Source organism: Gymnodraco acuticeps, unplaced genomic scaffold (genome assembly GCF_902827175.1).
Source record: "Gymnodraco acuticeps unplaced genomic scaffold, fGymAcu1.1, whole genome shotgun sequence".
Taxonomy (NCBI): Eukaryota; Metazoa; Chordata; class Actinopteri; order Perciformes; family Bathydraconidae; genus Gymnodraco; species Gymnodraco acuticeps.
In genome coordinates, this window is record NW_022992092.1 from 51,733 (window position 1) to 123,821 (window position 72,089).

A 72,089-nucleotide genomic window follows, 5' to 3' on the forward strand; every position below is an offset into this window, starting at 1 on the left:
CTGGTACTTCTACTTTTACTCAAGTACCAGATCTGAGTACTTCTACTTTTACTCAAGTACAAGATCTGAGTACTTCTACTTTTACTCAAGTACAAGATCTGAGTACTTCTACTTTTACTCAAGCACAAGATCTGAGTACTTCTACTTTTACTCAAGGACATGATCTGAGTACTTCTACTTTTACTCAAGTACAAGATCTGAGTACTTCTACTTTTACTCAAGGACTGAGTACTTCTACTTGTACTCAAGTACAATACCTGAGTACTTCTACTTTTACTCAAGTACAAGATCTGAGTACTTCTACTTTTACTCAAGTATAAGACCTGAGTACTTCTACTTGTACTCAAGTACAACATCTGAGTACTTCTACTTTTACTCAAGGACAAGATCTGAGTACTTCTACTTTTACTCAAGTACAAGACCTGAGTACTTCTACTTGTACTCAAGTACAACATCTGAGTACTTCTACTTTTACTCAAGTACAAGACCTGAGTACTTCTACTTTTACTCAAGTACAAGACCTGAGTACTTCTACTTGTACTCAAGTACAGGATCTGAGTACTTCTCCCCCCTCTGGAGTCGATACCTGTTGGATGCAGTCAGTCTCCGGGTCAGTGGACAGAACATGTAGTTCAGCATTGCTCTCGACTTCATGACTGACAGACTGCAACAATATTTACAAACCCTGCAACAGATCCCTTCCTGCCCTGTATGAGCTGTAAGTGAGCGTGAGTGGAATAACTGAATTATTTCCGCCCCGTCAAGCTGCTGGGTGAAAGACAAACAGCCGCCTCTTTGCCAAACAATTGATCATAAAAAAGTGATGCGTATTCACGGCAGCACACAAAGACTGCTCATGGTTTGAGTTCAGTCAGGTGGAAGATACAGTGTGAGACAGATGTCATGAAACCTGCCGCCCAACAACGTTTGTGCTGCGCGTTACCGAGAAAAACATTTCAGATTCAGGTGATTCAGAGGCCAAGGTGAAGAAATACGCTCACAGCAGCAAGCCGTCAAGTTAAAGTCAACTTTATTGTCAATCTTTCAGTTTGTGTGTACAGACAGAGAGATCGAAATAACGCTTCCCACAATACAAAAACAAACATATATAAAAATATGTATCTAGCTATATACACAATCAACAGACACAATTATACATATGCACACATTAAGACATACATAAAAGCACAACAATCAATATATACAAAATAACGGTCACTTCAATATCTTTGAGAAATGTACATACTGTAACATCATAAACATACAGATGAACCTGAAGCCTGAGTGCTAAAGTGGTGCATGACTTCAATCCTATCATCATCATTCAAATTGTCTCGTGAATACAGAGTTTTTAAAGGAACACCTTGCTGTGTGTTGCAGTGGAGAACAGGTGAGATGTGATTGTTAAACCTGGTTCTCACTTACAGGAATGCTAATCCTCAAACATGCCACATTCTCGGCTCTTTCATGTAAACAGCAGATAAATAGTGAGCGTCTGTCAGTGGCCGCCGGCTGCTCTGAGCTGCGTGTCTTATCGTCGTATTGATCTGACATCCCAGGTGTGAGAGAAGAGCCGCCACTCAGGTAGGATTCAGCTCTGCACCCTGAGGACGGGCTGACACCTCGGTCTCCTCTAACTCACTTTCTGCTCCACCTGTAACCTGTTGCCCTCACTCACATTACTACATACTTCTGCTCACATGGAGAAAAACACCGGCTTAGTCTTCGTTTGACACGGGTGAATGGATGCAGTACAAAAACTCGTAATCCTATGAAGTGTATTTATAGTCAGAATATGTCTTTACACTTGATATAAGACATTTGAAGTGACTTTTATGTTGTATATATTGATTGTTGTGCTTTTATTTATGTCTTTAATGTGTGCATATGTACAGATGTGTCTGTTGATTGTGTATATATATGTATAATATACATATTTTTATATATTTGTATTCCTCGGGATTGCAGGAAACGTTAATTCGATCTCTGTCTGTACACACAAACTGAAAGATTGACAATAAAGTTGACTTTGACTAATAAAATAAGTAACAATGCAGTGAGATATCGGGTCTTGTTTTTAGACGATACATCTTAAGTATCTCATTAAGACTCTTGGAAACATCATATTTTCATTCAGATTAAATCTTTTTTTTACATTTTTATTTGAAAATCACCAACTGACATCAGAAAACAGAACACTTTTGAGCTTTTCTGGCTTATTTTGTTACCACATTTGCTGATTCTGGTAAAAAATATAGATCCAAATACATTTTCCCAGCTAATTGGAGGTTCTGAATTATCTAAATATCCCATCTTAGTTCAATAAATCTTACCAAGTGTCACGGCTGGAGAGCAGAGTACGTAGGACCCAAATGCAGAAGACAGTTGGGCCGTTTCTCAATCTCGAGGATACTGGCTTCCAAGCCAATATTTCAAAGATGCTACGTCATCAAGTGGTCCGTTCCAATGTCCAGCATACTTGGAATTCCACCGAGGCCGCGTCCTTGGTTTGGGGGAAATTTCGAGGCTGCACATGGGTAGACTTTGCGTCCTTAAAATCCCCACAATGCTTTGCGCACGGACCAATTTCAAAAACCCCTGCGGAGAATGGCTAAACCGACGCAGCACACATTTAAATGTAAGTATGTCGTGGCGTAGAACATGTGTTGGTAAATATGTTAATTTGTTACATTTGTTATCACCAAAAATGTGTTCCGTGAAAGTAAAGCAAGTTCATAATTAGATAGACATTGTGAGGTATTTATTTTCGGTACAGTTTATGTTGAAACCGTTAGAGAGAGTGGCACACTTGTTAGCCTGTTCCATTCTTCTTCGTTTTCCGAAGCCGTGGCTTGGAAGTATACTAGCTTCGTTTCTGAAGGAAGTGACTTGGAAGTACGCGACTACCAAGCCAGCATCCTCGAGATTGAGAAACGGCCTCAATGTCGAGGAAGGATGCTCCAGAGCCACTATTTCAAGCATACTACGTCATCGAGTCCCGCCGAAGGACTGTTCCAATGTTCAGCATACTTGGAATTCTACCGAGCCCGGCGTACTTCGTAGCGGGAAATTTCGAGGCTGCCCATGTGTATCCTCCGCAGTCTTAAAATCCCCACAATGCTTTGCGCACGGACCAATTTCCAAATCTTTGGCGGAAATCGCGCTCCATTTAAGGCGGGGCCTCGCATATGACGCACACCTGCACACCTGTTAGCCTGTTCCACAATTCTTCGTGTTCCGAGGCTAGGAAGGATTCTTACCTCGCTTCTGAAGCAAGTGACTTGGAAGACATGTCCTACCAAGGAAGCGTCCTCGACATTGAGAAACACCCAGTTTCTTTGAATCAAAGTCCGAGCACCAGGTGAATACAATCAGGTAATCAAGCAGGAGGGAAACAGAGACAGGAAGCAACAACAGACAGAGGTTGAACACTTTTCAAAATAAAACAGGAACACAAACAGATCGTGACACCAAGCTACACGTAATTTTCCTTTGTTCTATTGGCAGATTTTTGTACTTATCACAATCGAAAACAACTTGTTTTTATTACATATTAACTTGTTGTTGGAGCAGCATGTTGTCCTGGAAGCCAGAGGGTTCTATGTCTCACCTTTCTTTGAGACTCCTTCAGGCCCGGACTGGCCATCGGGAGGACCGGGAGGTTTCCCGATTTTTTTATGTATGTCGTGAACGCAACGCTGCGCAAATGTGGGTCTGACTCTGCCTCACAGAGGGTGACTGGCTGTCTACATGATGTGGCCTGCCGGCATGGCCACTTTCATACAGATCATACTAATGCCCGTCTCTGTGTGTCATTCAAGCTCGGGAGGGTGTGTGTTATGTGTGGCGCGAGCAGTGAGATAAAGCGCGCACACCGGTTACGTGTATTGTTGTTGTTGTTGTTAGCATCTGGTGCTAGCTAGCTGCGCTAACGGATATAAGGAGCTTTTTAAACAACAGGGTGGAGGAGAGTCCTCTGCTGTCAGACTGAGAGGCTGATAACCTCAGACCCCCCTATAGGATTTGAGGTCCACCACCACTTAAAATATGTTCACATAGGTTCCTAAATAGATTTGCAAATTGTTTTAAATAGTAACTCATGTCCATAGCCTATGTTTATTTTTGGGTAGTAGATTTAGAGGGCTATCACTATGGGCAGCAATGCTGTAAATATTGACAAATAAATCCAGCAAAATGGCACAAAAAACTGGTAGTGGCCTGGCTGGGTGTGTAATTCCCGGCCTGACGTATTGTCCCAGTCCGGCCCTGGGCTCCTTTAACATCTTCATCCAAAAATGGTAAATAAAAACAACCCTGACTGCATTCTGTAAAAAGATCTGCTACAGGAATGTAAAAAACGTGTGTATTGTATTTTTTCTGCACATGTGACTTGGCACAAAAGTAGAGGAGGATTTTACATTATCACAACTCTATATAAACATTCAGGGGAAAAGTGGTAAGACTAATTCTGTCTTATTGTCTTTGTTTCACATTGACAGTATGATTTTACATTTAGATTGTTTTTACAGGATCCGTTCCCAAAACCAAAAGCTAGACGTCTTTGGTCAAACTAAATGTACTACCTATAGCTATATATCTTTCAACTACACCCCCGCATAACTATGGGTGCTCTTATATTTCAGCATTAGGTGTTGTTACCTGAATGCTAAACACATTTTCTGCCCCCCTGGTGTAAAGCAGCCGTCTGCATGTCTGTGCCAGCTGGTGACAAATGTGTTTCAGACTCACCTGAGCAGCAGGTCACAGAAGGACAAGCGTCTCACACACACACACACACACACACACACACACACACACACATTAATGTAGCTGCAGACAGGTGTCAGCCATCTTTAGTGTTTATGACAGAGCTCTTTCCCTGTGCTGCTGATGTCGTCAGGACCCCGCTGTTATTAATGAATAATGTCTGGCAGCAGGAGCTTAGGTTTCGGTGCCAGCTCAGAATCTTTATAAAACAATAAACAAATCAGCGTTATAAGTCGGGGGAAAAACTCATATTACAGGCCACAACAGGGCCACAGGGCCTCCTGCAATGACAGACTGTAGACGAAGGCTGGCCACAAGCTTTATTCTCAAATATCAGGTTCATATAGTACAGCAGTGTTTGCTTCAGAAGGGGTTTCTTTATGAAAAAACCGCAATGTAAGTCTTTTGAATAAAAAAAGAGCTTTTCCTCCTGATGTCTGTTGAAGAGAAAATACATTTCAAGAAGAATCACAGCATCAGTTTTTTCAGCAAATGCATCTAGGGTTAGGGTTAGGGTTAGAATCTGTTTAGGTTAGAGAAGTTATAGTAATCAGGAAGGGTTTCAAATCACCCATGTCCAATATTATCAGCCTATTACATGGCATTCATTAGTTCATTTGTGGCGGAGAGGTCAAAATGCGCCCACCCACACGTTGCAAACGTTAAAGTAAGGCTTAACAAAAACCCAAAATGTGTTGTCCTCCATATCCCCTAAAATGTCTGAGCTTGTCTGTGTAAAGTTTGTCATTAGAGTGGTGTTATCACAGGGTCAGGGGCACCTTAAAACCAGTGATTTAAACATGACAACAATGTCATCAATTCTAAATCACCAATATCTGTTTAATATACAAATATCAATAATAATAATAGAGACACAAACATCAACATGGGTACTGGGTCAAATATAACAAAGTAAGAACAGATGGATGTGCAAACCAGATAGCTCACGTTAGAAAGATTTTGAATGCTAATGTAAAACGTTTGAAGCGCCATGAAGCCCCGGAGCCTGATTCTGCTCAGCCAGCAGCTGTGAGCCGGACCAGGCCAAATCCAACATCTCTCAATGAGGGAGGAACAGGAGAAGTACTGCCAGCAACTTTTCAGAGTGTTAAAGTTATTTTTTACAAGGGAACCCCAAGTTAAACAAAACATTAATCATAGCAGGATACTTGGATGCTGTTGAAAGCACGTACAGTGTATGGCTTAATCCATAAAAAGATATCTATCTGTACAAAGCATGGCACATTTGTATGTTTTTGCATCGAAAAAGAGATTAGAAAATGTAGAAAATGCGTAGATCTTGTTATGTGCATTTACATATCAAAATGTTACTCTCCATACAAATAATTTAGGCATTCTCCAGAAGAAAAACAGGACCCAGAGGCTACACAAACAGAGGAAGAAATGGTGAAAGTTGGATTACACTGAGCTCTCCCATCTAAATACACATGGTTCATATCTTCTCCTCTAAATCCCACTTAGGTGCTTCTCAAACAGTGCTTCAGTGCGGAAATCCCAAGTTTGATACAAAATGGACCTTGTCCTCCAGACAAACTCAGCTTCTTAGGGACATGTTGCAGTGGAAGCATGCGCATGCTGTTCCAGGCAAAGATATGAAATGAAATTTTACAGAAGCGAAGAAAGGGAGCATGCCACCCATCTGTCTAAGTGTTGGGGAAAATGGGGTTTAATGTGTGCTAAAATACATTAATACACAGTTATATTCATGTTTGTGTCACATACTGTCTTAACCAACCAGTACAGTTTGCTAATACGAACCAGTTAGAATGTTTTTCTTAGACGGTGACGGTGTGGCCCAGTCCAACATATCTTTAACACTAGATTGCTGTTAAATTTGGTATAACTGTTCAGAGGAAAATTCACAATACGTTTCAGCTCTTTGTCACTGTCTAGCAGGACGCCAACAATGTAGTATATGTAGCCATCTGCTATCCACCTGGTGAAGAAGGAACTGAAGGCACGTAAAACCATTAAATGCCAATCTACCATGTGTATAATTCGCTTATTTATTATTTATCTTGAATGCTGAAATCTAGGCTCTGATGTGAGTATTTTGTAATTAAGTCTTGTTTATTCTGTGTTATTTCCTCACCTGATCCAGCCCTTTTACTTTTACCTTTCACCCTACAGGGTAACTTGGAGAGGGTCAGGGTGTCAAACCATTGAAAACTCATCACTGGGGTCCCTCAGGGCTCCGTCCTGGGTCCCCTTCTTTTTACTCTATACAACGATTTACTTGGTCATTCCCTCTCACGGCTTCACAGCTATGCAGATGATGAAAGGACTCTTCCATCCATGACCTTTCTATCAACATCTGACCCCTTTGTAGACTGCAAGGAATCTGGGTGTGACCCTTGACAACCAACTCCAACAACCTGCGGATATACTCTTTATAGCATTAGTGAGATATGTTTCCTACTAAGCCAGAGGGCGACACAGGTTCTGGTCAAAGCTCTTGTCGTCTCACTTCTTGACGGCTGCACCTCCCTCCTGACTGATCTACCTTCAAATGTCATCTGACCACATGGCACTGATATTGGCGTACAGTGCTTTTAATAGATAAGATGCTTCCGACATCCAGGACAAGCTTGAACCAAACACTCCAGCATGTTCACTTTGTTTTGCTAATCTGCTTGCTACTCCCTATTTCACATCTTCTGAAACAGACTCAAAACACACCACTGCACCTTTTCTTTTATTGCATTTATTGTAGGTTAGTTTGGAATAAAGTTTCCCCAAAATAAAATAAAATGAAATGTAAAAGGTGCTATTTCCCTGCTAGCTTTGAGCTGGATTTTTTATGAAGAGTGACTGCTGCTTTTGCTTAGACACATAACAAATCCCCTAATTCTGTAAAAACATGTTTTTTCATTTGCTAATTAAAAGTTATGTGTGTGTGTGTGTGTGTGTGTGTGTGTGTGTGTGTGTGTGTGTGTGTGTGCGTGTGTGTGCGTGTGTGTGTGTGTGTGTGTGTGTGGGTGTGTTTGTGTGTATGTGGGTGTATGTGTGTGTTTGTTTGTTTGTGTGTGTGTGTGTGGCTGTGGGTGTGCGTGCGTGTGTATATATGTGTGTGTGTGTGTATGTGTGTGTGCGTGCGTGTGTGTATATATGTGTGTGTGTGTAAAAACTTTTTTTTTCATTGGCATGCCACACTATACATGTCCTTTAAAAGTGTATATAAAATGTGGGACTCAACTGTTTCCTCAGAAAACAAAAGAGGCCCTTTACACAGTACATTGTTTTCAGTGACTGTGCATGGGCTGAAGCAACACGCTGAGGTTCCTGCTGCCTTTGCTCATGGATTACAGAAACAAACCAAGGGATCTGGAGAGTAACCCAGGCATGCAGATGAAAAGATGTGCTCGCTCTAAACAGGTGGGACTATTTATTGTTTAATGAAAAGATGATTGCTTTGGGTTCTTTATTTCTGCTACCTCAAGTCATATGTGACAGAATCCTCAAGTCAAATCAAAAGTTTCTACTTGGAGTCACATTTAGTGGCAATAACTGCAGCTATAGGGAACTGATAGATATTAAAAAGCCATGATTAAATATCAGAATACTACCATGTTTGTTGCCATGGCATATTTTCTGCTGGTCAACCAGATGGAGGGGAGTCTTCACCTTTGTCTAAAGCCACTGCCAGTGAAAAAAAGAAGCTTGGATAAACTTTGCGCAGGAACCCTGAGCAGCCTGGCTACCTCAGATCCTGCCAGAATGCCTGCAGTCACCCTGAGCTTCTGGATCAAGCAAAGCTGCCCCAGATCCCTGCAGATGCTCTGACCGCCTGTGAACCGCATCCAGATGCTCAAGATCTCGCTTTCCTGTCAGGATCCACACTGGAAGGACCAACAGTTCAAACATCTACTGCTGCTCGTCACTATTCCCAGCGCTGGAAAGTAATTAAGTACATTTACTCAAGTACTGTACTTAAAGGTCCCCTATCACAGTAGTTCTCAAATGGGGGTACGCGGACCCCTAGGGGTATGTTGGAGTACTGCAAGGGGTACGTGAGATTTATTTTATGTTAATGAAAAACATAATTAATGCATTTAAACAAACTACTAATAGTAGATTAACTACTTTATTCTAAAGTTTACAGTAATTCTGGATAATAAAATGGGAAAAATAAACGGGGTGCTCTCTTTTCCTCTCCCTCTCCTGACAGCCCGTCAGTCTCGTGCAGCTCGCTGAACCTGTAATGAGTCACCCGACAGTAAAGAATAAATATATTTATAACTAGTTTAGCTAGTTCCAGAGTAGATAAACTAGCTAAGTGTGTTAGGTCTAACTCTTAGTGTATTTTGCTCCACTCAACGGTCCGTCACAGCGGGGGAGCTGTGATCATGCAGAGCTGGGTGTTGTCCGTCAGCAGCAGCTGATCTGCTCTCTGATCTCTCTCGCGTCCGGTTATACTTCACTCGCGTCTATGTCCAAATCTATCAAATCTAGATAGTTCTAGTTAATTATATGACTGCCTGCTTTTCAAAAGGACCTAAACAATAAGCAAAGTATAGCCTAGCATTATGCATATGTTTATATGAGGGATCAAAATCCCATGCTCATAAAATGCTCATATATTTGTTTCTCTTCATTCCCCACGCCCCAAAATAAATGAATATACAAATATACCAATTTTAGGAAAAGTAACGAAGTTTGAGCAGTGTGGGTTTTATATAAACAGAGTTACACATATTTCAAAACGCGAAGTGTAGTAACTGCAGTTTGCCTCCCTGTCAGAATGACAAAGATCCTCAGTGAAGCTCAAGCCATGTTTCACTACATTGTTAGTACAACTTATTAAAAAGATCAGTTCAATGCAACTAATGTCGTCTTAGTGTTATTGCATGATGTTAAAATTGGTTTGCCATGCATTTAGTGATGGATTGTAAACATTTGAAATGTAGCATTTAAGTTTTTCTCAGTTACAATGTTGTTGTTTTAATGAATCTGATGGTGCAGCGCTGTACTGTACCTCTTTATATAGGCATCTTTTCCTTAACAAATTGTTTTTGCGCTGATCAGGGGGTACATGGCTGAATGAGTTTGAGAACCACTGTTCTATCATACTGTTTTTCATCAATATATCACAGGTCTCAGATATATACAGAGCCTGTCTCTGATTGGCTGAAACACCAATCAGATCATTGCAGCATTACCCATAATCCCCTCTGTTTCAGCCCTGTTTCCAAAGTGCTGATTCTCTGTCTGTTACTTTAGATGAAGATAAGGAGCCCCTCCCCACGCCCCTCTGAGAGACATTTGGTTACAAAGAACTCAATGGTGCTCTAGGAGGAGAGTCAGGTGATAAGGTGGAGGGGGGGTACCTTGGTTGCTGATTGGCTAATGGTTACACAAGACAAAACATCGTTATGACATCATCAAGTGGCCAAAATCTGATCAGCTCATTTTCAGACAGGTTTTTATAAAAATGGATCAAAAAGAGAGAGAATCTTTGTTCCTGAAACTTTCAGAGTCTCTTTCCACAGAGTGGACACATGTTGATGAAGAAGAGACATGAAGAAGAGGGGACACATGTTGATGTAGAAGAGACATGAAGAAGAGGGGACACATATTGATGTAGAAGAGACATGAAGAAGAGGGGACACATGTTGATGTAGAAGAGACATGAAGAAGAGGGGACACATGTTGATGTAGAAGAGACATGGAGAATAGGGGACACATGTTGATGTAGAAGAAACATGAAGAAGAGGGGACACATGTTGATGTAGAAGAGACATGAAGAAGAGGGGACACATGTTGATGTAGAAGAGACATGAAGAAGAGGGGACACATGTTGATGTATAAGAGACATGAAGAAGAGGGGACACATGTTGATGTAGAAGAGACATGAAGAAGAGGGGACACATGTTGATGTAGAAGAGACATGAAGAAGAGGGGACACATGTTGATGTAGAAGAGACATGAAGAAGAGGGGATTGATGTAAAGCGTCTTTGAGCATTAGGAAAAGCGCTATAAAAATCCCATGTATTATTATTGTTATTATTAAGTATAAAATGTATGTATTTGCACTTACATATTTTCACATTAAGGTACTTTATCCTTTTACTCTACTATATTGTGTGAGCAAATATGGGCATGCTAGCTCCACATGGGGGTCACATCCCAACCTCTAACTGTGGCGCGACATATGTTTGTGTTTGGTATTGTTGTCTGTAGCCTAAAGGCAAAGTAAACACCTCTTAAAGTGGTTCAGGTGTTCAGTGAAGCTGTTGGGACAAATTTGAGTTGCAGCACCGCTAAGCACCGCCTCTTGTCTGTCAATCAAATCAGTGTGCTTTGCTCAACATCTCATTGGTGTTCATTTGGTCTAGAGAGCTACTTCCATTTATCACGTGATCATTGCAGAACGTACAATAAAGGAAGATCAAGAAAAGCTCCGTTTTTATTGAATTCATGTCGCAGTTATTTTGACAAATGATTACAGAAAAATAGCAGTAATACATTTCTTTACTGTTTCATAATCAGTGAATATATTGAACTCCTGAGGTTATCTATTTATGGATGGAGTCCATCCATAAATTCTTATGTCAACAATGGTGTATTCTATATTGTGTATTCAAGAAAAGATCACATTCAGTAAAAATATGCAATCACCTCTAACATACTGAGAAGGATCACATCGTTCTGTGGCTATAGTTTCACTTTGAACAGCTGCTTGGTTAGCAGGAGTAGACAGGAAAACCTGATGTCGCTGCAGGAAGTGAGAGCATTGCAATGTTTAGAATAATTGGGACAGAAAGGTATAAGTATTCAATAAGTCAGAATATAGATCATATTCTAATTAGGAAAGTGATGAATGTAATTAAACGTCCTTAAAGCTGCTAAAGTAAAGCGTATGTCTCAGATGTGAGGGGACTAACATACTTTCATAATTTCTCTATGTGCCACAAAAATCCAAATTATGTTAAAGTTCAAATGTGTGTGTGTGTGTGTGTGTGTGTGTGTGTGTGTGTGTGTGTGTGTGTGTGTGTGTGTGTGTGTGTGTGTGTGTGTGTGTGTGTGTGTGTGTGTGTGTGTGTGTGTGTGTGTGTGTGTGTGTGTGAGGACAACATACAGCAAGAGCAAATATGAAAATAGGACAAAAATGGTCTCGAGTGAACTTTAAATTACTATGTCATCTATCAAATAAAGATCTTAAAATGTTTAAAACTACAACACATACAATGACAGCTTTACTCGCATTTATATATAATATATCAGTGTCTCCAAATAAAATTCCAACTGTTGAGTTGTTTAATACAACAGCTCCCTCTTCTGGTGTCATAAAAATACTGCACTAAAACGTCCTGGTTTCTATTCCTCAGTCAGCGACATGACCCCCTGTTGCCATGACATTACATTCATATATCCCAGAGGATGCTGCGTCTGTTTCTGCTGCAGCTGTTGTTCTCCAGGGTCCTTCCTGTGATGCACACTCTCCAATAAACTACAGCTCAACACCAGAGATCATGAAGGTTGGTTAGAAGTGGTGGTGGCAGGAATGCAAACATGAATACAAAATAGTGAAAACAAATACGAACACATAATTGATATCGTATGTGAGTAGTTTGGAGAGATGCCAATTGGCCGTGGCAAGTTGCCTTTGAGCAAGGACCCCAAAACAGGGGGGGGGGGAAGGAGATCTATAAACCAAGAATAGGTAAGGTGAGCTCTCTTTCAGTCCCTGTACCCCCTTTATCAGCAAGATGACCACCACCATGTATTTACCTTTCTTATGGATCTAGGTGTTGCTGGTGTCACTTGCAGTGTTCACTTCAGACACTAAGCCTATTTCAAACGGTTATTTCTGAGTAACCGAATATTTATTAACACATGCACAAGAACATAATACAAATAGGAATAGTCAACAAGTAGACCACATCGTGACATAACATAGTGTGGTATGTCGTAAGAGGAAACAATCAGTGCTTGAATTGGAATGAAAAAGGTGCCAGTACTCTAAAATCAGCAACTTTTTCAAGTCAATTTTATATATACAGCCCACAAACAAGAATTTGGCTACTATAATGCTGGTGGGTTTGTCTCTTTACTACTGTATATTTTAGAAAGGTTCACTGTACTTAACATTTTTTATGATAGGCAGCGGATATGGCTAAAGCTCAGTAAGGTCAATATTAACTGAAAATATAGCAATCAAAGTCTAGATCTTCTGCTGAAGACACATGAAGCAGAGACCTTTCAGGTGAGAGCCCCTCTGGTGGTGTTCAACATTAATGACAAGGAAACAAAGCTCTGGTCAGAAGCATTTTTTATAAAAAGCTTTAACAAAATTAAGTATTTCTGTACATTTTGAATGCAATCTAACTTTCCAACTCAGAAAACGAAAAACGAAAAAGTGCCAAAAGTCTTCTCACATGGCTGAGCTGCTTTGCAATATACTTCACCACTGAAGAATACAAATATGTATAAAGTAAACTATGATGCAATCTAACTTTCCAACTCAGAAAAATGATAAAGAGCATGAACAAAGAACATGTAAAAACAAATGCAAAATTTGCACAATCTAAAATGAGAAACTGTAACTGCAAGTAACAAAGTCTGAGCCATGGTAAAGAGTTACATTGAACACCAAGCTGATCAGATAACTCCCTGGTTGGTCTGAAGTCCTTCTATCTCCAGGATCTGTACAAATCGGCACATTATGCCAAAAGTCTTCTCACTGGGTGAGCTGCTTTGCAATATACTTCACATTGTTAGAAAAGGCTCCAGAAGGCCTTGGGGACATCAGTATCAGGGGCTGGAGCTGGACAGGCTCTTTCATCAGCACTTCTCCTTCCCTTTGCCAGCCAGGACCTCACATACTGTTCCGGATTGAACTGTCCTAGTGATGGTCCATTACATTTAATGAAAACCAGGCTGGACAGTCGGCTGACAGAGAGAGCATTCCTCTTTGCAGTAAGGATATCGTTCATGCAGCTGAATGCCCGCTCACACTCACTAGTGGAGACAGCGATGGTTCGGACTGCTTTCAGTAGAGGCTCCATGGCAGCAGGTGTACGGGATGCCCTGGTTTCCTTGTATTCGTGAAAGCCCTGAACAGTCTCTCTTCTGTCCACTTTCAGCACTTCGCACAAACGTAGCACCTCTATGTCCCCATACTGTACGTCTAACTCCTCTTCAGGCCAACTTCCAGGATGGATAACTTTCATGTCCTGGATTAGCTGATTGTCCCGGGCCTCCCGGCCATGTAATGGGATTTCTCTTGTGCTGACATGAGAGAAGGTTGTGGAAGTCATTCTGTGTCTCAGATTCTCTACCATACTGCGGAAAAACTGACCTGCATGAATCTGTACAAGCCTGCCATTCTCACGCAGGGCAACACCCTTGAAGGACTTCTCAGCTAGAGCTGTATGAACTGTAGTCATGTGTGGGCCAGGCATGGTGACCATGGATTCAAAAACTCGTATTTCTCGAGTTAAGAGCCTATCTGCTGTAGGCAGTGTCATCTCTCTTTTTTGGAGTTGCCGAGAGAGGTCACTGAGCTCTGTGAGCGCATCGTACATCAGTCCCAGATTGCTGACAAACGTTGCAGATGTGAGCACATCATCCAGGCCCTTGTACTTTGCTCTGTCTCTGGAATCCCTGCTCGTGTCGTTTGCAGCATTTGTGAAGTGATCATGAAGCACTCGGTAGTTTTCCCAGACTGCTCTGACGCTCCTTTCACTTGAAGCCACCCAGCGGATGGACAAAACACGCCCTATCACCAGGAGACGCTGTCTGACTGCTTGCGCACACTGCGCTAACTGCCTCTGATTTTTGGGGGAGGCATGGAACAAGGAATAGAGTTTGTCAAAAAAGATCTGGAAATGATTGAGCCCTGAGACCTCCTTGACCACATCCCCAACTGCCAGCTCTAGACGATGATTGGAGCAGTGCCACACAAACAGGCTTGGGAATTTACTACACAACTGGGTAGCAACGCCTGTTCTCTTCCCTAGCATGACTGAAGCCCCATCACATGCAAAAGAAACGAAACACTGACCTAAAAAGTCCTCGTTAAAATCTCTTCCAAGACACTCCATTAACGCCTTTGTGATGTCATCAGCCGTTGTTCCATCCAACTCGATCAGCTCCCAAAAAAACGTTTCGGGCTCAGCATCAGCTAATGCTGAGCGTAGACACACAACAAGCACCGTTTTACCACTAATAGTGGTAGATTCATCGACCAAAACACCGAGTTTTCTTTGGTTTTCTGTAATGTCTTTTGCCAGTTTTTTCTTCAGCTCATGAGCTATGTGGTCGATGATTTCGCCACAGGTTTTATTGGAGTGCAAAACCCTGCCCACGTTCAGCCCATTCAGTTTCTGTACATTCAAATCAATTGGCATGTCTGTGAATGGCCGGCTATGTTTGCCAATTGTATATGCCGTTCGAAAAACTCTGATAGTGGTGTCTAATTCAGATTTATGCATAGACTGCACTTGATGTTGAATAGTTTCACGTGAAGCAGATGTAAGGATGTCAGCAGCTTTTACATGGGCTTGTGATTCTTTATGTTCTTTGATTTTTTTTCTCAGGCTAGCTTGTTGTTTGCCCTTGTCAACACCGAAATGAGACACTGCACACTCACCCCATTCAGTTGACAGTTTCAGTCCTTGTCCAGTGTGTATTCCCAAAGATTTGACATCTCTGCATATCCGACATCCTAGCTTCTTATCTTTAAAAAGGAGCCATGCATTGGTCTTGCAAAAATATTGCACGTGGTCCGTTGTCCAGCAGTCAGGTGCATCGCTTTGCCCGGTGTTGGTGGTGGCAGTTGCGCCAGCAGCAGCTAACTTTAGAGGCTCTGGAGGAGGCGGCGGAGCTAGTGCTAATGCTAATGCACTAGAACTTGGAGCAGGAGGATCAACCAAAGAAAGCTCCCCATCAGACACAATTTCCAACACAGGCACAGCATTCTCTGTATTTGAAGTTTCTTCCGGCGACAACCGCTGTCTTTTTGCACTTTTATTAATCCACGCTAACATTTTAGAAATGCTAATTTGTGACGTGACTTGCTTTCCTTCTCTCGGGGGCGTGCCTGCTCTGTTCTATCACTCTACATAGCCACCCACTGGGTGGGAGTTGCACTGCATAAACACAACACACGTGCATCTAGGTATGTAAATTGTAAAGCATTAAAACATGGTTTTACTAACAGTTTTCAGTATGTTGTTACTTCGGCATTATTATTATTATTATTATTTTGAAACGTGTATTACTATTAAATCACGGTCAAATAGGTTAATTTTGACATAGTCGTTTCCACCACAGTATTTACATGGAGAAGATAAGCCCCGCCCCCTCTCCAGCACGTTCTGTTTGAATGACAGGAGTAAACAGCTGACAGCCGCTGTGAAACTCCAGCGGTTAGAGCGATGAGAATGTCCGTTCGGCACCTCATGACGCATCTACTGAGTACCGGGCGGCTGTATATATATATATGGATGTATAATAAGAACGGCGGGAGAGTGTTGAGTACTGGCACGGTGCATGAGTACCGGAGTACCGCCAGCATGCCGGTACTGAGCAAGAAGTGCCGGTACTCCATGGGTCAGAACCAGAAGTGCCGGTACTGCGTACCGGTGAGTACCGGCCCAATTCCAGCACTGGTATTATGTCAACAGATTTCACATAACTGTATTAGGTTAGTTGAAAGCAATAATATTAACTTTAAATACAAAATATTAGGTTCAACTTAAAGGTGGGGTAGGTAATTTTGGAGAAACCAGCTGGAGTGCGCTAGAATTTGAAAATACACAGCAGGAAAAAATCTGCCACTTCCTCACAGAGCCCCTCCTCCAACACACAGGAACGCGCACATGACCAATGAGGGCACGAGATCAGTTTGTGCCCAGATGGAAGGCTGACAGGCAGGTAGGCCGTCCAGTTACTTTAGCCGGGCCGGCTCAGATGATTGGTCGTGCTTTTCACAGTAGCCTACTACGGCTTCCACAGATGACATTTCTTTATGGATTTTTTGTCAAAGCACTTAAGATATTCATTGCTATCGGGATGTTATTATTATTCAAATATTTGTATTTATTTTCCACATAGCCTATAACAAACAGCAGCACTCAGCATTCAAAAATACAGCACACACAGAAAGTATACAAAATATCAATTGACATCTAGAGGAGATACAAAATATGTATATAGAAAGTAAACGTACACATAAATTATGAAATGAAAAACTACATGGTTAAATAACCAAAAGTAAAAATGAAAATACAAATGAATAAAAAACAATGTGGGGGGGGGGGCTACGTTGGCTACGTTATTTCAATGTTAGAGAATTCGTTCTCAAAGTAGGACAGAAATGGTTGCCAGACCTTATAGTACTTTGCGATAGAGCCCCGGGTAGTGTGCTTTAGCTGCTCAGGTTTCAGATGGGACATTACTTCCTCTACCCAACGCTTGTGAGACGGCGGTGGGTAGAGGATGCCTGCTATCGGGATGTTAAGAGCATTCCATGGAATATAACAACAAGTGTATCTCAGCCGGTTTCTCAAACTTACCTACCCCACCTTTAATATCATTGTTTTCAAGTAACCTAATGTGTAATCTGTTGAAATAATACATTTAATTAAAGTCAACGCTTCAGTGTAGGAACCTGGGAAACATGTGGTTTTGACACTGGTGGTTTTGGTGATGGATGGAGACTGAAGATCTGGAGGTGAAACAGGATGAGAGTTGCTACAACAATATCGCCTAAAACGACAGCTAACAGCAGCAGAGAGGAGATTACGTTTGGCAGCAAACACATGATTGGCTCAGAGATTGTGGCCAAATCTAGTAAACAATAGAGAATAAATGAAGCATAAAGATGGTCCCTCTGATTGAACTTCATCCTGTCCCTCCTCTCAAAGGAGGAGGCTGATCACCGCTCTAACAGCATTATGTCTTTACTAAACTCTGACTGAGAGTCACAGCAGGTGACTTAACGAGCACAAAGAAGACGTTCAAATATATTTTTATATGCAACAATTCGATTTCCATCCAGCTTGTTTTTTTATCGTAACGGAAGACAAGTCCATTTAATTTCCTGGATTATTAGGACATGATTTAAAATGTATTTGTGATGTATTGATTTCAGAACTAACCTTCTTGTATTCTAGCCTGTTCATGTTGTTATGATGTTGTTGTTGATGATGTTGTTGTGTTGTTTTCAGGATGGAGAGCAGGCAGGCGCTGTGTTTGATTGAGCTGTGTCCGGTGTGTGGAGATCAAGTCTCGGGTTACCACTACGGGCTGCTCACCTGTGAGAGCTGCAAGGTACTTTTATCATTTCATTTCAAAACTGCTTGTATAATCTGTATATCTGTTTTTGATGTCCTCTTTTAAAGTTTAGTCTAACTTATGCTGTATATTTTGTATCGAGTACTCTTTAGGTATTGTTATATCTTTCTATTGTTTAGTTGTTTATGTTTATTTCATTTGATTGTATGTGCAATGCCTTGTTTAAATGCTTCTGTAACAAAACAACAAATTAGGGATAAATTAAATCAATATAAACTAATACTTTTAAAATGTATAATTTGTTTTTAGGATGACTTTACAACATCCGTCCATGAACAGCCTCTTTCAAAGAATTTGGCATTTTAAAAGATGTCCACATTTGGGTTGAATAAAGTTTATATCTGTTTATCTATCTTGGCTAACTCTGACTCATGTGCGCTGTCCCTGCTAAATAAACTCATACTCAGAAGTACTCAGATCTTGTACTTCAGTAAAAGTAGAAGTACTCAGATCTTGTACTTGAGTAAAAGTAGAAGTACTCAGATCTTGTACTTCAGTAAAAGTAGAAGTACTCAGATCTTGTACTTCAGTAGAAGTACTCAGAACTTGTAATTGAGTAAAAGTAGAAGTACTCAGATATTGTACTTGAGTAAAAGTAGAAGTACTCAGAACGTGTACTTGAGTAAAAGTAGAAGTACTCAGATCTTGTACTTGAGTGAAAGTAGAAGTACTCAGATCTTGTGCTTCAGTAAAAGTAGAAGTACTCAGATATTGTACTTCAGTAGAAGTACTCAGATCTTGTACTTGAGTAAAAGTAGAAGTACTCAGATCTTGTACTTGAGTAAAAGTAGAAGTACTCAGATCTTGTACTTGAGTTAAAGAAGAAATACTCAGATCTTGTACTTTAGTCAAAGTAGAAGTACTCAGATCTTGTACTTGAGTAAAAGTAGAAGTACTCAGGTCTTGTACTTGAGTAAAAGTAGAAGTACTCAGATCTTGTACTTGAGTAAAAGTAGAAGTACTCAGATCTTGTACTTGAGTAAAAGTAGAAATACCAGAGTGTAGGAATACTCTGTTACAGTAAAAATCCTGCATTCAAAATGTTCCTCAAGTGAAAGTAGAAAAGTATTCTCATCAAAATATAGTGAGAGTAGCGACAGTAAAAGTAGTCGTTGTGCAGATTGGTCCATTTCAGAATAATATATATGATATGTTTTATAATGATTGATCATGAAAGTGTTCTCAAAGCTGGTGAAGGTGCAGCTAGTTTGAATGACTTTGTATACTGCAGGGTAGCTTGTGGATTTACTCCAGGTGGAACTAAAGTCTGATTTAACACTTGATTCTACTTAGAATATATGGAACATGCTTTCTTCAGTGGACCTCTCCTCCTCCTCTTCCTCTTCCTCTTCCTCACTCTCAGGGCTTTTTCAAACGGACGGTTCAGAACAACAAGCAGTACGTGTGTGCGGAGCAGCAGGAGTGCACCATCGACCGCGGTCAGAGGAAACGCTGTCCGTCCTGCAGGTTCCTCAAGTGTCTCCATGTGGGCATGAGACTGGAAGGTGAGGAGCGGCTATGGAGACACAGTGATATAAAGAAAGACATAATCATTACTGTGTGTATTAAACAAAAATGGAGAATTTTCTTTTGGCTCAGATTTGATTTCTGCTTTTTTAAATTGTAGTATGTGCTCATGTGTTTCACTGTTGGTGTATACAGTAGGCTACTGCCTGACTTAATGAAAGGCAGGTTTTCCTATGAATACAATCAAAATATCTTGGTTTCTTCTTTTGTAAGGTCACGTTGTTCTGTTGTCTTACATAATACACTCTTGAATGTATTTGCATTGCATTTGATATCCAAAAGTAACGGAGAGTAATCAGATTGCTTTAATTTTTTGATACTCAGATTAGGTTACAGATACAAAATCTTCCCTGGTAACTGAATGCATCTTAAAGTAACCCTCCCAATCTTATATAAAGTATTAATATGGAAGAGGATTAGGGCCACACGAGTTGGGATCATGTGACCAAAAGTTTCAAATAAATGTAGAGTTAATTCAATAAAACATTCTGAAAATAAAGAAAAACCATCTGAAAGGAAATACTTTATTTTTATTGAATTCTGCAATTCAGAACTCAATGTCTGTTTTCACTTATGACCAAAAGTAAAACAAGCTAAATTCAGATTTTCAGAATTAAAAACAACACAGATTTTTTTTTATGACAATTTTTTAAGTGATAAATTAGCACTGTGTGTTCTCAATAAATCCACTGTTCTCCGCAGCTGTTCGAGCCGACAGGAAGCGAGGAGGCAGAAACAAGTTCGGCCCGATGTACAAACGAGATCGGGCCCTAAAGCAGCAGAGAGATGCTCTGATTCAAGATGGAGGATTCAGACTGGACAGCGGCTCCTCCACCCACCACAGGAACTTGACCTTTACCACTGGCTTCCACCCTCTTCCCATGATTCCCAACACCTCGCTCCCCACAGCACAGCCTCCACACCTGTGTTCACTCCTGCCATCCACCCAGTACCAGAGCACCTCCTTCTCAAACTGGAAATCCCAGCACTCCAACAACGGCTCACCAGGACCCAGAGATGGCAAAAGTACACACATCCTTTACTCAAGTAGAAGTACAGATACTCGTGTTTAAAAATATTCTGGTGAAAGTAGAAGTACTGACTAAACTTCTTTACTCAAGTCAAAGTAAAGAGGCTTTGAAATGTACTTCAGTAAAAAGTACCCATAGCTAGCAGCTGCTTTAAAGAGTACCTGACCTCCCTTTATATTAATAGAACAATAATGTCATTGTTAGCTAATGAATGTTTCCATGCTGAACAACGGCAACATGACAACGTTTCCATTGGTCCCTCTTCTTTAGAGAAGACCAGGAAATGATGGATACACGGATCGTGTTCAAATCAATAGGCACGCAATGACTCTAAATAATAATGATCACGCATCAAACACACATTCAGACTAAAGGAACCAGCTGTTTGGGAAATGAGAGAAGTAGAAAGTACAGGTATTTGAGTTCAACATGTAAGAAGTAGAAAGTACAGGTATTTGAGTTCAACATGTGAGAAGTAGATAGTACAGGTATTTGAGTTCAACATGTAAGAAGTAGAAAGTACAGGTATTTGAGTTCAACATGTAAGAAGTAGAAAGTAAAGGTATTTGTGTTCAACATGTAGGAAGTAGAAAGTACAGGTATTTGAGTTCAACATGTAAGAAGTAGAAAGTAAAGGTATTTGTGTTCAACATGTAGGAAGTAGAAAGTACAGGTATTTGTGTTCAACATGTATGAAGTAGAAAGTAAAGGTATTTGTGTTCAACATGTAGGAAGTAGAAAGTACAGGTATTTGTGTTCAACATGTATGAAGTAGAAAGTTCAGGTATTTGTGTTCAACATGTAAGAAGTAGAAAGTACAGGTATTTGGGTTCAACATGTATGAAGTAGAAAGTACAGGTATTTGGGTTCAACATGTAAGAAGTAGAAAGTACAGGTATTTGGGTTCAACATGTACGAAGTAGAAAGTTCAGGTATTTGAGTTCAACATGTAAGAAGTAGAAAGTACAGGTATTTGAGTTCAACATGTAAGAAGTAGAAAGTACAGGTATTTGGGTTCAACATGTAAGAAGTAGAAAGTACAGGTATTTGGGTTCAACATGTAAGAAGTAGAAAGTACAGGTATTTGTGTTCAACATGTAAGAAGTAGAAAGTACAGGTATTTGGGTTCAACATGTAAGAAGTAGAAAGTACAGGTATTTGGGTTCAACATGTAAGAAGTAGAAAGTACAGGTATTTGTGTTCAACATGTAAGAAGTAGAAAGTACAGGTATTTGTGTTCAACATGTGAGAAGTAGAAAGTACAGGTATTTGGGTTCAACATGTAAGAAGTAGAAAGTACAGGTATTTGTGTTCAACATGTGAGAAGTAGAAAGTACAGGTATTTGAGTTCAACATGTAAGAAGTAGAAAGTACAGGTATTTGGGTTCAACATGTAAGAAGTAGAAAGTACAGGTATTTGTGTTCAAAATGTAAGAAGTCAAAGTAAAAAGTGGTCAGAAAAATAAGTAGTGGAGTAAAGTACTGATACCAGAAGAATGTACTTAAGTACAGTAACGAAGTATTTGTACTCCACTACTTCCCACCAGGCCCTTCTTCTAGGATCCACTCCTTCTCTCCACCAGCTCCCAGCATGCCTCAGCTGGTGATGGAGTTCCTGCGCTGTGATCCAGATGAGCTCCAGCTGCAGAGTAAGATCTCTGCTCGGATCCTGCAGGAGGAGGAGAACGGGACCCCAAACACCTTCAGCCTGATGTGTGTCATGGCCGACCAGACGCTGTTCTCCATCGTGGAGTGGGCTCGCACGTCCATCTTCTTCAAACAGCTGAAGGTAAGACATATATCAAAGTCAAAGTCAACTTTATTGTCAATCTTTCAGTCTATGGTACAGCCAGACAGATCGAAATACTGTTTCCGAACACAAAAACTAAAATATATAAAAATATGTATGCAAATATGTACAGTACAGTCAAAAGTTTGGACCACCTTCTCATTCAATGGATTTTGTTTATTTTTTATTTAGTTTTACTTTGTAGATTAATACTGAAGACATCAAAACTATGAAAGAACCAACACATTCTCACTCCCAACTCGTCACATATTGACGATCGGTCAGGGCCCCTTCACGTCACCCTATTACGCACTGGGTACCCCTCGAGCGTCAGTTGTCAACGGGCAGGGCGTCCCATAGCAACGTGGTCTCACCAAAATACGTGAAATGAACACGACTCCTTAACACAGCATTACGTGGTGGGGACATTTCTGCAACGTCCCGCAGTGAGCTTAATGTTGTTTTCTACTCTATAAAACGTTTTTAAAATCTACTTTATTATGGAGGTTATTCCCTATCTTTATTCAAGTGCGTGTTCTTTCAATTTGAGAGCATAATTTTTTTTTAAAGAATATTTTTATTGCAGAAATGTATTGTACCAACCGCATTGGTATAACAAAGCAATCATATTTTCCATTTTCAGTAACAACAAAGCAGCGGATTCAGAACATACTAGTACAATTAGGCAGTTGGCGGTTTTAAAACACATCCATGGGCGAGATAACAAGAAATGCAATATTTTGAGCATAATTGATTGATTTCACGTTCATATTTTGTATTTCTTAACCTTGTCCTTGCGCTTAGATTTGCTCTGCTTCTGCTCAAACTGTACGCTTGCACTCAGATATATTGCTGCTTACAGATTTCCTGTTTTCCAGTTTAAAACCTTCTCCTCGCACTCAGGCTGCTTCTGTGCGCTGTACTTGTCAAATGTCCGCTCTCAGATTTCAGTGCGTAATAGGGTGACGTGAAGGGGCCCTGACCGATCGCCAATATGTGACGAGTTGGGAGAGAGAATGTGTTGCAACGAACATATATGGAATTATCTAGTTAACAAAAAAGTGTTAAAAAATCCAGAGTATGAACAAAACATTGACTTCAAGACAAGGGATCCCAGAAGTGGTAAAATGCTGACTCGTATAGGTTTAAGACTCATTCCTGCACCACCCTGCAAAGCAATGGCAATCCCTTTGGATATCAATGTATAATGGAAAAACAGTGGAAAAAGTAAATGAATAAAGTTTGACTTCCTCTTCATCTTTGGCCTCAGTGTTAGAATGCTAACATGCATGACAGTTGTATAAGTTGGATGTAGCTCAGATAAGATGAGAGGATGTTGTTGATAAGGTGATTTTCTCCGTGCTCCCAGGTGGATGACCAGATGAAGCTGCTGCACAGCTGCTGGAGCGATCTGCTGCTGCTGGACACCGTCTGCAGGAACGTGCTGCAGGGCCGAGAGAACAGCCTGCTGCTGGTCACCGGACAGGAGGTCCTTCTGCCTCTCTCTGTATTATATCATTTATTAACAATGAAAAGACGTTTCACAAACCAAAAGGAGCGAGCAATTTCCACACAGCACGGGGACCAAGTGGGGTGTTCATTTTTAGTTCTAATGTTTTACGCTTATTATGATATTATATTTACGCAGATGTGATAGCATCCACATTGTTTGGAGAGAGGGTGATACAATTCTCCCATTTACTTCAGAGGGTCTTCTTGTATTCCTTCCTGCTTCCAAAACCCATTGCAAAGTTTCTGTTTTATAATACTTATTATGTCAACTCATTGTTAGGACTAGATACTAATCTTACTTTATTTTACAGGTCTCATAATGTTTTATGGTAATAAAAACCTTAACAATGTCCACAATCTTTTAAAATGACCAGTATATTGGAAAGAAAATAGCCATCGTGTAACTGCACATTCTCTGTGAACACTGCTGTTATTTTTTCTGCACTTATTTAGAGATGATAACTGACTTATGCTGAGTTTTGTCAAAAAGAAAACACTGCAAATATTTGGTGGGCTGACATGAGATTTTGAGAGTGATTGTGTACATTTTAGGGATGCAAAACATAACCCTTACACACAAGCTGCAGTGCAGAGGGATTCTGTCTGTCCTGATGTCAGTTCGTGTCTCGTTGTTCAGATGGAGCTCTCCTACGTTGCCTCTCATGCCGGTCTCACCCTGGCCAGTCTGGTCCAGAGAGGACAGGATCTGGTGGAGAAGCTGCTCATCCTGAAGGTGGACCGTCAAGAGTTCGCCTGCATCAAGTTCCTCGTCCTCTTCAACCCAGGTTGGTGACAACAGATTCAAAGGTATTTATGGGGTCTTTAGTCCATAATCTGGATCAAAGGGTTGTTTTTAAGTCTCTAAATTAATCACATGTTCATTAAGGGTCTAAAATGTATTATCACTTTTGAAACGCCAAGGGTGCAAATTTGCTTCTTGCACAATTGATTTACTTATTTTAACAACGAAAAGCTTCTCTGTAATAACTCAAGTGTTCTTTATGTGATTTCAGGTAAACTTACTAAGTACAAGACCTACGTTTTATTTTAACATGATTTTACTTTACTTGAGTATTTCCTTTTTATGCTGCTGTGTACTTCTACTCCACTTAATTTTACAGGCAATATTGTACTCTTTAGTCCACTCAAACACAGGATATGCTTATATTATATAATGCTGCTTATCATGTATTATACAAAAGTCTCTAATCAATGAATAAAACACGAAATCTGTCTTAAAGGGGACCTATCATGCAAAATGCACTTTGTGATGTCTTTTATACATAAAGATGTATCCCTGGTGTGTCTCTAAATCTCTAAAAACGGGGAACAACGGAGCTGATCCAGATTTGCGTCCGATATGACGTCATATCTGAAATGTGGACCCACGGCCCAATCAGAAACGTTGCTATCAGAAACAATGCCCGACTGTTCTGGACGTAATATGGTCGGTGTTTACATTAGCATCGCTAACACTCAGAGCTAACCTGTACTGGAGAGCATGTGTGTGAAGAAGCAGGAAGTAAAAAAGAACTCACCTTGTGGTATAACCGGCAAGTGAGAAAGCCTTTGAGCTCCAAACTGTTTCAGAGAGAATCCTTGATAATCCATGATATGGCGTTTCATCACGGCAGCATTTAGTTTAGACAGTAGCTGCCGGGTCCCGCATTAGCTCAGACCCCTCCTTTTTTTATCAAATTGTTTTTTAAAGCTTTATACCCCAAAATCAGCACTTTTGAAACAGGAAGTTAAACAGAGGGATATGAGGCATGGCTAGAATGGGTGATCTGTTTGGTATTTTGAGCAAAACACTTCATAGACATGTTTTTAATATAATTTTATATATCTAAGACCTAGATAGGTGATAGGTGACCTTTAAAATCCACAAACTTCAAGATTTAAATGTTTTTACCTGTATTTGTAAACTATTAAAAGAAGAAAATCATTTAATATTCCACAATAATATAATACTTTCAAAACAGCCATGGTGCATAAAGGGTACTTTTACTTTTGATATTTACATTTAGCTGGAAAAACTTCTACTTAATTCAAATGTTGAATTCAGGACTTTCACGTGAAGTATTTTCAGAACTAAGTATTTCTACTTTTACTAAAGTAAAGGATCTTCTGCCACCCGTTATATAGTCCTCCACTCCATGTTACTGTAAATGTGTATTTCCACATGTACATTTCAGAAATATTTTGGATTGTTTATTTCTAGTGTTTTAATTTCTCGTATACATTGCCTTGTCTTTTTATGCTGCTGCTGCTGCAACGCAAAGAATTCCCAAATTGGGATCAACAAAGTACTTCTTATCTTAATCTTATGATACTAACATGTTTGACAGCTTTTCGTTCATTCACTGCTCATTCTTTCTCTGTTGCCGGGCAGATGTGAAACAGCTGGAGGACCCTCAGTTTGTTGAGAGTGTGCACGAGCAGGCTGAATCCTCCCTGCTGGAGTACACACTGAGCACCTCCTCTCACCTGATTGGACGCTTCGCTCACCTGCTGCTCTGTCTGTCTGAGATCCGCTCGCTGAGCACCCTGGCCGAAGACTACTTGTACTGCAAACACCTGAGTGGGGGGGGGCCCTGCAACAACCTGCTCATCGAGATGCTGCACGCCAAGCGCAGCTGTGCATGAATCAGAATCCCTTTATTCGTCCCACTGAGGGCATTTATACAGCTATGAGCCAAATACAGCCTAATGTTAAAGGTCTCCTATCATACTGTGTTTCATCACTATATCACAGGTCTCAGATATATACAGAACATGTCTCTGATTGGCTGAAACACCAAACAGATCATTGCAGCATTACCCATAATCCCCTCTGTTTCAGCCCTGTTTCCAAAGTGCTGATTCTCTGTCTGTTACTTTAGATGAAGATAAGGAGCCCCTCCCCACGCCCCTCTGAGAGAGATTTAGTTACAAAGAACACAATGGAGCTCTAGGAGGAGATTCAGGTGATAAGGGGGGGGGGGGGGGTTACCTTGGTTGCTGATTGGCTAATGGTTACACAAGACAACACATCGTTATGACATCATAAAGTGGCCAAAATCTGATCAGCTCATTTTCAGACAGGTTTTTATAGAAATGGATCAAAAAGAGAGAGAATCTTTGTTCCTGAAACTTTCAGAGTCTCTTTCCACAGAGGGGACACATGTTGATGTAGGAGAGACATGAAGAAGAGGGGACACATGTTGATGTAGAAGAGACATGAAGAAGAGGGGACATATGTTGATGTAGAAGAGACATGAAGAAGAGGGGACACATGTTGATGAAGAAGAGACAAGAAGAAGAGAGGACACATGTTGATGTAGAAGAGACATGAAGAAGAGGGGACACATGTTGATGTAGAAGAGACATGAAGAAGAGGGGACAAATGTTGATGTAGAAGAGACATGAAGAAGAGGGGACACATGTTGATGTAGAAGAGACATGAAGAAGAGGGGACACATGTTGATGTAGAAGAGACATGAAGAAGAGGGGACACATGTTGATGTCGAAGAGACATGAAGAAGAGGGGACAAATGTTGATGTAGAAGAGACATGAAGAAGAGGGGACACATGTTGATGTAGAAGAGACATGAAGAAGAGGGGACACATGTTGATGTAGAAGAGACATGAAGAAGAGGGGACACATGTTGATGTAGAAGAGACATGAAGAAGAGGGGACACATGTTGATGTAGAAGAGACGTGAAGAAAAGGGGACACATGTTGATGTAGAAGAGACATGAAGAAGAGGGGACACATGTTGATGTAGAAGAGACGTGAAGAAAAGGGGACACATGTTGATGTAGAAGAGACATGAAGAAGAGGGGACACATGTTGATGTAGAAGAGACATGAAGAAGAGGGGACAAATGTTGATGTAGAAGAGACATGAAGAAGAGGGGACACATGTTGATGTAGAAGAGACGTGAAGAAAAGGGGACACATGTTGATGTAGAAGAGACATGAAGAAGAGGGGACACATGTTGATGTAGAAGAGACATGAAGAAGAGGGGACACATGTTGATGTAGAAGAGACGTGAAGAAGAGGGGACACATGTTGATGTAGAAGATACACGAAGAAGAGGGGACACATGTTGATGTAGAAGAGACATGAAGAAGAGGGGACACATGTTGATGTAGAAGAGACATGAAGAAGAGGGGACACATGTTGATGTAGAAGAGACATGAAGAAGAGGGGACACATGTTGATGAAGAGACGTGAAGAAGAGGGGACACATGTTGATGTAGAAGATACACGAAGAAGAGGGGACACATGTTGATGTAGAAGAGACGTGAAGAAGAGGGGACACATGTTGATGTAGAAGAGACATGAAGAAGAGGGGACACATGTTGATGTAGAAGAGACATGAAGAAGAGGGGACACATGTTGATGTAGAAGAGACATGAAGAAGTGTTATTTGCATAATAGGTGACCTTTAATATTAACTACGAAGCACGCATAACATTTTTATATTAAAGATAAAACATTTGAAAGAAAAATTACACAATTTACAAAATACACATCCTGTAACAGATCTGAGGATTTAGCAGCCAGGTATATATTGTAAAGTTATTAACGGCACATTTGTTATTATTGCATATTGCACATAATTGGTGAAGTCTCAAAGCTCTGTCTGCACACGGAGGCATTTTACTGAGATTATTTCAAATACAAGGATATGATTTTGATACTATAATGATGCAATAAAACAATATTGTAAATGAGACTTGTATTCAAATAAACTACAAAGGAACTTAAAAGTGAGTGTGGTTTTCCTTAATTTCCAGATCACCATGAAAGGTTTCTTGGTGAGAGTTAAGGCTACCAGAAGTAACGCACTGCTTGTTTAGTGCAGATCCATTGTTGATTTGTGTATATTCAAACCAAGTGAAGCGGAAAATAACATGTAGCAGCCAAAGAAGGAAGATGATAGGCAATACAAAGAATTGGTCTCCAGCCATTGCCGTACTTCTGCAAAAGGTGTGAGAATAAATTAGGATTTAGTTATGGAAAGTGTGTTTGAGGTGTGTGATCTTACAACTCAGTCTCACGGCATTTCGTGTTATAGTCACGAAATTCATTTAATCTATTGATTCGTGTTCACCAACACAATTTTCGAAAGCAATGTATTTCTATTGGTAGTATGTCCGGTCGGGTCTTGGAAGACCAGAAGCTGTGTGGTTCATAAAAACATTTTCTTACTCAATATCTAACCCTATCCCTTTTAATTTAAATTGTATAATGTTGGAGTTTTTTTGCCGTCCGCGAGGAAAATAAATGGCTCAGAGCCTCAGAGTACTGACATCTGTATTTTTTGTCATCTTTTTTCCTTCTAATTTGTTGTTATTTACATTGCTTTTAAAATCGTTCTGTGTGACACGAAAAAAATGGCAAAATCGTGTTGGTGAACACGAATCAATACATTTTTTTACTATAACACGAAATGCCGTGAGACTGAGTTATCTTAACATGGATATCTGGTCTATGTGCGGAAATTGATTAGATAAATCGGGATTGTTCCACAAGGGAGGAAAATGTAGTTTTGCCAGTGTAAAAATATTTAAAACAAGGCAACATTACAATTCATTTGTATAAAGTTGCGTTTCTGATCCCCACTGCGGTGAATATAAAGATTATAATTCCGGCTTTATACATTAATTAAACAGTGCCATCTGTTTTGCCTAACCCTTCATTGTAATATGATGCTTGTATTGATTAGTAAAGCTAGTTCCAGTATCGTAGGGGTTCTGGTGGTTAAAGTGAAGGTTGAAGAGGTGCTGAAGTGGACAGACGCAGCAGGAAAACGTTAGTCATGATTTCACATCCCCAACATAAGGTATTGGAACATGAAGGAAGTGTATGACGAGGTTCAGGTCAGAGCCCATTAAACCTGTGTTATCAGTCTCTGAGATCCACCGATTACACCTTCATCCACCTGTTTTTCCCACTCTGCTTTAATAAAAAGCTTAATCAACATAATGCTCCCATCTTGTTTTGGAGGCGCACTATCTGATCTCGTCCACCTGACTGGAGCCCATTTCCTTTCCGACCTTGACATCCAGCTGGCATCGGGTTGGCACCTGTCCTGTTGGTGAACAAAACACAGAAGCATGATTAAAAACACAGACCATGCCGTGTGTATGGGTTCTGGAAAACTCCTGTTTACCAGCACAGTTAGGTTGTTACAGAAAGTGTAAAATACAAAAACTGCTAATATTAGTTTCTCACTTTGTTGATGTATTCATTAAGTTAACCTGTTGAAAAATATGTGTGTGTGTTAGATTATCATTAGTTATTATTTACTCAATTTTGTGAATGAAAAATTATTATAATATATATATTGTAATTATCTTTCATTCACAATATGTATATATATATATATATATATATACCCATTACACCATTGTCATAAAAAGTTGCATACATGCTATGATTAGAATGTTTATGATAACAGTACCCAGAGGTGTAAAGTAACTAGTACATTTTCTCAAGTAGCCTACTTACAGTAAGTACACTTTTGAGGTACTTGTACTTTACTTGAGTATTTCAATGTAATGCTACTTTGTATTTTAGTATTCCTACACTCTGGTACTTCTACTTTTACTCAAGTACAGGATCTGAGTACTTCAACTTTTACTTACAATTACACGATTTACCTCTGAACTGTAGTGGAGTAGAAGTACACAGTAGCATAACATGGGAATACTCCAGTAAAGTACAAGTATCTCAAAATTGTACTTAAGTAAAGTATTGAGTACATGTACTTAATTACTACTTTCTTCCTCTGATGAAAGGACACTGGTCCAGACAAAATATATATTCTACAATAACGATGGTCGGTCGCAGTATAAAGCTGGCTCCAGAGGGAGGCTGCGAAGCAAAATCACATACATGCCAACTGCCGTTAAACACCACAGAAGAAGACCCACTTCCTTTACTTCCGGGAAACAAACCCCACTTCATTTATCAAGATGGCGACATTAATAGTGAACCAGCCACCGGTCGGGGGTTTCAGTTTCGATCACTGCAAGAGGTAAGCTACGTTTTAATAAAGAAAAACCTGTTCACAATAACTACCTCACTAAGTAGAATGATGTTGTGGCTGTTGTTTTGAGACGTTGTGTGAAATAGACGCGTTTTGAGGGGCTTTTCTTAGTGATGCTAACTCATGTCAACCATACGATGACTAAGGCTTTTCCGCGCTACTAGTATGTTTTACATTTGAACACAATACGCTTCATATCTTATGGTTTGACATTTATATAACGTGTATTTTATACAAACATGTCCTGTTGGAGCATTTCTTCTCAGACCTGTTTATATTCAGCTGTTTGTATACATTTAGCTAGTTAACGGTTAGCTAACGTTAGTTCATACTGGAGAGGAGATGACTGGATTTAGACACTTTACACCGACACATCTGTTATTTTAATCGACTATATTCCAAGTGCATAGTGGTGTAAAGTGACTAATTAAATGTACTAAAGTAAGGTACTTTACTTGAGTATTTCCATATATGCTACTGTATACTTCTACCCCACTACTCTTCAGAGGTAAATTGTGTACTTCTACTCCACTACAATTCAGAGGTAAATGGTGTACTTTTACTCCACTACATGTATTTAATCCCTTTAGTTACTTCACAGATCTGGATGAATGATGTGAAATATAATCAAGTGTTAAATCAGACTTTAGTTCCACCTGGAGTAAATCCACCAGCTACCCTGCAGTATACAAAGCCATTCAAACTAGCTGCACCTTCACCAGCTTTGAGAACACTTTCATGATCAATCATTATAAAACATATCATATATATTATTCTGAAATGGACCAATCTGCACAATGACTACTTTTACTGTCGCTACTTTCACTATATTTTGATGAGAATACTTTTCTACTTTTACTTGAGGAACATTTTGAATGCAGGACTTTTACTATAACAGAGTATTCCTACACTCTGGTACTTCTACTTTTACTTAAGTACAAGACCTGAGTACTTCTACTTTTACTCAAGTACAATATCTGAGTACTTCTACTTTTACTCAAGTACAAGATCAGAGTACTTCTACTTTTACTCAAGTACAAGATCTGAGTACTTCTACTTTTACTCAAGTACAAGATCTGAGTACTTCTACTTTTACTCAAGTACAATATCTGAGTACTTCTACTTTTACTCAAGTACAAGATCTGAGTACTTCTACTTTTACTCAAGGACAAGATCTGAGTACTTCTACTTTTACTCAAGTACAAGATCTGAGTACTTCTACTTTTACTGTCGCTACTGTAACTATATTTTAATGATAATACTTTTCTACTTTTACTTGAGGAACATTTTGAATGCAGGACCTTTACTGTAACAGAGTATTCCTACACTCTGGTACTTCATTTCTTCCAACTCTGCAAGTGCTAAGTAACAAGATGCAGCAGCTTAGACAGTTATACAATTAGCTTTACGTGTACTAGGAGTTTTTGATTTGGTAAAGCACTCAATTGTTTGTATGTAGTTTTACACTTAATGTATGTACATAATTTAATTTTGGGAATGTTAGATTTTGATTGGTTCAGAACCGCAGGCACTTAAAAAACCAAACATCACTGTATACAGACATGTAAAAAATGCTATTAGGCAGTTATTTTACAAAATAAGATTATGAAAACGGCTCAAACAGGTGTACCATTGTTACACCTCAGGCACACAAAGCAATTGATGACCTGCCATTAAGCAAATGTAGTTTAAGGGAATGAGCAGCCGACAGACTTTTAAAATGACATGGCCATTGTAGCCTCAGGTTATCAAGAGAGCTGTTGTTTTTACAGTGACAGAGTTATACATGTGCTTTTTATCTTTTTCAGAAATGCATATCTGTTAGGAGAGGCTAACAAAGTGGGAAGCAGCTTGCCTACTGCCCGGAAGACAGGAACCACCATCTGCGGTATCGTCTTTAAGGTGAGTGACATGCTGATTAACATGTAGTAAAACTTTAGACTTCTAAAGCACTGATGCTGGTAGTTTTTTAGTAAATGTTTTAAGAAGATATGCATCTATAGGTCAGCTTTAAGGGGTGCGACCTGAGTGGTTGGTAATTCTGGTTATTATACCACGGTCTAAATTTCACTCAGTCACCGAACTAAGTTAACATGTTAGAAAGAACCAGTGGCTTTCAGCAGCTAGGCTAGTTATTAGAAGACGTATGTTTTACTTTGCGTGTAAAATATAATTTGTTTCCCTCTGAAGGATGGCGTCATCCTGGGAGCTGACACCAGAGCCACTGAGGGCATGGTGGTGGCTGACAAGAACTGCTCCAAGATCCACCACATCTCCACTAACATCTAGTAAGTGTCCATCATCTCCACTAACATCTAGTAAGTGTCCATCATCTCCACTAACATCTAGCAAGTGTCCACCATCTCCCCCAACATCTAGCAAGTGTCCACCATCTCCACTAACATCTAGCAAGTGTCCACCACATCTCCCCCAACATCTAGTAAGTGTCCATCATCTCCACTAACATCTAGTAAGTGTCCATCATCTCCCCCAACATCTAGCAAGTGTCCACCATCTCCCCCAACATCTAGCAAGTGTCCACCATCTCCACTAACATCTAGCAAGTGTCCACCACATCTCCCCCAACATCTAGCAAGTGTCCACCATCTCCACTAACATCTAGCAAGTGTCCACCATCTCCCCCAACATCTAGCAAGTGTCCACCATCTCCACTAACATCTAGCAAGTGTCCACCACATCTCCCCCAACATCTAGCAAGTGTCCACCATCTCCACTAACATCTAGCAAGTGTCCACCACATCTCCCCCAACATCTAGTAAGTGTCCACCATCTCCACTAACATCTAGCAAGTGTCCACCACATCTCCCCCAACATCTAGCAAGTGTCCACCATCTCCCCCAACATCTAGCAAGTGTCCACCATCTCCCCCAACATCTAGCAAGTGTCCACCATCTCCCCCAACATCTAGCAAGTGTCCACCATCTCCACTAACATCTAGTAAGTGTCCATCATCTCCCCCAACATCTAGCAAGTGTCCACCATCTCCACTAACATCTAGCAAGTGTCCACCATCTCCACTAACATCTAGCAAGTGTCCACCATCTCCCCCAACATCTAGTAAGTGTCCACCATCTCCCCCACCATCTAGTAAGTGTCCATCATCTCCACTAACATCTAGCAAGTGTCCACCATCTCCCCCAACATCTAGCAAGTGTCCACCATCTCCCCCAACATCTAGCAAGTGTCCACCATCTCCCCCAACATCTAGCAAGTGTCCACCATCTCCACTAACATCTAGCAAGTGTCCATCATCTCCCCCAACATCTAGCAAGTGTCCATCATCTCCCCCAACATCTAGTAAGTGTCCACCATCTCCCCCACCATCTAGCAAGTGTCCACCATCTCCACTAACATCTAGTAAGTGTCCATCATCTCCCCCAACATCTAGCAAGTGTCCACCATCTCCACTAACATCTAGCAAGTGTCCACCATCTCCACTAACATCTAGCAAGTGTCCACCATCTCCCCCAACATCTAGCAAGTGTCCACCATCTCCCCCACCATCTAGCAAGTGTCCATCATCTCCACTAACATCTAGCAAGTGTCCACCATCTCCCCCAACATCTAGCAAGTGTCCACCATCTCCCCCAACATCTAGCAAGTGTCCACCATCTCCCCCAACATCTAGCAAGTGTCCACCATCTCCACTAACATCTAGCAAGTGTCCATCATCTCCCCCAACATCTAGCAAGTGTCCATCATCTCCACTAACATCTAGCAAGTGTCCACCATCTCCACTAACATCTAGCAAGTGTCCACCATCTCCCCCAACATCTAGTAAGTGTCCACCATCTCCCCCACCATCTAGTAAGTGTCCATCATCTCCACTAACATCTAGCAAGTGTCCACCATCTCCCCCAACATCTAGCAAGTGTCCACCATCTCCCCCAACATCTAGCAAGTGTCCACCATCTCCCCCAACATCTAGCAAGTGTCCACCATCTCCACTAACATCTAGCAAGTGTCCACCATCTCCACTAACATCTAGTAAGTGTCCATCATCTCCCCCACCATCTAGCAAGTGTCCATCATCTCCACTAACATCTAGCAAGTGTCCACCATCTCCCCCAACATCTAGCAAGTGTCCACCATCTCCCCCAACATCTAGCAAGTGTCCACCATCTCCCCCAACATCTAGCAAGTGTCCACCATCTCCACTAACATCTAGTAAGTGTCCATCATCTCCCCCACCATCTAGCAAGTGTCCACCATCTCCACTAACATCTAGCAAGTGTCCACCATCTCCACTAACATCTAGCAAGTGTCCACCATCTCCACTAACATCTAGCAAGTGTCCACCATCTCCCCCAACATCTAGTAAGTGTCCACCATCTCCCCCACCATCTAGTAAGTGTCCACCATCTCCACTAACATCTAGCAAGTGTCCACCATCTCCCCCAACATCTAGTAAGTGTCCACCATCTCCCCCACCATCTAGTAAGTGTCCACCACCAAGTTTCACACTACTTTTGTCTATTCTCATGGACAAACACAAACTTGGGGAGAGGCGTTACACACTTGGAGTAGAGTCTACATCTGCTCCGAGCCCAGACATAATTACTTTGAAAGAAATTGACGATTTGGTTTCTTATTCTCTGATTGCTTGTGTTTCTGTGCAGCTGCTGTGGAGCAGGAACAGCTGCAGACACGGAGATGACCACTCAGATCATCTCCTCCAACCTGGAGCTGCACGCCCTCTCCACAGGACGGGTGCCCCGCGTGGCCACTGCCAACCGCATGCTCAAACAGATGCTCTTCAGGTACACACCGCAATATTTATGATCTTTTTAAAAGGGACGTGAACAGTTGAAAACAGACTCCCTTGTTAGGAGGGTGTGCCATGACTACTTTGTCTGGAGCCAGTGAGTGATCCTAACCCTTAGATGCATAAGTGGGTCTCTTTTGACCCGGTGAGCTGGTGTTCTTGAGGTATCTTTGTAATTACATTTTGTTATCATTTCATATTCCAGCTATTCCACAAAAAACATGTTTTGGATATCATGCCATTCAAATGTTACATTTACATTTTAAGAAGTTGTAGTTTTTGTATTTCTACCCCAAGCTTCCATAAGTGGGTCAAAAATGACCCGCATGCATTTCCTATAGGAACCTTTGATTATTATCACCTGTTGCTGTCAGGAATACATTCACTGTGGAACACACAGACGACATCACAAGCGACACCTCTCAGGAAGATTATTTTACACGGCAAGATCTGATACCTGTCAGTATAATAATAATACATTATATTTGTATAGGGCTTTTCAAGGACTCAAATCACTTTACAATATAAGGGAAGGTTAGGGGGGGGGGGGGTATAGGACTATCAAACTTGATCAACTGGCATAGGTTGATGGGGGCGGGGCTTTGAGTAGACAAGAGGAGAAGAGATGAGTTTTGAAAAGGGACTGGAATAATGTGAGGGTCTCAGAATAGCGGAGATCTTTGCATCGATATGTTCAAAACCTTTTTTTCAAAATGTAAAAAAAATGTCTAAAATTATAAATAGTGAAAAATAAAATATAAAATATTTCTAGTGTGAACCAAAATATAATACTAAATATTATAAAAGTGATTTTTCTTAACCAAAATGACATGAAAACACATATTATTCTAATACGGGTCCTTTTTGACCCACTTATGGAAGAGTGTAGGGTCCAGTCACTCGTGCATCTAAGGGTTAACACAACTGCTAGCTTGGTAGCTGCTAACACATGCATGTTTGACTACAACAGTGTCCTCTGCATACAAAGGCAACCTCTGTGTTACTGTTTTGGTGATAAGCTAGATGCCAGAGGGCCTAACACTGTCATCAGAAGGGTCACATTTATCCCATTAAATCAATATGAAGAGGTCCATGCAAGCGCTCTAGGTGAAAAAGTAAATAAAGAGTTTGGATATTAAATTAGCCTTATCAAATGCTTATAGAGCGTATCAAAGTTTTAGTAGAAGGGCTGGCTTCAATCCAAGTGGCCTGTAATTACGCTCTTCCTGGTTAGGAAGGTAGATAAGAATAGGGAGTTCTCATCAAAAACGAAGGCAGAACATTCCTTTTATTAATCTTAACTGAATATACATTTGGATATAGATGCTCGGGCACTTACGGTGTTACAGTATTATCTCAAAGTGTGTGTTTCTAAAGGAAGGAAACAAAACTCCAGACCCGACAACTCCCCACAACTCCAGCCACAGATACACAAACAAATGCTGCAACTCGATGTGAACGAACTACTAAACCGCTCGAATCCTGTACAAATTGTTAACAGACATTACTATATTTTTAAAGAACAAATATATAACTTACTTGTGGTGAAGGACGAACATGTCGAACAGAAAGAGAAAGTAAATTGACAGCAGGCTGTAATATGAGAGGAGGCGGGGCTTAGCAACAGTCTAAATGTCTCTGCCCACTCTGCTTCACATTAGGTCATGCATCATCCTGTGTGTGTTTCAGGTACCAGGGCCACATCGGGGCGGCTCTGGTTCTGGGCGGAGTGGACTGTAACGGCCCTCACCTCTACAGCATCTACCCCCACGGCTCCACTGACAAGCTGCCCTACGTCACCATGGGTACGTCTCAGACACGACACACTCACCTCTAACCTCCATCTCTGTTGACATTAATTACGTGGCCGTCTGTGTTTCCTGTAGTTATTGAATTTCTCTTTTTACTGCACTGTTAGTGTACAGTTTTATTATTATGCTGTATTTTTGTAACTCCGGCGCAACAATTTCCTTCGGGGTGAATAAAGTCTTATCTTGTGTTTATTTCTAATGAACCGTAGCTTCGAAAATAACTCTAAATTCTAGATTTGACATCACTTAAAGAGGGTGATGCAATATTTAATTGATGGCCTCATTATGAACATGATTTCCTCTCTGCAGGCTCTGGCTCTCTGGCTGCCATGGCGGTGTTTGAGGATCGCTACAAGCCTGACATGGAGGTAACCCCCCCCCCCCCCCCCCCCCACAACACACACACCTTTTTTAGAGATCAGATTTTCAATTGAGCATCAATGCTGATCTATTTGAATTTGTTTTTCTCTGTGTTGAAAGGAGGAGGATGCCAAGCGGCTGGTGAGAGACGCCATCGCTGCAGGAATCTTTAACGACCTGGGCTCCGGCAGCAACATCGACCTGTGTGTCATCACCAAGGGCAACCTGGACTACATCCGGCCCCACGAGGAGGCCAACAAGAAGGGCGTCAGGTGAGGAAATTATCCTGGTGGGGAGGACACACACACACACACACACACACACACACACACACACACACACACACACACACACACACACACACACACACACACTGAATGTAACTTCCTTACAGCCAGAGGCAAAGTTGTCTGTATACTATGGTGAACTAGAGACACACACACCTCAGAGTGCACATATCCCCTGTTCTGGATCAATGTGTGAGTCATACGGTCACATTATGAGTCCATGATGAACAGCAGCTCTGCTCTGACGCTAAGCATGCTGGGTGATTGAGTCATGACGAGCTGTGGCTGACTTATTGTCTTGTTGCTTGTTCTGCTTGAAGACTAACTGAGCGTCAAGGCGTGCAGCAGTGAGTACAGAGTGTGGTGTGACAGAGTGCACAGCTAACACCCCCCCCCCCCCCCCCTCTCTTCTGAGCGTGTGACTAACCTACAGGGTGGGGGGATATCACGGGCATACCGTGAAGAGGTAGAAATGTGTCCGTCTATAGACATCCTACCTCAAGAGTTGTTGATAATTTAAAGTCATGCCACGATTTTGGAAGGCCAGAAAAGCCGGAACTACGCCGAGTGGAAAGCAACACAAAAACGCTTAAACCGTGCTGCAGTGGAAAAGCGCCATTCGTATCACTATATAAAAGTCACCGGATTACTCTCCGTTACTTTTAGATCACCTCCATATCGGATACAAAGGTGATAAACAAGAGAGAAATAAATATCAATAAGATATGTTTAACTATAGTGTATTTTGTAATAACAGAACTTTAGAGAAGAAGAAACAAAGATATTTAGGATCAAGAAAGTGTCCTATTAAAGGTTAGAAAACGGAATAAATTGTTCACAAATGCTGTTTTACTTTTAACTGAAGACGTCTCACAAAATGCAAATCGAAACAGAAAATACTCTTAATGTGATGAAATGCATAAAGATTATAAACTATTTCTTAAGTAACATAACAGAACAATTACTGTATTGTGAAATATACAAGCTATAAAAAGTACTGCAGTGAAAGAAGTGTGATTTTTATCGATGCCGCCGCCCCGTACTAACCACTTTTTCTGGATGTCTCCTCTTGGCGTGCTGAGTTTGATTTCTCTAACTAATGTGTGGCTGTGCTGAAGTGTCTCTCTTGTAAACATGCAAGTGTTTAACTGAAACCTGTGTTGTTCCCTGATGTAGAACCGGTGACTACAAGTACAAGAGAGGAACCACAGGCGTGCTGTCGAAGGTGGTGACCCCGCTGAACCTGGAGGTGGTGGAGGAGAGCGTTCTCACCATGGACACCTCCTAAAAATACTTACTATGTCTTCATGTAACTCACTAGCTTCACAATTCCTAACTCGATGGTTTGTTTTTCCATAATTTACAATAAAAGTGTTTGAGTTGATTCCTGTTTCGTCTTTATTTTGTTAGGCTAACAGAATTATGTAAAACATGACATTATTGCAGAGCAAGTGTTATTTATGAAAGTGGTGTGTTTTAGATATAATCGTTTTTTTTTCGTTTTTTTTTGACAATGTATTACAAAGACAATCAGATGGCAAAATATTATTTACTATTTAAATCAATAATAATGAAAAACAAAAATAATACAAAAATGTATTTGAAACAAAAGAGAGATTTATTTTTTTAATACATAAAAAATAATAATTACAAAAAATATAAATACATTAAAAATAAGTATATTAAAAAAAATCATGATACAAAATACGGTGAGGAGGGGCTGTCGGGCTGGTTAGGGAGATGCCACCAGCTCCTCATGGGGACGTGGGGAAAAAACATTAAAATAATTTAATTACATTTTAATTGTAACAAGTTACAACAAATAATTAAAATGTAATAAATTCCTAAAATATAATGACAATAAAGACATGACAAGTAAAAATACAATGAGTAAATAAAAAAAATTATATCACTACATAAATCATTTAAATAAATATTAACATTTAAATAAATAATAATAAAAAACGTACTTTTTTAAAATAAATGCACAATTATAATAACACAAAATAGAATAACATATGTATTTATACTTATGTCATGTTCCGTCCTTTATGTTCTCAAAGCTGGTAAAGGTGCAGCTAGTTTGGATGCCTTTGAATACTCCAGGTGGAACTAAAGTCTGATTTAACACTTGATAAGTACACAATTAACAGATTCCAGAAGGTGGCGGTAAATGCTCATTAAAGCTGTTTTCCAACCGCCATTAAAACCACAGAAGAAGAAGTTTCGCAGTAGAGATGCAGCGAGAAAAAACAAGCAATGCCGCGGCGGCGACGGCGGTGGCTGAAAAGTAAGAATATAACTATTTACAACTCTATTTTTAACATATCTGTATTGTTATTGAGCTATGTTACCTTCCTATATAGCTCGTGTTAACAACAGTGTCCTAAAATGAGGTGAATTTCCTCCTCAGGCCCGACCGTGAGGCCGCCATCATGTCCAAATACTACGATGGAGTGGAATTCCCTTTCTGCGATGAGTTCTCAAAATATGAGAAAATGGCTAAAATAGGACAAGGAACCTTCGGGTGAGAAACACACACACACACACATGCTTACCGTGTGACCAACAAGCTGAGTGTGTGGTGTTTGTTTGTGTGGCTAATGGTAGCTCAGCTGTGCTACTAGCTAACTTTAGGCAGGTTTATTGATCTAGTGTAGAGTCGATGAGTGGGAGACGGAGGCGGCGTGTTGAGTATGGAGCTCCACACTTTATTTTCCATTAGTTTTCAGAAAGGTAGGAACAACTTCATTACATGCTACTCAAGCTAGAATGATTGATGATAACAAACTACAGGTGCGCTCCCTAACAGGTCCGTGGCGCAACACACACTCTGATGTCCCGTAATGTTCCACCACAATAGCCCCTTTCAAAACAAGGCAATTCAAAGTGCTTTACAAAAATGAAAAGCATTAAGAAATCATTTGCTCCCACACATTCATGCAGCTAGCTATTCTTTGACCCCATCTGTAGTCACTTAAATAACAACACAAGGTCTTTCGGCATAGTTTAGCTACAACAATATGCCTTTAGTTCGAGGTAAACATAGCTTATTTTAGCACCGTTTTATCTGTATTATGTCTAGGAGACTTTTGTGAGAATGTACCCTTAACTTACCCCCCAATTCCACCCCATATTCCACCCATGTTACACCCGTATTACACTGTTCTTGCACCTTCATTACACATTAATACACGCCCATGTAACAATGTTATTACACATTCAATTACACCCATATTATACCCATGTCACACCCATATAACTGTTATTTCACCTATATTACACTGTTATTAGACCCATGTAACACCAATATTACACCCATTTGACACATGGACACAGCCTGTCCAATGGCTGTATCCCCCAGAACACATTTAAAGGTTATAGGGGACGTTGTAGTCTGTAGTTTAAACACTCTAAGTTTCCGAAGCTTAAAATGTTAAGCTAGAAATCATTCCTTTCTTTCTAGGTGTTTAAATATTGAAGTTGTGAGCTAAATTAATAGTTTTTAATGTCTTTTGTTTTAATATCCACTTCACAGGGAGGTGTTCAAAGCGAAGCACAGACAGACCGGGAAGAAGGTCGCACTAAAGAAGGTTTTGATGGAAAATGAGAAAGAAGGGGTAAGAGAACCTTAACTGAACCAAACGGGTCAGATGTGACAAGCGCCCTTACTATTGACACCCTGAATTCTATTTAGTGCATCAGTGATTGAACACGTTTGTTAAATGAATGTATTCTTCTGGCTGCTTTGTTTCAGTTTCCAATCACAGCTCTGAGAGAGATCAAGATCCTCCAGCTGCTCAAACATGAGAACGTGGTCAATCTGATCGAGATCTGCAGAACCAAAGGTTGGTGAGAACATAGAGTCTATAAATGTACTGTCAGGATTCGTTTCTGTCTTCATCTAATGGCGCATTTCCACTACAGCGCGGTTTAAGCGTGCCCGGCCCGTTTTTGGTTGCGTTTCCACTCGGGATGCACCGAATATTCGGCCACCGAAAATTATCGGCCGAAAATGGTTAAAAAGGCCCTTTCGGCTTTCGGCCGAAAGGGTTTTAGCACCGAAAAAATATCACCGAATGTCAGAACAGGCTTACGTTGGTAACCGTGGTAACGTGTTGTTGTGATGACGTAATAAAGACGCGGCGACCATGCTTTCGGCTGGCTCACAGGGGGGGGGGGGGGGGGGGAACATTGACCTTTGTCATCGAGATTGCCCTGAGCCTTTAACAAATCATATTAAATAATCTGATGACAGAATAGCTGAAATTTTAACAAACTAAATAACTCAGTTTCCTCTAATCATTAACCCCATGTTTGTATCATGTAGTTAACTCCGTGTGTTGCTGCTAGCATACATAACACCTGACGTGGAAACGTTACTCGTGGATGGGGCTACAGAGCTACTAGAAAGACGGTCGAACCCGGTGCATTCCTCCGTCTGCATGCGGTGCACTTTTGCTAAATGTTTAGACAAATTGCTCGTGCTTACATGCTAAACTCTTATTGCACTTATGGTAACAAGTATTCTCCACATCGAGACGGGTAACGTTTAACCACACCTCGGAGCGCGTTCTCTCCGCCATCTCCGCAGTGTGCTCCGCTGCATGTAGCAGCTGCGTGTGTGTAAACTGCCCCGCCCCCTCGCACACAGACGGGAGAGAGATCTCGTCTGATCGAAAATACATCATAGACGCATTTGTTGTCTTTGCATATTAGAAACGAGTTGGCGACACTAAGACTGCGATATAATGTTTTTTAGCAATAATACATGACATATATAAATGTACTGTATGCATTCAAAAGTGCTGAATACATGTTTTATGGACCCATAATAGTGATTATTATTTAAGTTAAGTTTTGCCATAATCATGTCTATTTCCATAATCAGGTAGCTGAACAACATTGGTAAAAAATGTATACATTATATATATATATATATTTCTATTAATCATTTTCGGCCTTTCGGCATTCGGTTTTCGGCCAACTGTTTCCTATTTTCGGTATCGGTTTCGGCCAAGAATTTCCCAATCGGTGCACCCCTAATTTCCACTCGGCGTAGTTCCGGCTAACGGGTACTTTTTCACAGTTTTCTGGCTCTCCAAAATTGAGGTTCTTTCCGGGCCAACAACCGAGCTGAGTATGCTAAACTAGAGAGAGAATCGCTGGCAAGGGGGCTACAACTACAACAAAATGAACATATTTGACCGTGATTTAATTGTAATACACGTTTCTAAATGATGCCGAAGTAACAACACACTGATACCGGTTAGTAAAAACCATGAATTAATGCTTTGACAAGTCTGCAGGCAGGCGAAAAACTTTTTAAAATGCGTGTTTTCTGAATGGAGCTTGGCTAAGCTAACGTTGTATATGCTCCGACCGTCCACACTCACAACAACGGCCTACAGACATAAATAAACCAGCGACTGTATTCTCCATGACACAGACAGTCTGTGGTTTGTACTTGTTTAACTTTTGTCTAGTTTCTGAACAGATATGAGGAGCTGTGAGCTCTGAGTGCTAACAGCTAACGGCTGTGTTGGTTTTGTGGTTCTCATTGAAGATGACGTCACGGCTCCACCTACACTGCGTTACTATAGTTACTGCCCCAGCTACTAAACTGTAATGGAAACGCAGCATAAAGTGAGCCTGGCCTACCAAGGCCTACCTATACCGTACTAAGCCGTGCGAGGCCCTCCAGTGGAAATGCGCCATAAGTTTGTTTGGTTTAATTGTTGGGTCACAGGAAGGATATTTAGTGACAGCACTTGTTTTAAATGTCTCTCTTCTCCCTTGTCATTGTTTCTTGAAGCTACTCAGTTCAACAGGTACAAAGGCAGCATCTACCTGGTGTTTGACTTCTGTGAGCACGACCTGGCCGGGCTGCTGAGCAACGCCAACGTTAAGTTCACCCTGGCAGAGATCAAGAAGGTCATGCAGATGCTGCTCAATGGACTGTACTACATCCACAGAAACAAGGTGAGACACAAGAGTAAACATGAACATCCACTGCCTCTTTGGACTGATTTACATGTATCTTCTCACGGTTTAAAGGTCTCCTATCATGCTATTTTTAGGCAATAGCATAGGTCTCACATATATAAAAAACATGTCTATGAAGGGTTTTGCTCAAAATACCAAACAGATCTCCCATTCTAGTCATGCCTCATATCCCTCTATTTCACTTCCTGTTTCAAAAGTGCAGATTCTGGGTATAAACAGGTCTCTCTTGAGAATAAGACCCTGTGTCTCAATTACATTTTCACCTGTATAAATAAAGGCAAAATAAAAAAGGAGGGGTCTGAGCTCATGCGGGACCCGGCAGCTACTGTCTCTCCAGTACAGGTTAGCTCTGAGTGTTAGCGATGCTAATGTAAACACCGACCATATTACGTCCAAAACAGTCGGGCATTGTTTCTGATAGCAACGTTTCTGATTGGGTCCACATTTCAGATATTACGTCATATCGGACGCAAATCTGGATCAGCTCCGTTGTTCCCCGTTTTTAGAGATTTGGGTACGGAGGAAAAGAGAGAGGGTTTTATTTCCTGACGCTGCGTGAGTTCCCCGACACACCGGGACACATGTTGATGGAGAGAAGACATCACAAAGTGCATTTTGCCTGATAGGTCCCCTTTAAATCCCAGGGAAAAGCCCCTCATTCATACATAATTATTCATTTCATTTTTATTTGTTCCGTTCATGGTATGTACAACTTAATGTATAACAATTATTTACAAAACATGTCTCTATAAACACACCATACCTGAAAAGGAGTAGGGAGAAAATCATCTTATATTACCTGCCCCTTTATAAAATAAATAAATAAATAGAAATGGATGGGCTGCCCTTCATATTTTTTTTTCTTATTGTCTAAGGACAGAGGGTCTAAGGATAGAGGGTCTAAGGACAGAGGGTCTAAGGACAGAGGGTGTCGTTTTTCTCATACTGATATTCTGAACAATCTGTGCTGTTGTATTTGCTGTAAAGTGTCTCTACTGTAGGCTAATTTTATTATATGTACAGCACTTTGGCTCGACCAAAAATCGTTTATAAATGTGCTATATAAATAAAACTTGATTTTCTTATTCACAGCCAATAATAACAGTTTCGTAGGAAAATAAGAGAAACACAAAAACGTACAAAAAAATACTTAGTTCCCACTTGACAGATAACGGAAAGAAACCAAACAACACTAAAACATCACATGTACAAGAAAAAGTGCAACATCTGAGTCCAACTGGAGTAGAAGGGGGAAAGCGGCGCATACTCATAATTCTCACTGTTACCATGTCTTCCAGTCTTGGTCTTAACATTTCCTTTCCTTGCCTCAGATCCTCCACAGGGACATGAAGGCAGCCAACGTGCTGATCACCAGAGACGGGGTCCTGAAGCTGGCTGACTTTGGTCTGGCTCGAGCCTTCAGCCTGGCTAAGAACAGTCAGGGGAACCGCTACACCAACCGCGTGGTCACCCTGTGGTACAGACCTCCAGAGCTGCTGCTGGGTGAGTCAAGACAGCACACAGAAACATGTACAGGCACTCCCGTTCACTAATTCACTCCTTAGTAATGTTTGGGTTCTGCAATAGCTCCAGAATTGCCTTGGCAACACTGCTGCAGCTATTCGTAGTGCCTGCTGTTCCTTAAAGTCCTTTTTGTTATGGTTTGCATTCCTATTATGCTTGTTGGGTTTTCCCTTCCCTGTAGTGTGCCTGAACCGCCTCCATAGGACTCCTTTGTTTACTTCAGGTCTCTGGTGTCAGACAGAGGGTGAAAAAAGGTGCTGCAGTATGAGAAAAATAAAGAGCTTTTTGAACATTAAAGCGTAGAGACACTACATACTGATACACACCTCAACATCAGCAGGAGAGGACTCTTTAAAGTAGAGACACTACATACTGATACACACCTGAACATCAGCAGGAGAGGACTCTTTAAAGTAGAGACACTACATACTGATATACACCTGAACATCAGCAGGAGAGGACTCTTTAAAGTAGAGACACTACATACTGATATACACCTGAACATGAGCAGGAGAGGACTCTTTAAAGTAGAGACACTACATACTGATATACACCTGAACATCAGCAGGAGAGGACTCTTTAAAGTAGAGACACTACATACTGATATACACCTGAACATCAGCAGGAGAGGACTCTTTAAAGTAGAGACACTACATACTGATATACACCTGAACATCAGCAGGAGAGGACTCTTTAAAGTAGAGACACTACATACTGATATACACCTGAACATCAGCAGGAGAGGACTCTTTAAAGTAGAGACACTACATACTGATATACACCTGAACATCAGCAGGAGAGGACTCTTTAAAGTAGAGACACTACATACTGATATTCACCTGAACATCAGCAGGAGAGGACTCTTTAAAGTAGAGACACTACATGATATACACCTGAACATCAGCAGGAGAGGACTCTTTAAAGTAGAGACACTACTTACTGATATACACCTGAACATCAGCAGGAGAGGACTCTTTAAAGTAGAGACACTACATACTGATATACACCTGAACATCAGCAGGAGAGGACTCTTTAAAGTAGAGACACTACATACTGATATACACCTGAACATCAGCAGGAGAGGACTCTTTAAAGTAGAGACACTACATACTGATATACACCTGAACATCAGCAGGAGAGGACTCTTTAAAGTAGAGACACTACATACTGATATACACCTGAACATCAGCAGGAGAGGACTCTTTAAAGTAAAGACACTACATACTGATATACACCTGAACATCAGCAGGAGAGGACTCTTTAAAGTAGAGACACTACGTACTGATATACACCTGAACATCAGCAGGAGAGGACTCTTTAAAGTATAGACACTACATACTGATATACACCTGAACATCAGCAGGAGAGGACTCTTTAAAGTAGAGACACTACATACTGATATACACCTGAACATCAGCAGGAGAGGACTCTTTAAAGTAGAGATACTACATACTGATATACACCTGAACATCAGCAGGAGAGGACTCTTTAAAGTAGAGACACTACATACTGATATACACCTGAACATCAGCAGGAGAGGACTCTTTAAAGTAGAGACACTACATACTGATATACACCTGAACATCAGCAGGAGAGGACTCTTTAAAGTATAGACACTACATACTGATATACACCTGAACATCAGCAGGAGAGGACTCTTTAAAGTAGAGACACTACATACTGATATACACTTGAACATCAGCAGGAGAGGACTCTTTAAAGTAGAGACACTACATACTGATATACACCTGAACATCAGCAGGAGAGGACTCTTTAAAGTAGAGACACTACATACTGATATACACTTGAACATCAGCAGGAGAGGACTCTTTAAAGTAGATACACTACATACTGATATACACCTGAACATCAGCAGGAGAGGACTCTTTAAAGTATAGACACTACATACTGATATACACCTGAACATCAGCAGGAGAGGACTCTTTAAAGTAGAGACACTACACACTGATATACACCTGAACATCAGCAGGAGAGGACTCTTTAAAGTAGAGACACTACATACTGATATACACCTGAACATCAGCAGGAGAGGACTCTTTAAAGTAGAGACACTACATACTGATATACACCTGAACATCAGCAGGAGAGGACTCTTTAAAGTAGAGACGCTACATACTGATATACACCTGAACATCAGCAGGAGAGGACTCTTTAAAGTAGAGACACTACATACTGATATACACCTGAACATCAGCAGGAGAGGACTCTTTAAAGTAGAGACACTACATACTGATATACACCTGAACATCAGCAGGAGAGGACTCTTTAAAGTAGAGACACTACATACTGATATACACCTGAACATCAGCAGGGGAGGACTCTTTAAAGTAGAGACACTACAAACTGATATACACCTGAACATCAGCAGGAGAGGACTCTTTAAAGTAGAGACACTACATACTGATATACACCTGCACATCAGCAGGAGAGGACTCTTTAAAGTAGAGACACTACATATTGATATACACCTGAACATCAGCAGGAGAGGACTCTTTAAAGTAGAGACACTACATACTGATATACACCTGAACATCAGCAGGAGAGGACTCTTTAAAGTAGAGACACTACATACTGATATACACCTGAACATCAGCAGGAGAGGACTCTTTAAAGTAGAGACACTACACACTGATATACACCTGAACATCAGCAGGAGAGGACTCTTTAAAGTAGAGACACTACATACTGATATACACCTGAACATCAGCAGGAGAGGACTCTTTAAAGTAGAGACACTACATACTGATATACACCTGAACATCAGCAGGAGAGGACTCTTTAAAGTAGAAACACTACAAACTGATATACACCTGAACATCAGCAGGAGAGGACTCTTTAAAGTAGAAACACTACAAACTGATATACACCTGAACATCAGCAGGAGAGGACTCTTTAAAGTAGAGACACTACATACTGATATACACCTGAACATCAGCAGGAGAGGACTCTTTAAAGTAGAGACACTACATACTGATATACACCTGAACATCATCAGGAGAGGACTCTTTAAAGTAGAGACACTACATACTGATAAACAGCTGAACATCAGCAGGAGAGGACTCTTTAAAGTAGAGACACTACATACTGATATTCACCTGAACATCAGCAGGAGAGGACTCTTTAAAGTAGAGACACTACATACTGATATACACCTGAACATCAGCAGGAGAGGACTCTTTAAAGTAGAAACACTACAAACTGATATACACCTGAACATCAGCAGGAGAGGACTCTTTAAAGTAGAAACACTACAAACTGATATACACCTGAACATCAGCAGGAGAGGACTCTTTAAAGTAGAAACACTACAAACTGATATACACCTGAACATCAGCAGGAGAGGACTCTTTAAAGTAGAGACACTACATACTGATATACACCTGAACATCAGCAGGAGAGGACTCTTTAAAGTAGAGACACTACATACTGATATACACCTGAACATCAGCAGGAGAGGACTCTTTAAAGTAGAGACACTACATACTGATATACACCTGAACATCAGCAGGGGAGGACTCTTTAAAGTAGAGACACTACATACTGATATACACCTGAACATCAGCAGGAGAGGACTCTTTAAAGTAGAGACACTACATACTGATATACACCTGAACATCAGCAGGAGAGGACTCTTTAAAGTAGAGACACTACATACTGATATACACCTGAACATCAGCAGGAGAGGACTCTTTAAAGTAGAGACACTACATACTGATATACACCTGAACATCAGCAGGAGAGGACTCTTTAAAGTAGAGACACTACATACTGATATACACCTGAACATCAGCAGGAGAGGACTCTATAAAGTAGAAACACTACATACTGATATACACCTGAACATCAGCAGGAGAGGACTCTTTAAAGTAGAGACACTACATACTGATATACACCTGAACATCAGCAGGAAAGGACTCTTTAAAGTAGAGACATTACATACTGAAATACACCTGAACATCAGCAGGAGAGGACTCTTTAAAGTAGAGACACTACATACTGATATACACCTGAACATCAGCAGGAGAGGACTCTTTAAAGTAGAGACACTACATACTGATATACACCTGAACATCAGCAGGAGAGGACTCTTTAAAGTAGAGACACTACATACTGATATACACCTGAACATCAGCAGGAGAGGACTCTTTAAAGTAGAGACACTACATACTGATATACACCTGAACATCAGCAGGAGAGGACTCTTTAAAGTAGAGACACTACATACTGATATACACCTGAACATCAGCAGGAGAGGACTCTTTAAAGTAGAGACACTACATACTGATATACACCTGAACATCAGCAGGAGAAGACTCTTTAAAGAAGAGACACTACATACTGATATACACCTGAACATCAGCAGGAGAGGACTCCTGATAAAGAGCATAATTTGTCCTCTTTAATATCTACATACGTAAGGGGTGGCTATGGCACAGAACGGTAGAGCAGTTGTCCACCAGTCGCAGTGTCGGTGGTCAAGCATGTTGATGTGTCCTGTGGGAAGACACTTAACGTCCAATAGCGCCAACAGTGTGTGTGAGTGTTAGTTTCACAGAGCAGCTGCACCTTGAACACTGCCTCTGCATGTATGAATATGACTGAATGCTGACTTGTATCTGAAAGCGCTTTCTGGAGAAGGCGTTTTATAAACTTTTCATTTAACTATTTTTTCTGTTAGGTGAGAGAGACTACGGCCCGCCCATTGACCTGTGGGGAGCAGGATGCATCATGGCGGAGATGTGGACCAGAAGTCCCATAATGCAAGGCAACACTGAGCAGCATCAGCTGACTCTCATCAGCCAGCTGTGCGGCTCCATCACTGCTGAGGTAACATAGGAACATGGCTTTAGAGGAGGGGGTCGTTTTAGTTCAGGGGCCACATCCAGACACATTCGATCTCAAGTGGGCCGGAGCAGTAAAATCATAGCATTAACAACCTATAAATAACCACAACTCCTTCCCTTTTTGTTTTAGTGCAGAAAAGTACAATGTTCACATTTGATGAACTACAAAGCATTATGAACAACCTGACATTTCTGAACGATATCATGCCTCAGTTTATCATTTACACATTACTTACAGATCACAGTGTATCTACAAAGGAACAAGACATTTATGGCGCTTTTCCACTGCAGGGCCTCGCTCGGCTTAGTACGGCCAGGCTCACTTTATGCTGCGTTTCCATTACAGTTTAGTAGCTGGGGCAGTAACTATAGTAACGCAGTGTAGGCGGAGCCGTGATGTCATCTTCAATGAGAACCACAAAACCAACACAGCCGTTAGCTGTTAGCACTCAGAGCTGTAGCCCTCAGAGCTCACAGCTCCTCATATCTGTTCAGAAACTAGACAAAAGTTAAACAAGTACAAACCACAGACTGCCTGTGTCATGGCGAATACAGTCGCTGGTTTATTTATGTCTGTAGGCCGTTGTTGTGAGTGTGGACGGCGCATATACAACGTTAGCTTAGCCGATCTCCATTCAGAAAACACGCATTTTAAAAGGTGTTTCGCCTGCCGTCTGTCTGCAGACTTGTCAAAGCATTAATTCATGGTTTTTACTAACCGGTATCAGTATGTTGTTACTTCGGCATCATTTTGAAACGTGTATTACAATTAAATCACGGTCAAATGTGTTCATCTTGTTGTAGTTGTAGTTGTAGCCCCCTTGCCGTCACTAGTTTAGCATACTCAGCCCGGTTGTTGGCCCGGAAAGAACCTCGATTTTGGAGACCCAGAAAACTGTGAAAAAGTACCCGCTAGCCGGAACTACGCCGAGTGGAAACGCAACCAAAAACGGGCCGGGCACGGCACGCTTAAACCGCGCTCCGCACTGTAGTGTAAATGTGCCATTAGTCAGCGGTATCTGGAACTGAACAATTTAGTATTTTACTTTATGATCAAAACAACTAGAATCTATAAAGATCTAGAAATGGTTTTGTAATTTAATAATACCCAAAAACCACAGATAACAAATGACAGACAGTGCAGGAAGAGGCGAAAAACCCATTGAGCTCTACCTAAATAATGTTAGAAATCACAATTAGTATTCAAAACAAAGGATCAGTATACCAACAACTGCTTGAATTCAATAAAATATGACATACTTTAAGAACATCATGTACTATACTTACAATTTTAAAATAACACCAGGCATCATACAGGGGCAAGTTCTTTTTTGAAGCAATGCAGTTTTTGTTATGGTTGTAAGGCCATTCCAGATCTTAGTCATTTCCACATCTGTAACCCTAACGGCCCGTCCACACTACAGCTTCAAAAAAAGCTTGGAGCTGGGCGTGTCTGAAGCTTGGGGATTTTATTCGAGCACCGCGACCAACAACCAATCACATGAATGTCCCACCCCGGACATACAAAGCAAAAAAAAACAGGTTCTTCTCCACTATTAACACGTGCGTGTGCAAGGTTGCATAAAGTGTATACATTGTCTCGCAGGAAGCCATTTAGTGTGCGTCGCTGCGTCTGCTCATACAAAACCGGGTGATTTGCTGCGGCGATAATTAGTTTCTCCTCCATCTTTTTTTGAAATATAGAAATGAACGGCGGGATATCTCTCCCAGCTTAGACGCGGTTTGATTGGCTAGCGCTTGAGCTGTCAGATTTTCAGAAACGGGATTTGATTGGCTGGCGCTGGCTACTCCGGCGTCTCCGGCGTCAGAAGTTGAACAATGTTCAGAGACCGACCGCTATGCTACCCACAATTCAGTTCGGCGAAAAGCGAGGCAAAGTGAATGGGCAGATGCGTTGGAAACCGTTTTTGAAGCTGTAGTGTGGACGGGCCGTAACACACCACCATACAAACTCAAGTGGGAACTGTTAAGGAATACGTTATCCTCCTGCCGTGTAAATCAATAAATACAAAACACATAAAAGCAATGAATACTGCAGTTAACGTCTCCTCTGTAACTCCAACACTTTGCAAAGTCTTCCCGTTCAGTATTTGTATTCTCTGTCGCCTGGATCCTGAAACGTTATTCTCTCTCTCAGGTGTGGCCCGGCGTGGATAAGAAGTACGAGCTGTACCAGAAGATGGAGCTTCCTAAAGGGCAGAAGCGGAAAGTGAAGGACCGCCTGAAGGCCTACGTGAAGGACCCGTACGCTCTGGACCTGATAGACAAGCTGCTGGTTCTGGACCCGGTGCAGCGCATAGACAGCGACGACGCGCTCAACCACGACTTCTTCTGGTCCGACCCCATGCCCTCAGACCTGAAGAACATGCTCTCCACACACAACACCTCCATGTTCGAGTACCTGGCCCCGCCCAGACGGAGAGGCCACATGCCGCAGCAGCAGCCCAATCAGAACAGAAACCCAGCAACAACGAGTCAGACGGAGTTCGATCGGGTGTTTTAGCTTTCAGACGTTTATGGGAAGTAGTCTCGCCTGATATTGAAAGCTCCACATTCCTTCGTTGGTTCGGCTGCCGTTACCTGGAGATCTGTACAGTTGTCGTATGATCTGCTCTGTGGGGTTGAACAGTTTGCAAGCCCAGTTGTTATGTTCCTTCTTATTGCCTTTTCAGGATTAAACTCAGTGGGCTCCGTCGCCTTGATTTAACAAGGCCCCTGATAGACTGGTTTTTTTTATATCTTAAAATGATCTTATATTATCACTTCAAAGGCTTCTCAGTGTTTTATTTATATTAAGAAATGTGAACACTTTTATTCATTTTATTTTACAATGCCACACATTTCTGAGCCGATGGAGGGGAGTGACAAACCCAGAATAAAATGGTCCTTACTCGAACATGTGAACATATAATGTTTGTATTGTCTTTAAGAAGCTCCATCCTGCTGCTCGTACAGTAATAACAAGTCAATCCTATTTAATATTATTTAACAGTTTCCACTTCCATCTCAATTCCTTTTTTCCCTGAAAATTCTTTTATTTAGTTTAAGTCTGAATTCTGTTGTTGAGATTCCAAGCTTGTGACCAACACGATAAGATGTATACTTTTTTTTATGTAAACTATGAATTTCGGAGTTTTGTTCAGCACTGTTTTACAGCCATGTCAATAAAACACAAGGATTGTACCTGTCACACACTTCTTCCAGTAGGTGGCGCTAACCTATCAGTGTTTATTAGCACTGGGAAACACAAGTGCTTACAGCTTTCACAATATGAATGCAACACGTTCGTTCTATATCCTCTCAGGTGGAGTCGTTAATATTTAGGTTCTGCTTAAAATGTGTTGCATGTACACAGAGGTGGGAGAAGTACTAAAGTAAAAGTAGAAGTACTCAGATCTTGTACTTAGTAAAAGTAGAAGTACTCAGATCGTGTACTTGAGTAAAAGCAGAAGTACCAGAGTGTAGGAATACTCTGTTTCAGTAAAAGTCCTGCATTCAAAATGTTCCTCAAGTGAAAGTATAAAAGTATTCTCATCAAAATATAGTGAAAGTAGCGACAATAAAAGTAGTCGTTGTGCAGATTGGTCCATTTCAGAATAATATATATGATATGTTTTATAATGATTGATCATGAAAGTGTTCTCAAAGCTGGTAAAGGTGCAGCTAGTTTGAATGACTTTGTATACTGCAGGGTAGCTGGTGGATTTACTCCAGGTGGAACTAAAGTCTGATTCAACACTTGGTTATATTTCACATCATTCATCCACATCTGTGAAGTAACTAAAGGGATTAAATACATGTAGTGGAGTAAAAGTACACTATGTACCTCTGAACTGTAGTGGAGTAGAAGTACATAGCATAACATGGAAAATACTCAAATAAAGTACAAGTACCTGAACAGCCGAGTACTATATATACTGTACAGTAGACCAAATATACATGATGCAAAGAGAAAATGCATTTATGAATATGTTACTTTGCATGTGGATGTTTTTGATAAGAAACACCTGAGGCTCAGAGCTTCACTCCTCGTGTGTGTGTGTGTGTGTGTTCTAGCATTACTATACTTGTGGGGACCTAAATCTGTTTACACAGTCACGTGTGGGGACTCGCCTCCCTTATGGGGACAAATTGGAGGTCCCCATGAGAGGAATCATTCATTTTAGGGTGAAGACTTGGTTAGGGTAAGGTTTAGGATTAGGGTTAAGCATGTGTTGGTTATGGTTAAGGTTAGGATAAGTCTCCAGGAAATGCATGTAAGTCAATGTAATGTCCCCTGAAGTGATGTATACATGGTGTGTGTGTCAAACTGGAGTTTTCTCAGATGATGGATCGCTCTTTTAGTTCCAGATCTCATCCGCTGTCACTTCAGCTGACGAGGAGGTTTTTTTTTTTTCAAGACTGGAGCGCCGTGCTGTGTGTTGACAACGATGACAACAACAACTAACATAAATTAGAAAGTGCTCCAATGGACAGATGGGCCTCCGACAGCAGCCGCCTGCATGCAGATGTCCTCTCAATTCTTCACCACAGAAACAGAGTGGATCAGCTCTGAGGATGAGAGGCCAGGAGGAGGCTCTAAACCGGGCCAGGACGAGGCTCTAAACCGGGCCAGGTTGAGGCTCTAAACCGCGCCAGGTGAAGCTCTAAACCGGGCCAGGTTGAGGCTCTGAACCGGGCCAGGTTGAGGCTCTGAACCGGGCCAGGATGAGGCTCTGAACCGGGCCAGGATGAGGCTTTAAACCGGGCCAGCATGAGGCTTTAAACTGGGCCAGGATGAGGCTCTGAACCGGGCCAGGTTGAGGCTCTGAACCGGGCCAGGTTGAGGCTCTAACTGGGCCAGGATGAGGCTTTAAATTGGGCCAGGATGAGGCTTTAAACCGGGCCAGCATGAGGCTTTAAACTGGGCCAGGATGAGGCTCTGAACCGGGCCAGCATGAGGCTTTAAACCGCGCCAGGTGAAGCTCTAAACCGGGCCAGGTTGAGGCTCTGAACCGGGCCAGGTTGAGGCTCTAAACTGGGCCAGGATGAGGCTTTAAACTGGGCCAGGATGAGGCTCTGAACCGGGCCAGGATGAGGCTCTGAACCGGGCCAGGATGAGGCTTTAAACTGGGCCAGGATTAGGCTCTAAACTGGGCCAGGATGAGGCTCTGAACCGGGCCAGGATGAGGCTCTGAACCGGGCCAGGATGAGGCTTTAAACTGGGCCAGGATGAGGCTCTGAACCGGGCCAGGATGAGGCTCTAAACTGGGCCAGGATGAGGCCACAGGTCTGGATCCACAGGCCTTTTTATGGTCTTCTCTCTGAGGGATGTGATGACACCGCTGCAGGGCTGTGTTTGGAGTTAAGGCCGTGTCAGATTGGGATTAACATCAATTCAGATTTACAGTTGTCTTGCTGCTTCTGAAAAACACGGCTACTATATTTGGTGAAGTGCTGCTCTGTAAGTGAATCTGAACGATGATACATTCCTTCAGGCTGCACGTCATGATATCTGCAGAGGAATGAGAAGCAATCCTTTACCCCAGAAACCTGTCATTCTAAAACACTTCTTTCCTAAACCATCTCATTTGCAGCAAGCAATCTTAGGACACTCTTACCGTAGGCCTGTGTTGTGTTGAGTTAATACTTGAATATCATTAATACTGTACACATAGAATAGAGAGTTCATGTATTATTCAGAAATGTACAACCCAAAAACATACCCGACTCTAACCAACTCTAACTTAATCTGTGATGTCTGAGTATATTCACCTAAATATGATGTCCTCAGCATCCAGTTATCATCTGTATTGATGCTCCTTCCTTAGAACCTCATGATTTATCAGTGTTATTTCCCACTATCATTGCAGGTGTTTCAGCACAGGACACTTGTCATGTTGAATTGTTCTTGGCAGTTTACTTTGAGGAGGCTGAGCCAATCAGGAGAGCCACACAAAATGTTCTTCAACACTTTCCCCTCTCTTCCCTTTCTCATTTTCCTCCCTCCATCACCTTCTCAGTCCTAGCCAGCGGCGCCTGTGTGTTGCTGATGGCATCCTGAGCAGGGCAGCTCACATGAAAGGGGTCCTGTCACTCACTTGAGGCGGCCATATGTGTGCCTGCATGAGCTCTGTGCCAGCGGCGGGCTGCTCTGCCAGAAGACATTAGGGAAGCAGCAGGGTGTCATTAAGGCGGCACCATGATTGATTAACCGTAAATCTAGAGCATGAGACCTAGCAGTCACACACACACACACACACACACACACACACACACACACACACACACACACACACACACACACACACACACACACACACACACACACACACACACACACACACACACACACTGAGGTGGTGATGGAGACAGAGCCCCCTGCAGATCTGAGGGTGTAATTGCATTATCTGCCCTGTAGGGAGAGGATGAGCTTGGCTTGCTCTGAGATGAACACAGTGAGGGGCCACATGAAGCCATTAGGGGCCCTCCAGCCCTCTGCTGCTCTCCTAAGGCGGATTTCATATTCAGTTTTCCACCACAGCGACTCACAGAGCTGTGGGGAGCTAATGGCAGATGTACTAGATTCCCAGTGGCTTATCCTGAGTCGCTGGATGGATTTCTGCTGATGGAAATGAGACTGAATTGAACAGGAGCTGTTGTAGAGTTTGTACACTACAGCTGGATCAGTGTCTTCAGAGGTACGGGAAGAAAAACAAGGGAAATCATCACGTTTAAGACCATTATTAGCTTCTGAAACGTTTGGACTTGATCAAGTTGTTTGGAGCGTTATTAGCCGTTTTTCATGCAAAACAAACATCTGAAAAAACTGTTCTTGGGGACACAGGGGGTCTCAGCTCTCTGGATATCTGATTCGTCTATAAGATCTCATTGTTTTTTATTTCTCTTGTTTTTATTTGCATTGCAATTTATATTGAGGTAATGCATAAGTAACAGCACATGACTTTAATATGTTGATACTCAGATTAGATTACATGTTTCTAAAGTAATCCTCCTATGAAACCCAGCATCTTAAGGTCCAGAGTCGCTGCCCCAAAACAGATCAAATCACCGTTTCCATACAGCTTGTGCACCATGTGTATATTATCAGTAATGGTGTCTGCCTCCCATCTCCACCCCTCTGAGTGCCGGAGTCATGCGGAGAGATGAGTGATGATGTCAGCAGAGAGTTAGCACTGGGACGGCTCAGCTAATGTTGTGTTTGGTATTAGCATGCACGAGGCACTTAAACTCCCACTGATTTGGCTGAAAAAACATTTGGAGTAGGGCTCATCAATCAACGTGAACACACAGGAGCTGTCAGAGTCCTGCGGTGCTCCGAGGAATCCTGCTATAACACACACTGTCTCTACAGATGATGCACTTTAATCTCTCCTTCATGTGTGACAGCAGAGGAGGGGCAGGACATGTGGTGCACCTGGACACCCTGGACCCCCAGCTTATCATAATGTTGGTTTTATGGATTCCAGAGTGAGGACACACTTCATTATGCTGTTGTGGAGCACGGACTGGAGTCCTTAATGCCTCGTGATGACACTGAAGTGATGGTACTTGGACCCAAAGCAGGAAGTGTGGACGTTTCATAGGGTCTGCAGAACACACACACACACACACACACACACACACACACACACACACACACACACACACACACACACACACACACACACACACACACACACACACACACACACTCGAGCATTCGATTAAATCATTTCTCTAATTCAGAGATACTCATATTCATGCGTTGGCCTTGAGACATACAGAATAACTGTGCCTGGTTTTTTCCTGGAATGCCATCAAAAATGTTTCATATTTTCTTAATTTGTTCAATGTCTATCTGCAGGCACTTTGTAAACTTGTTTTTAATAAATGATATATAAACAAATATATATTATTTTTCATATTATTGATTGATTACTCACAAGTCACCAGTTTAAAGTGGGGGGGATGCATTGGAGGCTGAGATATCCTGGGTCTGTTTGAGTCTGATATATGGGTTAAGCTAAAACACAACACCAGCAAATCTGGATCGTAGATTTCCCATGATGCAACTTAAATGATACCCTGTAATCCAAACTCTGTTTTCTGTTTCTAATGTGGTCACCATTACCAGCCAGGATGACCCCGAACACATCAGAGGACTGAGTTGATATTTAAACTAAGTAAACTGACACGTTATCAAATGTGCTGTAATACGGTGCCTATCTGAAGCAAATTGTCTTCCACAAAAAAACAAAAAGAAACCAGCTGTCATGTGACTTATGTTGTCATGTGACTCATACTGTCATGTGACCCAACCCAGTAGAGTAGGGTTAGGCAGCAAGCTTCACTGTACAGCTGTGAGCCTTTTCACTTTGCTCCATCAGTTTTGACTATATCTGATTCATACTCCACAAATAAAGACAATGTTCAGACCTCACATTTTTGGAGCAGTAAGTATTGTTTACATCACAACATTAATAAGTGCAGTATTTAATAGTATTACTGTACAGACTGGGCACCAACAGGAAATGATTTTTAGAAGGAAACTATAAAGAAAGGTCTACTGTGTATCTACATTCACTAAACACCAGTACATTTTTTGGGTAAGAAGATTGGAAATGATAGTTGCAGGCTTTAAGTAAACCTACAACACATCCCTGCAGAAATGCCATATGCAGTATATGAATCTAAGAAGGACAAAACCAAAAAATACACAGTATCGCTTGAGTGAAAACAGACAGAATATCATGTTACAGTCATCATGTGAAGCAGCAGCAGTTTGATGCTGAGCTCAGATCAGCTGTGGAGTTGACCAGCAGAGAGCAGCATGGAGCCTGAGCTCAGCGGGAGTCACTGTGAAGTCAGACTGTCGGTTATTATGTGCCCTGCATTAAATATGTTCCAACATCTGGCCTGATTAGCAAGCTGACCAACCAGGAACAGGCCTAGGGTCCAGGATGTCAAGGGGTCCCGTAAAGAGTCGGATGTTTCTGAGAGCTCAGACTAAAGTGAGAAGACCTGATCCTGTTTCTGCTCTCCTGAAACAAATTGTTGTTTTACATGGGACCCTTTTTAACAAGCTAACACACAGCTTTCACTGTCACCCATCAGCACTTACAATCATTTGGGGGGACTCATTGTGTGTGTGTGTGTGTGTGTGTGTGTGTGTGTGTGTGTGTGTGTGTGTGTGTGTGTGTGTGTGTGTGTGTGTGTGTGTGTGTGTGTGTGTGTGGTCTAGCATTACTATACTTGTGGGGACCTAAATCTGTTTACACAGTCACGTGTGGGGACTCGCCTCCCTTATGGGGACAAATTGGAGGTCCCCATAAGGGGAATCATTAATTTTAGGGTGAAGACTTGGTTAGGGTAAGGGTTAGGGTTAGGCATGTGTTGATTAGGGTTAAGGTTAGGATAAGTCTCCAGGAAATGCATGTAAGTCAATGTAATGTCCCCTGAAGTGATGTATACATGGTACGTGTGTGTGTGTGTGTGTGTGTGTGTGTGTGTGTGTGTGTGTGTGTGTGTGTGTGTGTGTGTGTGTGTGTGTGTGTGTGTGTGTGTGAGTGTGTGTGTGTGTGTGAGGAGAGTTAGATATGAAGAACATTTCTTTATGATTTGGTGAGCTTGAAAAAATATTGTGTTCACTCCTCACAAACAAAAGCAGCTGACGATGCTTCTATAAGACTATGTGTCTTGGTCCGGGCGCTTAGACTTCATCCATCTTTGGGTAAACACATCACATGTATCTGTACAATAAATCACCTCTGGCTGGAAGAGAGCTCTCTGCTCCATAGTTTCTCTTGTAATAAAACCACGTTGTACATTTTACACATATATAATCTGTTCAATATTTTATATTTAATATTCCATATGTCATATATTTATGTATATATATATTTGTATATATAATATCTACATGTATATTTTCTATTTTATTTATATTCTTGTTTATTTCTAGTTTTATTGTAAAATGCCTTGTCTTTTATGCTGCTGCAACAAAAACAATTTCCCAAATTGGTATCAATAAAGTACCATCTTATCTTATCTTAGCTTATCTTATTAATCCCCTCTTTCTGAATCCCGACATTTACTTCTCTCCAAACACACACATCAAACAAAAACCTTTATGCCTCAACATGAAGTCTTTAACGCCTTGACAAGTATATATATTTGGACTTGGACACATGCCATTATTGGGTTCATAAAGTTCACAGAGGTCCTGTATTTGGTCACCTTCCTGCCTGCTTTGTTGAGACGGGTCTAGGTCTTAGATACGCCTTGTCATCTTTTCTTTTACAGCATCTGGGTCCCCAGAGGCTGGCCTGACTGAATATCAAAAAGAGCAATTTGACTGGGCCTTTGAAATGCTGAGCTGTAATGTCAGTGCTGGGCTCTTGCAGATAGAAAGGAGAGGGAAATGTCAATGCAGATTTGTATCAGCCGAGTCGATACAGAGCGCCCTCTTGGTGTCCGGCGGGGCCTGCCAACAGGACACCTGCCCTTTTATTGCCCATATTTCAGAGCTTCAGCCGGGATCTGAGGATTCGTTTTAACAGTCAGCGTGCACAATGTTCCCCCCCCTGGGAGAAGACTCAAGGACACCAAAACAAAAAAAACGTTTGTTTCAGTTTAACAACATTTACTTTGTTGAAAACTTCTTATCTTTGGTTAATGTCCGTCACTGCTGGGTAAGGAAAGGTTCTCTTCAGCTGTCACCTTAAATGTGAAGCAGGGTGTCACCGGGGGGTCTAATGGATCAGTTCACACCAACAAACTAACTAAAAGTTGATGCAGAATGTTGGCCCACAAGTTAATCTGTAATTATGTAGGGAGTATTCACAACATGCAGTGTTTAGGTTGTGATATCATCTGGATAAAATTCCAGCTGCTTTGACCTGAGCTCGTCTGAAAGATTGTCCTTTCGTTTTTATTCAGTCCTCTGTGAGGACATGGCTGTGTCCTGCCCAACAGACCACAGAGACGTCCTAAAAGGAACCATGTAATAGTTTATTAAAAATGATTAAGTAAAAAATGAACAACAGAGAACAGAGACAATGGAGTGAAGGGAGTCATAGCACAGGGCATAATGAGTTAGAAGAGTAAGAGTATTTTCATACATGTGATAAAGCTGTTTAGGGCCATTTTAATAAGAGGCACTTGGTAGTTTTATTAACCCACTTTCCTAAAATGTGGATTGTCAACTCGAGGTTAACTCAACTCTGTGCAGTACATGAGTGTTTTGTCTGATTAGGAAAACATAAGGGCATATGTGTGCATAAGTCTGACCTTTGTATTTTACATGCGTGAATACTCCACACCTTACTTATCAGACAGGAAATGTGGCAGAAAGTGAACGTTCCTCCTGAGCTGAAAACTCATCTGGTCAGCCAGCTGCTTCTCCTCATAATGCTTCAGTGCGGCTTTTGATGCTCACAAGCAATTTCCTTTAGATGACTATCACATTACATCAAATTAAACTGCATTACCTCACACCCAATGAATAGGTTTATTTAGTCAACAGATGGCAGCCTTATTCTGGTGTGTTATTGCTTTTTATGGTCACATCAAGTAATCTGTCATTGGATTAACAGACCGGCTTGAAGATTAAGAAATGTAGGTTGTGGTTAGAATGTTAACCATTTTACAAAATACATTAAGAAGAAAGTTGTCATGCTTCTTTCTGGGTTAAGCTGTATTAACATCAGCAAACTTAATAAATCTTCATTATATCTGTACCTTAATGCCTTTGTAAGTAAAACGTTTGGGGCTGAAATGTCACCTTAATAAAATCCAGCTCATACATCGTCACCAAATTATAACTTTGTAGAATTTAAATTACTTTGATGACAGCATTATGTTAGAAATTAAAATCAATGTTGATATGGCGTAATTTGAATTAAATACACTATTTAATTTAAATCAGTTTTATTTTTGAAAAACTGGAAGTTCACACTAACTATTAACTTAATACTTTTATTCTGAACATTATTCACTTCCGGTTAGCATTAGCATGTGGCGAAATGCTGCATTTTCAAACCGTGAATCAAAGGTGAAATGACATGTGATGTTGTACATCAGCACACTGGGTTTAGCACTCATTTATTGCCGCTGAATAACGTTTATTAGGGAATGTTTAAATAACCACAGACACCAGAATGATGTAATTTAACAACAGAAAAAGGCAGGAATTGCATTGGACCCGCCCCCCGACGACACCGGCCAATAGGAGAAGACCTCAGATGACAACAGGAAGAGCAAGCGAATAATTGACCTCTTCTACCTGCTGACCTGGGCTGACGGGAGATGGGGAGAGGGTCTCCACTCGCACATTTCATTTTGTACACCAGCGCATCTTTTGTGTAATTAAATGCCGTTAACTTTTATAAGCTTCCCTTGACTCTTTTCAGTCTCTCCTGCCTTCAGGGTTCTTGAATTACTTACAATTATCATCACGTTGATATTAGACTGACTTGCACCAGGGACAGAACGCCTCTTGGGAGAGGTGTGTGAGGCTTTACAGCACTTTACAGGTGATTTTAATAAATTGGATGTTATTTTATGGAGAAATGTTGTCTGGATTTCTCTCTGAATCCAGCTGCCCTGCCTCAACTCTTTTTGGAGTTTATGGTGGACAGAAAGCTTAACTTGTTGCTAAAGTAACGCTAACTGCTGCTAACCAACCCAGTCTCACTGCATTTCGTGTTATAGTCACGAAATTAATTTAATCTATTGATTCGTGTTCACCAACACGATTTTTTTCGTGTCACACAGAACGATTTCAAAAGCAATGTATTTCTATTGGTAGTATGTTTCGTGCCTGCACCATGTCTTTTGTCCGGTCGGGTCTTGGAATACCAGAAGCTGTGTGGTTCATAAAAACATTTTCTTACTCAATATCTTACCCTAAGCCTAACCCTATCCCTTTTATTTTAAATTGTATAATGTCGGAGTTTTTTTGCCGCCCGTGAGGAAAATAAATGTGGCTCAGAGCCTCAGAATACTGAAATAAATCTGTATTTGTCATCTTTTTTTCCTTCTAATTTGTTATTATTTGGTGCAGGCACGAAACATACTACCAATAGAAACACATTGCTTCTAAAATCGTTCTGTCTGACACGAAAAAAAATGGCGAAATCGTGTTGGTGAACACGAATCAATAGATTAATTTCGTGACACGAAATGCCGTGAGACTGTGTTGTGCTAACACTATAGCTGCCATGTGCTGTCGGCTAGTTAGCCGTTAGCTCAGTTAGCCATTAGCTCAGTTAGCTGTTAGCTCAGTTACCCGCGCTGCCAGGACTTGGAGCTCTAGCACCAGGGGGGTAGGCTATGCTAATTAACGCAACGTATGCTAATTGTGCAAATTGCCAAACGCAAGTTAACATCCGTCAGTTTCTATGTGCCGGGGACCCATACTATACATATCTATCATAAAACGTTGGTGTGTACTAAACATTTCTGGGTTCACTAAGCTGGCAACTATAACTACCCAAAGTGATGTTCAGAGTGAGAAAAACAAGGCTCAGTACCTCATCTCCAAGCCCTGAATGAGTTGCAGAACTGGGCTCTTCCAGGAGGAAACGTGCTGTCTGGCAGTTTCCTGTTTTAAGGATGAATGGGCTCTTTGTGCCTCCACATGTCTCTGAAGTATCCTGAGCTGAGACCTGTGCTGTGTCTGTGAGAAGCTGCTGACAGTGGAGCAGATAAACACAGAGGTGGTCAGTGTTAAAGAGGGAAATGGAAATAGTGACCTTTGTTTGGCAGAGATATCTTCTTATCACTTGCCCTTTAGCTCTCTGTCTCCATCATTAGTCACATCAGGGATGAGTGGAACACTTGTGCAGGGCAGGAAGCGCCACAGTGAAATCACACAACACACGTTTTCATAAAACGTCGCCGCCTTCAATCAACTGGGGTTGCCTTTATTGGTATCACAGAGCTTTATTTAGCATATTTTTATGGCAGAAAGGCTCTAGCAGAACCATTTTAAATAGCACTGGGGACGCCACTGGAGCAACAGTGAACAAAACATCCTTAATATACCACAAGGCAAAGCTGCTGTCGTTGATTGAGCGTTATCAGATGATCCGAAGCTCTGCTAGTCCCAGCGAGTTTCAGCTCATTGTTTTTCCCCAGCTGCGACTTTACCGTTCATTGGTTCACTCTCACTGCTCTCATTGAGTTTTTTTGGCTGCAGCAGGCAGCTGTCTTCAGATAAAAAGCTGTGAAAACACACTGTAGGCCTACACTACAGAAGCAGAAAGCAAACTGACACAAATATATATCTGGTGAACATAGTGAAACATTTAGCAGCTAAAGAGACGGATATGTAGGGGTTGGTAGTGACCAAAAGCAGAGCTAAAGGAGAGAGACCTATCTGGTGGAAACAAACAAGACTCCAAATGAATGACTCCATTTGTAGAGATTAAAAACAACTGTTAGCTAGTGTGTGTGTGTGTGTGTGTGTGTGTGTGTGTGTGTGTGTGTGTGTGTGTGTGTGTGTGTGTGCACACACACGCTGGCCACCGGGTGCAGCTCCTGCGTCAACATCTGACTCTCAAACTATTCTCAGCACCATGTCCTCATTAAAACATTCCCCAAAGTGCCCTCCATAAAACGCCCTTGGCTTCATGTTTAGGTGTCTAATTAGGGTCCGTGCCTCAGTATTAGTCCTGGCTTGTGTGTCAATTTAATGAGGCAATTAGGGATATTAGTGATATTGTATCTGGACTATCAGGAGATTTGAGGGGAACTGGGCAGTGTAGTGCAGTTGGAGGGCAATGGGGGGGTAAGAGGTGTTGGGTTGCACACTTGTTTGTGTAGGCTCCAGGAATGACCAGCTGTTGAATAAGGGAAATAAATAATGATGACTATATATGTAAAGCACCCCAAAAATTGAACAAACTTCCCGAAAACGTGAGGTCTTCACCAACTCTGAGTTCTTTTAAATCGAGGCTGAAAACATTACTTTTTTTTAACTGCCAACCCAGAAGTCTTTTAACATGTTTTAGCTCCTACTGTATTTACAATGTTGTTTTTAAACTATTCTCTATCACATTTATGCATTCAATTCAATTCAAAACCTTTATTTATACAGATAAAACCCATTGAGATCATAGACCTCTTTTACAATGGTGACCTGCTTCAATTAGTTCCAAACATTAATATAAACATGACAGAAAACAAAGGACATTATATGATACTACAGTTTGTATACTAGTAGCATTTACAGACACCAATATTTTCTGATTGTATAGCGTCTATCCTAGCTTTAAAAACATGAAATGGAATCAAACTGCTTAGCTTCCATTCCTTTTGTAGACTGTTCCATGCTAGCGGCGCTGCGCATCTAAAAGCTGTATTTCCTAATACAGTCCTAGCAGTTGGCACATGTAATACAACCACAGCTTTAGATCTCAGGCAGTAGCCATTTACAATACGCTGTGAGATCAGGGAACAGATGTAAGACGGAAGTTTCCCTAACATTGCTTTATAAATAAAAAGATACCAGTGATTTAGCCGCCGTACAGTAAGTGAAAGCAACCCTGCCCTTGTATACAGGGTACAATGATGAGTCAAAGTCTTACAGTCTGTCACAAACCTTAGTGCACTATGATAGGCGGCATCTATCTTGGTGAGGTAATTGGCCGGCGCATTCATATAAAATAGATCACCATAGTCCAGCACAGGTAAAAAGGTCACAGTGACTAGCCTTTTCCTGGCCTCAAGAGAGAAACAGGACTTGTTTCTATAAAAAAAACCTAGCCTAACCCTCAGTTTTTTAAGCAGGTTATTTACATGCAGTTTAAAAGAAAGACAGTCATCAAGCCAGATACCAAGGTATTTGTAAGAGGTTACCACTTCAAGTTTTTTTCCTTGCATGGTTACAATATCTAAAACAGGCTCTGGTGACTTTTTAGCTTTTGAAAAGAGCATTAACTTGGTTTTATCCACATTTAAAAGAAGCTTAAGCGCTGAGAGCTGAGTCTGAACAGTGTTAAAAACAGTCTATAATTTAACAACAGCCTCCTTAACTGAGGTACCTGCACAATACATCACAGTATCATCCGCATAAAAATGTAAGGTAGCTTCCTCCACATTATCACCCAAGCTATTAATATAAATGGAGAATAAAAGTGGACCTAGAACAGAACCCTGAGGTACACCATTAGAAATGCTCAACCACTCAGAAGTGAGCCCATCAAAGTGTACACATTGGGACCTTTCAGAGAGGTAGTTCACAAACCACCCCACTGCAAGGCTGGACAAGCCAATGCTGAGTAGCCTCTGTTTTAAAAATGCGATGATCAACGGTGTCAAACGCTTTAGAGAGATCAATAAACAGAGCTGCACAACTCTGCTTATTATCTAAAAAACTAGTGATGTCATTTACAACTTTCATTGTGGCAGTGATGGTGCTATGTTTTTTTCCTGAAGCCCGACTGATGTTTCGACAGGATATCATTTATACATAAAAAGTCCTTTACTTGCTCACTCACTAGTCGTTCAAGCACTTTAGCCAGAACTGACAATTTTGAGATTGGCCTATAGTTATTTAAAATAGTTGCCTCCCCTCCTTTCAGTAAAGGCAAGACATAAGCAGACTTCCATACTTTAGGAATTGTATTTGTGCTGAGGGAGAGGTTAAAAAGAGAAGTAAGCGGTGGAGCAATAAAATCTACAGCTATCTTTAAAAAGAAAGGTTCTTGGTTGTCCGGGTCGGCCGGTTTCCTAGGATCTAACTTGGATAAAACATCATGGACAACACCAACAGTAAAAGGGGTAAAACTGAAAGGGTTTTCCAGACCACATTGTTCAAGGATTGGAGCGTTCACAGAAGCAGAAGCACAGTCAGTGACAGAATCAAACAGCGAGCCACAAGACACAAAATGCTTATTAAAACAATTGAGCATAGTAGCCCTGTCTGATATAATGCCAGATTCTGTGGTAAGGCATGGAGGTAGCTCATTTGGAATATCACCAGTGGAAATCGATTTTATGGCTTTCCAAAATGTCCTAGGATTATTCAGATTTTCTGTGGTAACTGACAAATAGAACTTTGATTTAGCACTTTTTATTTGTGATGTGAAGCTATTTCTTAGCTGCCTAAAGCGTAGCCATTCTACCTCTGAGCCTGATTTCCTAGCCTTAGCCCAGGCATTGTTTCTCTCATGAAGGAGACTGGACAGCTCAGCGGAAAACCAGGGATTGTCTCGACCCTTCACTCTGAATTTACGCAGAGGTGCATGTTTATCTATAATTTTCATAAAACCAAGATAAAAATAAGACCATGCAGTTTCTACATCCGCACACAGATTGATCTTACCCCAATCAAAATCAAACAGATCGTGTAAAAAACCCTGCTCCACAAAGTGTTTTTTATCTCTCCTTGTGATAATGCGTGGTTTCACTTTTTGGATCTTAGTGTCCCTAATTGTGGCTACAACACAGTGGTCACTCACATCATTAGCAAATACTCCCACAGATGAGTATTTATGTGGCACATTTGTTAAAATGAGATCAATTAAGGAGGATTTATTTGGGGACTTAATGTTTGGGCGAGTAGGACTATCTACAATCTGAGTAATGTTCAAAGAGGTACACAGGTTTTTAAAGTCCTCTGACACAGAAGTTAACCAGTCCCAATTAAAATCACCAAGCAGCACTATTTCCTTGTAGGAAAGTTGAGATAACAGTTTTGCCAGTGAAGATAAGGAGTCCTTGACAGCTGAGGGGGGTCTGTAGCAACCCACCACCATGACCTGTTGACCCTTTGTGACTTCGACATTCACAGCTAAAAATTCCAGTTGTTTACTAACCGATTTGGAAACCATATTAGTTACACAAAACTTATTTTTCACATAAATGGCAACGCCACCACCTTTTTTAGGACGGTCAGTGCGATATATATTGTAACCATTTATGTAAATGTCAGAGGCCAGGATGGATTTATCAAGCCACGTTTCTGATAAGACAATGACATCAGCATCAGTTGAACTCGCCCAAATACGGACAAAATCTAATTTAGGTAACAGACTACGCACATTTAAATGAATTAAACCTAACCCCGATCTAGAAATAAAATCAGCAGGAGTAGCTATTTGACTAAAAGTACTAGGTGGACCCGGATTTGGCTGTACATTCCCCGATAGCAACAACAATAAAAATACCAAGCACCTTTTCCTCTTAATCAACACACAAACATTGTCAACTGTTTTAGAGTCACCAGAAAACTTCGCGAAAGTGAGATTAGAGTTCAAAAAACAATTCTGAAGGACCATCGTGGCAGGCAAGTGAGAAAGACAGACATTTGACGAGATGATGTCCGCGACAGTGCAACCAGCAAATGTTTGTGCAACCCATCCGAACCTGTACAGGGGATGTCCACTGCCGGCGACAGAACAGACCCGAATCCAGCAGATTTTTCAGGATGACTACCGATCTTCTCATTGTCCAGCACAGTCAAAAAAAGGCACAGCATGGTTTTTATGAACCTGTTGTTCCATTGTGTTTATTTATTGTGTTCCTTTCTGTTGTCTTCTCATTATGTGTTAAACTTACCTTACCTTACCTAAATGGGAGAACAGCAGTCCATCTAGGTTTTATGGATAAGTCTATGAAAGTACAAAAGCTACCAGATATCAATCCTAACATTCAATATGAATTCATTCCCAAATCGTTTATTGGTTATTAATTATTGGTTCGTATGACCAACAAAAGCCTTGAACCTTGAACCTTGAAATCAAATGTCAGCTGAAGGGTATTTGTTATTTTATTGTTAGGGATTGTAATGTTATCTTTGTATCTGCGAAACAGCCTAAAACTTAGCGTGGGTTAAGAAACTCTGGGGTTGTTTGCCTTAAAACAAACATCTTGCTTAATGCAGATTTTGGTTTTAGAAATCTGCATTTCACTTGATTTGTACGCCTCCGAGTCAGCGTGTGTGTAGGGTTAGTGTGTGTGTATGTGTGTGTGTGTGTACGGTTATTGGGTGTGTATGGTTAGTGTGTGTGTAGGGTTAGTGTGTGTGTGTAGGGTTAGTGTGTGTGCAGGGTTAGTGTGTGTGTGTAGGGTTAGTGTGTGTGCAGGGTTAGTGTGTGTGTGTAGGGTTAGTGTGTGTGTAGGGTTAGTGTGTGTGTAGGGTTAGTGTGTAGTGTGTGTGTGTGTAGGGTTAGTGTGTGTGTAGGGTTAGTGTGTGTGTAGGGTTAGTGTGTGTGTGCAGGGTTAGTGTGTGTGTAGGGTTAGTGTGTGTGTAGGGTTAGTGTGTGTGTAGGGTTAGTGTGTGTGTAGGGTTGTGTGTTTGTAGGGTTAGTGTGTGTGGGTTAGTGTGTGTAGGGTTAGTGTGTGCAGGGTTAGTGTGTGTGCAGGGTTGTGTGTGTGCGGGTTGTGTGTGTGTAGGGTTAGTGTGTGCAGGGTTAGTGTGTGTGTGTAGGGTTAGTGTGTGTGCAGGGTTAGTGTGTGTGTGTGCAGGGTTAGTGTGTGTGTGCATGGTTAGTGTGTGTGTAGGGTTAGTGTGTGTGTATGGTAGTGTGTGTGTGTGTGTGTGGTGGGGTTAGTGTGTGTGTGTAGGGTTAGTGTGTGTGTAGGGTTAGTGTGTGTGCTGGGTTAGTGTGTGTGCAGGGTTTGTGTGTGTGCTGGGTTAGTGTGTGTGTGTGCAGGGTTAGTGTGTGTGCAGGGTTAGTGTGTGTGTGTAGGGGTTAGTGTGTGTGTGTGCGTGCGTAGGGTTAGTGTGTGTGCAGGGTTAGTGTGTGTGTAGGGTTAGTGTGTGTGTGTGTGCGTGTGTAGGGTTAGTGTGTGTGTAGGGTTAGTGTGTGTGTAGGGTTAGTGTATGTGTGTGTGCGTGTGTAGGGTTAGTGTGTGTGTGGTGTGTGTGTGTGCGTGGTAGGGTTAGTGTGTGTGTAGGGTTAGTGTGTGTGTGTGCGTGTGTGTGCGTGTGTAGGGTTAGTGTGTGTGTGTGTGTGGTGTGTGTGTGTGTGTGTGTGCGTGCGTAGGGTTAGTGTGTGTGCAGGGTTAGAATAGAATATAATCCTTTACAGGTACAATGAGATGAGTAGAGCTACTCCTTTCTTTAAGGTGCCATCAAGAAAACAAACAAGAGACGTTCAGGAGAAGACAACATACAAACAACAAGCATTCATACTTCAATATGCAGATAAAGTGCAGGAATATATCGGTTTAAGTCAAATGAATATGTTTGAATGTGTATAACTATTAGTGTGTGTGCAGGGTTATTATGTGTGTACGGTTAGTGTGTGTGCAGGGTGTAGGGTTATTATGTGTGTACGGTTAGTGTGTGTGCAGGGTGTAGGGTTATTGTGTGTGTACGGTTAGTGTGTGTGCAGGGTGTAGGGTTATTGTGTGTGTACGGTTAGTGTGTGTGCAGGGTGTAGGGTTATTGTGTGTGTACGGTTAGTGTGTGTGCAGGGTGTAGGGTTATTATGTGTGTACGGTTAGTGTGTGTGCAGGGTGTAGGGTTATTGTGTGTGTATGGTTAGTGTGTGTGCAGGGTGTAGGGTTATTGTGTGTGTACGGTTAGTGTGTGTGCAGGGTGTAGGGTTATTGTGTGTGTACGGTTAGAGTGTGTGTGTGAGTGAGCCACTGTGTGAGCTGAGTGCCATGCTGCAAATTGCATCTGTTCCTAATTACAGAGTGCTAATGAAAGCCTGTACTCCTGGTGGGCTCACTGAGGAACGTTCTGGCACCTCTCCACCACACAGAGGAGGAGAGCGGAGTCACACACTCAATGAAATACATTCAGAGGACACACTGAAGACGGATGCACTCACAGAGGTGAGGGCGGGATGAAGGACAGCTGCCGTCTTCTGCTTGTCTTCATTAGCTGCCAGCATATAGTGAACCCTGAAATGTTGAGTACCCCAAGTTTTATGATAGAAATGTATAGTAGGGTCCCCAGCACATAACTGCCGAATGCTAACCTGCATATGTTGGGCAATTTTCACAATTAGCATAGGTTGTGCTAATTACAATGAATGGCATCATAGCCTATGTGGACAATAGTACAAAAAAAAACATTGCATTTGCAGAGGTTTTGGAGGATATTGAGGATGCTGAATATAGAGGATAACAAATTGCAGTTTTAACCAGAAAGTGGCCGTATTTGTCCTCCCATTGGGCTGTTTTGATACATTTTCGGTCCTAAACATTTCAGAAAAAGAACCACACCAATATTGTCCAAATCGGCCAAGCCATTCTTGAGCTATTGTCTGCAATGCTAATAATGCAACTTATGCAAATTGTGCAAATTGCCCAACATATTCAAGTTAGCATTCGGCCGTTTCTATGTGCTGGGGACCCGTACTATACATTTCTATCATACACTTTGGGGTACTCGACATTTCCAGGTTCACAATGCTTGTAAGTAGATAGATAAACAGTGTTGGAAAGATTACAGCACATCATTGATTCAGAAGTGGCTCCTCAAAACAAGAGG

General features: G+C 41.3%; 3 protein-coding genes across 3 annotated transcripts; all 3 read left to right on the forward strand.

The window, feature by feature from the left end:
• Window positions 1–17,965: 17,965 nt before the first annotated feature.
• On the forward strand, window positions 17,966–26,596 carry LOC117537498 (nuclear receptor subfamily 5 group A member 2-like). Its single transcript, XM_034202734.1, has 7 exons — window positions 17,966–18,067; window positions 19,455–19,596; window positions 20,321–20,665; window positions 22,197–22,438; window positions 23,808–23,927; window positions 24,588–24,735; window positions 26,343–26,596. Exons 1-7 carry the CDS (start codon window positions 17,966–17,968, stop codon window positions 26,594–26,596), a joined length of 1,353 nt encoding a protein of 450 aa, XP_034058625.1.
• Window positions 26,597–30,829: 4,233 nt separating this feature from the next.
• Window positions 30,830–39,621, forward strand: psmb7 (proteasome 20S subunit beta 7). Its single transcript, XM_034202735.1, has 8 exons — window positions 30,830–30,981; window positions 32,802–32,895; window positions 33,184–33,281; window positions 35,634–35,774; window positions 37,469–37,584; window positions 37,900–37,958; window positions 38,071–38,222; window positions 39,414–39,621. The coding sequence occupies exons 1-8, from the start codon at window positions 30,920–30,922 to the stop codon at window positions 39,523–39,525; spliced, it is 834 nt and encodes a 277-aa protein (XP_034058626.1). The 5' UTR covers window positions 30,830–30,919; the 3' UTR covers window positions 39,526–39,621.
• Window positions 39,622–40,387: 766 nt separating this feature from the next.
• On the forward strand, window positions 40,388–53,836 carry cdk9 (cyclin-dependent kinase 9 (CDC2-related kinase)). The gene is made up of 8 exons (XM_034202732.1): window positions 40,388–40,527; window positions 40,651–40,764; window positions 41,776–41,857; window positions 41,995–42,085; window positions 44,053–44,219; window positions 45,575–45,746; window positions 50,467–50,615; window positions 52,791–53,836. Exons 1-8 carry the CDS (start codon window positions 40,475–40,477, stop codon window positions 53,154–53,156), a joined length of 1,194 nt encoding a protein of 397 aa, XP_034058623.1. The 5' UTR covers window positions 40,388–40,474; the 3' UTR covers window positions 53,157–53,836.
• The last annotated feature ends 18,253 nt before the right edge of the window (window positions 53,837–72,089 follow it).

Excerpts from the sequence above, each read along its gene's own strand:
- LOC117537498 (XM_034202734.1), top strand. The coding sequence starts at position 17,966 with ATGGAGAGCAGGCAGGCGCTGTGTTTGATTGAGCTGTGTCCGGTGTGT. Across the intron at positions 20,666-22,196 it reads TACACACATCCTTTACTCAA|GCCCTTCTTCTAGGATCCAC; the intron begins GTAGAAGTACAG and ends ACTTCCCACCAG. Across the intron at positions 24,736-26,342 it reads CCTCGTCCTCTTCAACCCAG|ATGTGAAACAGCTGGAGGAC; the intron begins GTTGGTGACAAC and ends GTTGCCGGGCAG.
- psmb7 (XM_034202735.1), top strand. The coding sequence starts at position 30,920 with ATGGCGACATTAATAGTGAACCAGCCACCGGTCGGGGGTTTCAGTTTC. Across the intron at positions 33,282-35,633 it reads CACATCTCCACTAACATCTA|CTGCTGTGGAGCAGGAACAG; the intron begins GTAAGTGTCCAT and ends GTTTCTGTGCAG. Across the intron at positions 35,775-37,468 it reads CTCAAACAGATGCTCTTCAG|GTACCAGGGCCACATCGGGG; the intron begins GTACACACCGCA and ends TGTGTGTTTCAG.
- cdk9 (XM_034202732.1), top strand. The coding sequence starts at position 40,475 with ATGCAGCGAGAAAAAACAAGCAATGCCGCGGCGGCGACGGCGGTGGCT. Across the intron at positions 41,858-41,994 it reads TGGAAAATGAGAAAGAAGGG|TTTCCAATCACAGCTCTGAG; the intron begins GTAAGAGAACCT and ends GCTTTGTTTCAG. Across the intron at positions 50,616-52,790 it reads GCGGCTCCATCACTGCTGAG|GTGTGGCCCGGCGTGGATAA; the intron begins GTAACATAGGAA and ends TCTCTCTCTCAG.